This window comes from Zingiber officinale, chromosome 2A (genome assembly GCF_018446385.1).
Source record: "Zingiber officinale cultivar Zhangliang chromosome 2A, Zo_v1.1, whole genome shotgun sequence".
Taxonomy (NCBI): Eukaryota; Viridiplantae; Streptophyta; class Magnoliopsida; order Zingiberales; family Zingiberaceae; genus Zingiber; species Zingiber officinale.
Genome location: NC_055988.1, coordinates 171661568 through 171726166, shown reverse-complemented (window position 1 = coordinate 171726166; position 64599 = coordinate 171661568). Strand labels below are relative to the sequence as shown.

General features: G+C 38.4%; 3 protein-coding genes across 4 annotated transcripts in view; all 3 read left to right on the top strand.

The window, feature by feature from the left end:
• The window catches only part of LOC122044270 (probable LRR receptor-like serine/threonine-protein kinase At1g05700), a 15664-nt gene extending 15325 nt beyond the window's left edge, over positions 1 to 339 (top strand). The window contains exon 18 of the mRNA XM_042604786.1: positions 1 to 339. This exon is cut by the window's left edge and continues 299 nt beyond it. Within this exon, the coding sequence (XP_042460720.1) occupies positions 1 to 62 (62 nt within the window). The 3' untranslated portion in view covers positions 63 to 339.
• A 28078-nt stretch (positions 340 to 28417) lies between these two features.
• Positions 28418 to 33259, top strand: LOC122043267 (putative leucine-rich repeat receptor-like serine/threonine-protein kinase At2g19230). Of its 2 annotated transcripts, XM_042603811.1 has the most exons (8): positions 28418 to 28930; positions 29004 to 29165; positions 29672 to 30156; positions 30735 to 30873; positions 30977 to 31048; positions 31277 to 31348; positions 31426 to 31506; positions 31770 to 33259. In XM_042603811.1, exons 1-8 carry the CDS (start codon positions 28434 to 28436, stop codon positions 31897 to 31899), a joined length of 1638 nt encoding a protein of 545 aa, XP_042459745.1. In that variant the 5' UTR covers positions 28418 to 28433; the 3' UTR covers positions 31900 to 33259. The 2 variants fall into 2 exon arrangements, 1 of the variants encoding a protein (XP_042459745.1); XR_006129471.1 differs by lacking the exon at positions 31770 to 33259 and having other exon boundaries at positions 28419 to 28930; positions 31157 to 31348; positions 31426 to 31501.
• A 25840-nt stretch (positions 33260 to 59099) lies between these two features.
• LOC122043266 (putative leucine-rich repeat receptor-like serine/threonine-protein kinase At2g19230) overlaps positions 59100 to 64599 on the top strand; it is a 10464-nt gene continuing 4964 nt past the window's right edge. Inside the window, exons 1-10 of the mRNA XM_042603810.1 lie at positions 59100 to 59622; positions 59693 to 59854; positions 60334 to 60818; positions 61330 to 61468; positions 61573 to 61644; positions 61858 to 61929; positions 62006 to 62086; positions 62348 to 62514; positions 62618 to 62865; positions 63167 to 63293. Coding sequence (XP_042459744.1) covers positions 59114 to 59622; positions 59693 to 59854; positions 60334 to 60818; positions 61330 to 61468; positions 61573 to 61644; positions 61858 to 61929; positions 62006 to 62086; positions 62348 to 62514; positions 62618 to 62865; positions 63167 to 63293 — 2062 coding nt within the window. The 5' untranslated portion in view covers positions 59100 to 59113. The remainder of the gene's footprint in view (positions 59623 to 59692; positions 59855 to 60333; positions 60819 to 61329; positions 61469 to 61572; positions 61645 to 61857; positions 61930 to 62005; positions 62087 to 62347; positions 62515 to 62617; positions 62866 to 63166; positions 63294 to 64599) is intronic.

The following is a 64599-nucleotide window of genomic DNA, read 5'->3' as shown; positions in this document are numbered from 1 at the left end:
GCTTAGAACTAGAGAACATTCATTATACAAACACAGTCACATGCAGAGAGAATCCATACTGAGAAGTAAGCGATGTGAGCCTGGACAGTGCTCCTCTTGAGACAAGAGTGTCTAGAATGACTGGGATTTCCGGACCAATGATAAGATAAACAAGGGTTTGCTCGACTTTTCCCATTGGTTGTTAAGGTTCAAAAATGTCATTTTCTTCAAATTCATTCCTGTGTATCGTTTTGCCATGTTATTACATGGCAAAAACTTTGGTATGTTCGTCCATTTCATCTTAGAACAAGCATCTTGTATTTTCACAATGTTACCTTTGTCACAAAAAATATTCCCTCTTGCTCCTTCTGTTAATATACAAATTCCTCAATAGTTGGCATTAATGTTTGTGGGTTTTCTCCGTAAAACTTCACTTTTATTTCAATAACCTTGCCTCCTTTTATATATACAAATTACATACTCATATTTAAGTAATTGAAATCATATACTATATCCTAATGCTATTATCAAATCAAATCTTTTAATTATATAATATCAAATGAAATCTATAATAATCAAATTTGTAATAAATTTGTACAATAAATCTGTAATAAATCTACATCAATCACCTTAATTGGTTCATCACACTTTCCCTCAATCTATGCGGTACCCAAGGATCATATTCATCTCACTTAGATTAGGTCTTAACAAGGCCTTGGTAAGGATGTCAACTGCTTGATACTCTGATGGCATGTAGTTAAGGGTAATTGGCTTATCTTCAATTTTCTCGCTAATGAAATGTTGATCAATCTCCACATGTTTGGTATGATCACGATGGATAGGATTCTTGACAATTGTGATAGCTGATTGGTTGGTTGTTGCATAAGATTTGAGTAGGGCATGACATCTCAACTTTGAAATCATTTAATAGCCGCTTTAGCCATATCCCTTAGCAAATACCTTAGGCTAGTGCTCTAAACTCAACTTCTGCACTACTTCTAACGACCATGATTTGCTTCTTGCTTCACCAAGTTACTAGGTTTTGTAAGTACTTGGGGTAGTTTTGATGTAGTCAACCAAATTCAGTTAGGTCCTGTTGTATTTAATTCTTGTGTCTAAGCAGGGTCGGCCTTGACTTTTCGGGGCCCTTGGGCGAAAAGAAAAATGAGACCTCTATAGGAAAAAAAAATATACTAACATACAATCTGAATAAGTTTAATAAGAAAACTTGAAAATTAATATATTTCATTTAAAATATGATAAACTCCATACAAAATATATTTCTCAAGATTCTTCAAAAAGTACAACACCGTACAAAATATATTTCTAAGTTTCTTCAAAAAGTGTAATACCTATGAATACAAAAAAAAATAAATATAAAATAATCATTAAAAAAATCTATATCTTCTAGCATTTTGAGAAGTAAAATCATCAATAAGATTTTCAAAATCAAAATTTTCTAGCGCCTCATTTTCGATATATAAAATTGTCAAGCTATTTATATGCAAATCATTATCATCATCTTCTCTCAATTCTTCCTGCTCATTCGTTGCATGATTATGATCATCATTTTCTCTCAATTCTTCTCATTCATTGATTGTATTATCATTTAGTTCTTCTTAATTACTCAATTGCTGCTCATTTGTTGTATGATCATTTAGTTCTTCATGACTTTTTTATTGTAATTCATCAATTGAATCTTCAATTGAAGAGCTAGCTTTAAAAAACTTACAAAGAATACATTTGTGAGTTTTAATAATCTGTCCCACTTTTTTTTTTTTGTTTATTTTCTGACTCCAAGGTTGATATTTCTTTGAAAACATATTTGTACTACTAATTTCAAGTGTTAAAATAAAACACATAAAACCATCAACAAAGCTAACAATGAAATAAACACAAGTAGTGAAAATAATAGTTGAAGAACAATAAAACTTGGTTTATACTTAAAGCAATCGATATAATATATTCTATGATGATTAAAATTGGGATGATTTATTTTAACTCTTTCAAATCTATAAGAAAAAATCATAAAACATTGGCTCCAATATAATATTAAAAATCAATATTGAATATTGACAATAAGAAACTTACGTTGTAAGTTTATATATTGATGAATGATAATATTGATGAAACTAAAATTTCAATTAGAGAATAAAATTTTCTAATTTAATTTAAAAAGATTCAAAGGAGAAGAAAGGAGAAAATTAACGTTCATGATTCATACTTTACTCTTTAAAAATTTATGACTTCTGTAAATAAATTAATAAAGAAAGAGTTGTACAAATAATAAAATCTTGGAAAGCGAAAAAATGATCATTTACCTTTCTTCTTTTTTTCTATTAATCCAATAAATTTTTTTGGAGAGTTTTTATTAAAACAATCTAATTATATATAATATATATTATATATGTATGTCAAATTTGGGACCCCCTAAAAATTAGGGGCCCTTGGCTGTCGCCCCCGGTGACATGCCTCAGGGCCGACCCTGTGTCTAAGTATGCAGGAGCTTAGGAACACAAGAAATCGAGCGGAAGATGCAGTTAGTGAGAAGGATGTCACGAGAAAGGAGTCAACGGATGTCGTTGAAGAGTACACCGGTGGATGAGAAGAATGTGCACGACATTCAAGGGACAAGAAGCCGGGGAGGAAGCCTGCTCGAGGTGAAGGTCAGAGTTGGGTTCGGGTGAGCTCAACTCCGGTTAGCCAGAGAATCACATACGCGAAGAGATCAGTCTTGAGCTGAGTTGCCCTGTGAAAGACGCTTTTTATAGCTGGAAAGCGCCTTCGATGAACAATATGATGACACCTTTCAACTTTTGAAGATGCCTTCCGATAGCCATTAGTCATGGATAGAGTTTTATCCTTAGCGAATAAAACTTATCCGATGGAAGGCGCCTTGGACCATCTTGGAGGCACCTTCAAGCTACAGATAGAGTCTTCCAAGGGCTATAAAAAGGCTCTTGGACCTAAGAAATCAACAATAACTCTTGTATTCATTTCCTAACTTATTTCTGATTATTCAAAGAGTGTAAGAGGCTTCTTCGCCTTTAACGAAGGAGACTTTTTTTGTACTTTTATTTGTATTGGATTAACAACCATTTAAGTTGTAATCAAATAATTCCTTAATCTCTTTTATTTTTAGTTGTTCAATTTCTTTTGTTATAGTTATGCTACTAATTTAAGTTGGAAGATTGGGAAATGTTAATTTGTGCTATATAGGCAATTCACCTCCTCTTGCCGACCACTTGCACCAACAAGTGGTATCAGAGCTAGAACGCCTCAGAATGATTAGCCGCCAACTGAAGCACCAAGACGATGGCCCGACCGAGCATCTACCTACTAAAGTTCGAGGGAGAATTTACGACATAGAAGAAACGCATGGAGATATTCTTTAAAACAGACTTTGAATTGCTTTTAATTATTAAATATGATTTTGTAGCTCCCAAAGACCCACAAGGAAATGAAAAGAAGAATACCAATGGACCAAGAAAGAGCAAGCAGATTTCGTAGCAAATGGACGAGCTGAGTTCCATCTGTTAAGCGTACTACCTCCGCAAGAAGTTAGCAGAATCGACACCTACGAATCAACGAAGGAACTTTGGGAGTTCTTGAAGTTACACAAAGGTACGTCCGAAGCCAAGCTTGTAAAATGGGATTTTCTCCAGAACCAACTGACCAACCTCCGGATGGGAGAAGGAGAGTAGCACAACTGCACGCCGAGCTGAAGGAGTTAATAATCGGTCTTACGAATCTCGGAGAACAGGCAATAAACCGAGATTCTTTAAGTATGTCTTAAATGTTTTCCTTAGGACACAAGACTGGACGTCTATAATAGACTCATATTATATTTCTAAAGATTTAGAGGTAAGCACATTAGAAAGTTTATTTTCCACTCTAGAACTTCACGAATCTAGATGTGCAAAATCAAAGGAGCCCAGATAGAAGATCGCCCTGAAAGCAAGAATGGACGATCTAGATTCCAAAACATCAATCGACGAAGATGAAGTAACGTTATTGTAAGAAAATTTAGTAACTTTATTAAATCTAACAAATTTAATAAGTTGCAGGCAAAAAGAACTTTCGGAGTAAAAGGAAGGTATGATGCTATAACTGCCAAGGAGAAGGGTACATCAAGGACTGTGGGACCCTTGGCGGTCGACTAGAGGGGGTGAATAGCCCTGTAAAATAAAACGAACGTTCCTCAAACTTTTGCAGCTTAATTAAACTAACACTTGCATAAACAAAATAAAAGTCTGAAAAAAAGTAAACTAAGATTAGAGGCACGAAGGGGTTACTTGGTTACAACCGGGGAGGTTATTAATCCAAGGAAGTTGAAGGTTCAGTAAACAGTTTCCTTCAGGCGGAGAAACCTCTTACAGCGTTGATGGCTCACAAACAAATAGTAGAACAAACTAAAAGCATTTACAAGTGTTGTTCTGAACCATTGGGACAAGAGTTGTATTTATAGTCATGGTCGAGGCGCCTGGAAGGGTTCTAGGAGCCTGGGAGGAGATAAACTTTTATCCCCATCGCAACGAAACACGCCACATCACGTTCCGGATAATTTTCTGCTCCGGGCACTCGGACTAAGTCGAGGCACCCCGAGCTCCAGACCAGCTTGGGATGCCTCGGACCAAAAAATCAGCTTTTGTTGATTTTACGATCCCGATCTTCCGCTCTGTTTCCACTCGCCTTCGTCCGAGTTTTTCACTTCGGCTCCACTCACTTGGGTGATCTCGGCCATCCGAAATAGAGCTCACCCGAACTCAACTTCCGGCCTTCTCGAGCAATCTTCCGCTCAGGCTTCTCGTCTTTCGGAAACGCCATGCGCCTCCTTCTCGTCCACCCACATACTTTTCCGCAGCACCTCGTCCCTTATATGCACCAAGCCCGTCGACTCTCTTCCATATCGTCCTTCTCGCTAGCTGCGTTTTTCGCTCAACTTTCTGTGCTCCTAAGTTCCTACACACTTAGACACAGGAGTTAAATACCAACAAGACCTAACCTGACTTAGTTGATTACATTAAAACTACCTTGGGGTACTTACAAAGATGACTGCCCTGAACTGAAGAAGAAGCAAAAGACAAGGACAAAAGACTAACAAGATCAAAGCACAAGAATCTGAAGGCCACATGGGATAAATCGTTGTCCTCCGAGTCCAAGATCGAAGCTTACGCCGGACTAGCTCTAATGACAGACCACCAAAGAGAAGATGAAAATATCTCAGAGATAAAGGGGAAGGATCATTAGAGGAAAATTGCGATGAAGGGGGAGCATCATTACACGAGGTAAGTGAGGTGCGTGCGCTATTTCCCAAGCAATCTTTTGAATTTATCAAAATATTATCTAAGAATATAGTACAATTAGAAAGATAGAATGCTAAATTAAAATTAAATTTAGCAAATTCATGCCCCCTAGATATGTTTGATAATTTATAGATAGAAAATGAAAAATAGAAATCGAAAAGTTGAAAAATGGCTATGCATGTTCAAACGATTTTAGAAAACCAAAATTTAGAAATTATGGTGGAATCAACTGATATATTAGAAATCGCCAGGGACAAATTAGGAAAATTCTTAAAAATTATGTACCTCTAAAATTTTTAATAAATTCAGTAGGCAAGAACCTATATTGGGTTCTATTTTTTTTTATTAAACTCTATTTGTTTTAATTATTAGGATAGAAATTGTCTACAATAACAACAACCAAGCCTTATCCCACTAGATGGGGTCAGGTATATTAATCCTTTTATGTCATTGAGCTCTATCTCCTACTATATCATCATCTATACTTAAATAAATTTTATCTTATTTTATTGTTACTAACCAAATCTTTTTTGGTCTTCCTCGTTTGATATATATCTTTATCATAGTTTCGCATCGCTTAACTGGAGCATTTATTAGTCGTCTAAGTACATGCTCGTATCATCTTAAATGTGTATCTCAGAGTTTTCCCTCAATAGATGCAACTCAGATTTTCTCTCTAATGGTCTCATTTTTTATTTTATCCATACTCGTATGTTCACACATCCACCGTAACATCCTCATCTCTCAACTCTCATCTTTTGCTCATGTGCTCGAGTAATAGCCCAACATTAAGCTCCATATAATATAGTAGGTTTAATTGTGATTTTATAGAACATTCTTTTAAGTTTTAGAGGTAATTTACGGTCACATAAAACACTTGACCCTCCCCTCCATTTTAACCATTCTGCTTATATTCTATATAAGACATCTCTCTCAATCCCTCCATCATTTTACAAAAATATTTCTAAATATTTAAAGCTCTCAGTTCCGATCAATTCATCCTCTCCTATCTTAACAATTATCTCAATACTTTTAATATTGCTAAACTTAAATTACATATATTCTGTCTTTAATCTACAAAGCTAAAACCTTTACCTTCTAGTGTTTCTCGACAAGATTCTACGATAAAAATTGAAATTTCTATACTCATTTAACCTACTTAAATCACCTATGTTAAGTTGGTTACCTAAACTTTCATTAAAAAGTTGATAAAAATACCTCTTCCATCACTCTTTTATTTCTCCATTGTTTACTAATATCCTATTACATTTATCTTTAATACATTTTATTTAGATAAAATTTCTTGATTTCCTTTCTCTCATTTTAGCTATTCTATAGATGTCTCTTTTCCCTTCTTTTGTATCTAAATTTTGATACAATCGTTCAAAAGTTTCATTTTTTGCTTTATTCACTACTTTCTTAGCTTCTTTCTTGTCTATTATATATTTTTTAAAGTTATTTTCGTTCTTACAAATATATAATTCCTTATAAGCTATTCGTTTTTCCTTCACTTTCTCTTGTACGTTCTCATTCCACCATTAAGATTCCTTACTTAGTGATGCATATCCCTTTGACTCACCTAGTACACTCTTAGCTACTTTTTTTAACTTTGATATCATCTTATCCCATGTTGTATTAGAGTCATCGTATATTTCACCTAATGCTTGTACTTCTACCTCCTCAAATATATTTTTCTTCCCATCCTTTAACTTATCCAACACTACCAACCTATGTTGGGTAGTTAAGCTTTCTCCAGGGATGACTTTGCAATTTTTGTAAATCTTTCTATTCTTCTTCCTAACCATAAGTCAATTTGTGATTTATTATTCCCACTATTGAACATGATTAAATGTTCTTCTCTTTTCTTAAAAAATGTATTAGCTAATATAAGGTCATATGCTATCGCAAAATCTAATATAGTTTTTCTTTCCTTATTTTCGTTCCAAACCCATAACTCCCATGTACCCTCTCATATTCTTCATTTTTTTATTTCGACATGTCCATTTAGATCACTTCCTATTAAAATTATTTTTTATTTGGTGGAATATTTTATAATATTTCATCTAAGTCTTCCCAAAATCTTGATTTGGTAGCTTTATCTAATCTTATTTGTGGTGCATATAAGCTAATTATGTTCATAGTTTCTTTCATCACTATTATCTTAAGGGTTATAATTCTATTATCTTTTCTATCTACTCCTACAACTTCATCTTTTAACGAACTATTTATAGTAATACCAACTCCATTTCTTGCTTTACTCTTTCCAGTATATCATAACTTAAAACCCGAGTTTTCTATCATCTTTACCTTCTCGCGCTACCCAATTTGTCTCTTGTACACATAAAATACTAATTCTTCTCCTAATCATCGTATCTACTACCTCCATTGATTTGCCAGTGAAAGTTCCTATGTTCTATGTTCCAAATATTAGATTATTAGTTTTCCTATCATATTTATTCTTACCCAACCTATGGTGTGAGAACTCTTGTCTATTTAATACTACACTCAAGTTCTCATGGAGATATAACGTTCCTTGCTGATACGTTACAGTCGAATCATATAACGCGAACTCTTGTATATTTAGCACTACACCCGAATTTTGGAGATGTAACAGTCCTTGTCGAGACGTTACAGTCGGACCCTGCAACGCGTTCCATAGAAATTGTCTCAATGAGAAAAATATATTGTTTAAATTTTTTCTATTTGCATCTCGAGTTGAAAAATTTTTCTATGCTATATGGTGATTTAATCCACAAACATATTTTTCCAAATTTTATTTATTGTTGAGTTATTTTTTTATAAAATTATTAATAAAAATCATACTTTTAAATTTAAAATTATTTTGCAGACATAAATTTTGTAATTTTTTTTTTGATAAAACATAATATTCTCTATTTTTACAAATATTTTTAATTTTTTTCGAGTAATGTCTAATTTATTACAAATTGTTTTTTGAAAAGATAATTGTTAATATTAAAAATTCAAGAAAATAGAAATTTTGAAACTTTTATTTTTCTGCTGCTCAATAATGTATGTCGTACATCCAGAAAAAATATAGAATGTTTAGAGTTGAAAAAATAATTTTATAGATTTATTTTCAAAAATTAGTTTTCTTACGGAAATGATTTATTTTTTTTCTAAATACAAAGTATTCCTTAATGAAAATTTTTCTACTACTCTAACTTATTCTATTTAGATTCGACAAAAATTTTCAAGATTTTTTTTAAATAGAAAAGTAATTTTTATATTATTTGTGTCAAAATAAAAACTTAATTATTAAAAATAGAATATATTTGAAAATTATTTCTGAAAAATATTAGCCTACTAGTAATTTTTGTAATGTACTCCTAAAAATATTTGTTTAACACTTTATTGTATTTTTTCCTATTTTTTTTAGTGATCAAAGGGGAAGAAATAGGTACAAGTTTAGAGGGGAGTTATGATTTTTTTTTCATTTAGAATTTTTACTAATTTTGCAAACTTCGTTAATTTATTTAATTGTTATTTTTTATCTTCTTTAGTTATGTTATTATATTTTTTTACCCTAACTTGAACTTGGATTGATGCACATAAAAAAGAAGAAGATTATAAGTACCCCGAGGTAGTTTTGATATGGTCAACCAATTTCAGTTAGGTCATGGTGTATATGATCCTTGTGTCTAAGTGTGTAGGAGCATAGGAACACAAGAAGTCGAGCGGAAGATGCAGCTAGCGAGAAAGATGACATGAGAAAGGAGTCGACGGACTCGGTGCATCCAAAGGACAAGATGCTGCGAAAGAGTACATTAGTGGATGAGAAGGACGTGCGCGATGTTCGAGGGACGAGAAGCCTGGGAAGAAGCCTGCTCGAGGAGAAAGTCATGTTAGGATCACTTCGTACGGCTAGAGAGGGGGGTGTGAATAGCCGCCCCAAATCGCTCGTTTCTTCCTACAATTCGTTAGCGCAGCGGAAAAATAAACTAGAAACAAAAGGAAGAATATCAAACCTTAACACAGCTATGTACGAGGTTCGGAGATGATGCTCCTACTCCTCGGCGTGTCCGTAAGGTGGACGAACCCAATCAATCCGTCGGTGGATGAGTCCCCGGAAAACCGGCTAATAAAAACTCCTTCTGGGTGGAGAAACCTCGCCACACTTATTTGCAACAGCAAACAGGAGTACAAGTACAAAGAATAAGCAAGAAATACAATAAGAATACACAAGCACTCTACCAATCTTGCTTTCTCGTCGACTGGAGTCCAGATGAAGCAGCAGCTTCAAGAAACCCTAACAGCAGCAGCTGTTCCAGTCGGGGAAGCTCACGCGAAGCTTTCGGAAGAACTCAACAGAGCTCTTATCGCAGCCCACAAATCTTCAGCAGAAGGGAGAAAAGAAGGAAGAAGAAGTAGTATACAGCAGCAGCCCTCGACCCCTTTATACCTGCGAAGAAGAAACGGCGAAACAGCGAAGAAACTAGCCGTTGCGTCGCAACGGCTAGAACCCTGATCGGTCTGTGGACCGATCAGGCAACATCCTGATCGGTATGCAGACCGATCGGGGTTCGCTTCTGTTCCATCCCTGATCGGTCCATGGACCGATCGGGACCTCTGATCGGTCCGGGGACCGATCAGATTAGTGCCTGATCGGTCCGCACCGTCGATCAGCCTTCAGCACGCCCGATCGGTCACCAGACCGATCAGTTAACACACAGTATGCTACTGATGTGTTACTGATCGGTCACCAGACCGATCAGAATATTCTCGGTATCACTGGATCGATCACCAGATCGATCCAGCTCATGGTTTTCGCCCAAACCAAGTCCAAACCAACATCCGGTCAATCTTGACCTGTTGGTACATTGCGCCTAGCATCCGGTCACTCCCTTGACCTGCTAGGACTCCCCGCTAAGTGTCCGGTCAATCCCTTTGACCCACTTAGACTTTTCTCTCCGTACCAAGTATCGGGTCACTCCTATGACCTACTTGGACTTCCCATCACCAGATGTCCGATCACCCTCGATCCATCTGGATTTTCCCTTGCCCGGCTTCACTTACCAGGACTTTCACCTGGCTTCACTCACCAGGATTTCCACACTGCCTAACATCCCAGTTAGGACTTTCTCACTGCCTGGCTTCACTCACTAGGATTTTCACCGGCTTCACTCACGAGGATTTTCCGAATGCCTGGCTTCACTCACCAGGACTTTCACCTTCACCTAGCTTCACTCACTAGGATTTTCACCTGGATTCACGGATTTCCACTGCCTAGCTTCACTCACCAGGACTTTTCCAGTGCCAAGTCTCCATACTTGGACTTTTCGCGTGCCAAGCTCCCTGCTTGGACTTTTCCAGTGCCAAGTCTCCATACTTGGACTTTTCCAGTGCCAAGCTCCCTGCTTGGACTTTTCCCGAATCAGGTCAACCAGGTCAACCTTGACCTACGGTTGCACCAACAACCTCCCAAACATCTATTCTTGTCCCATATCAAGAATAGAGCTCTCTCACGAGTGTCAAACATCAATATGCAACTCAACTAGGTCAACCTTGACCTAAGGTTGCACCGACAATCTTCCCAAGTCAAACATCAAAATACAACTCGAGTCAAGTCACCTCGAGTCGGGTCAACCAGGTCAACCTTGACCTAAGGTTGCACCAACAATCTCCCCCTTTTTGATGTTTGACAAAACCCATAATCAAGTTAGGTTAACCCGATAACCTAACTTAAGTTTTCCAACCATCTTCCAATGTCCAATGTTCTTTCCTTGAACATTCTCTGGACATTCTCCCCTTAGGTTAACCCGATAACCTAACTTGGGTTCTCCAATAATTCTCCCCCTTTTTGAAACACATCAAAAAGAATTCCAATGTTCTTCCTCGAACATTCCTTGACATTCTTCCCCTAGCTTAGGTTAATCCGATAACCTAACTTGGGTTCTCCAATAATTCTCCAATGAACACTCTCCCCTTTTTGACACACATCAAAAAGAAAAAGGAGAGTATCAAGGTCAAGAGTTTCTTCCTAATGAAAGTCTCATACCTTTCATTGAAACTCTTAATTTCCCCCTTGATACCAAACTTAACAATCAACTTAGTGATAATCCCATATCACTAGTCCTCAAAAGTCTTAAGGAGTAAAAACTCCCCCCAACAGTCAACTCCCCCTTGACAATTAGGTAAAACTCCCCCTAAAGGTTAACTCCCCCTTGACCATTGCACCAACAATGTCTTTGTGAGTTCCAAACCTTTAGAAATCCACAAAACTCAACTTCCAGCTGAAATTTCAAACCAACAGCTGAAAATCAGAAACTGACACGCTCTGATCGGTCCCCAGACCGATCAGGCCTTCACCAGATCGCACCAAGCTCTCTGGTTCTTACTGGATCGGTCTGCAGACCGATCCATGGTTCACTGGATCGGTCCACAGACCGATCAGGACTTACCTGGATCGGTCCCCAGACCGATGACAGGAATTTCTGAAATTTCCTTCCCGAAATTCAGAAACTCCTAGAAAATTCCAGAAAATTCGAAAAATTGTGAAATTTTGAGGATGCATTCCTCATAACATATACTATCATGGAAAAATAGTTTTCTATGAAAATAACTTCCATTTTTCAATCTTGATACAAAGTTCAAAAACTTTGAAATAGTTCAAGTTTAACTCAACTTTGTATCACAATGTTCAATGATGAATGCTATCACTAGGAAAGCTTCATCAAGGTTTTTCAAATCAATTTTAAAATGCTTTTAAAACCATTTGAATTTAGGACCATAATCTTAGGGCTAGATGTACATGACTTGTACACAAGCTTTCCCTATGATCCTTAATTTCTTGAATTAGGGTCATCTAGGTACAAGGACAATGCACCTTGATCCTAACTCATGATCCTAATATCTCACACACATCTAAGGTGTATCAAACCACATTCAAGTCAATTTGATGTGAGATATGGGTTAAGGTCAACTTAGACTAAGTTCTCATGCATTTTCTAAACACCAATTTGATCTCAATATCAAAATGTGCTTTTATCCTTAAATCAATTTCATTGATTATAATGCAAGAGATGATGACATGACATATAATGATATCATAAGTAAAAACATGTGCCAATGTCATGATGTCATGGCATAAAGTTTGAAAACTTGAATAAAGCATGACATATGAACTAGCCTAAGCATCATCATGACATTTCAAATGATAATAAAACTAAACATGATGTCATGACATGGCATATGGCAACCAATCATGGCAAGTTAGCACAAATAAAATACCTAAATTCCCTATCTAAGTATCCTTAGCCTTAGCTAACTTAAAATCTAACCCTAGATTGCCCATATATCCCTAAGAGAAAACCAAAATCCCAATTATGGTATTTCTCTAGGTTTTCTTAAATTGTGCCAAATAAGATTAAAATCGATATTTTTCAAATATGGCACAATTTACTCTTCAAGGAGTAAATAATAATTCTTTTTCATTTTCAAAGGTTATCAAAACCTTGAAAAATGCTCCTTGAGTGCCAATTTCCTCAAAGTTGGGTTAACTACCCTTCTAATTGGAGTTGACACTCTCTAACCCATCTATGGGATAGAGAAGATGCTCCTAGGAACCCAATATCTATGTGAGCTCATTGGGTTCACTAAATATTCACTAGGGATGACTTCCCTAGCAACCCTTCTAATGACCCTCTTAGACTTTGAAGCCTTGGTCATTTGGGACTCATCAAGATCAACTCTAGGGGTGACTCCCCTTGTGACCTTGGTGGTGGTCTTCCTAGCCCTAGGTTTTGTTCCATAATCGAATGGAACACTATGATAAGTGGGCTTGACCACTTGGGACTTAGGTTTGTGACCCAAACCTTTCTTGTCCTTGGACTTGGGTTTTTGACTCTTAAACCCTAGAGATGACTTCTCCATGTTTTTAAGAGCTTTTTCTAAATTATCAAGTCTTGACCTCAAGACTTGATTTTCCCTCTCTAATACCTCAAGTGTTAATTTGTCATTTTCTCTTGAGATATTCCTAGGCATGTGTCTAGTCTTCTTGGGATTTCTACCTAGGTTTTCCTTAACCTTAGATGTGTTAATCCTAGTGTTGGTATTTCTAGTGTTATCCTTACCTAGGCTAACATGTTTAGCTCCTAAGCACATGTATTGGTTCCTAAAGTTAACATGCTTCTCATTATTAACAATTGCAACAAAACTACTAGCATGAGTTTTATTAGAATTGCAATAATGAACCTTAGAGATTACCTTAGGGTTTGCCTTAGCCCCCCCTATTGATGTGCTTGGTTTCTTGTCCTTGTGAGGTTGCCTCCCCCTCGGACATTGGCTCCTATAGTGTCCCCTTCGCTTGCATTGGAAGCACACCACGTGCTCCTTGCCTTTGCGTATCGGGCCTCCGGCTTCCTTGACCTTAGGCGCCGGTGGAGTCTTCCTAACTCTCTTTGGACATTTGCTCTTGTAATGTCCATACTCCCTACACTCAAAGCATAATATATGTAATTTGCTCGAAATTAAAGTGTTTGAGTTACCTAGGGTTGAGGATGGATGAACGCTCTCATCTTCATCCCTTCCGGAGGTAGAAGCTTCTTCTTCTTGCTCCGATCTTGAAGAGGAACTCTCCTCCTCTTCTTCTTTAGATGTTGAGTGGCCCTCAACTTCTAAATCCACATCTCCATGAAGTGAGCTACTTAGCTCACTTGACTCCTCTTCATTACTTGAAGTGGAGCTCCCCTCATGGAACTTGGCCAAATTGTTCCACAATTCCTTGGCATTGTTGTAACCACCTATCCTACACAAAACATCATTAGGTAAAGAAAATTCAAAAATCTTCAATACCTCATCGTTGACTAGGGATTGGTGGACTTGTTCCTTGGTCCACTCCTTCTTCTCTAGGGTTTCTCCTTTCTTGTCCGTCGGAGGCTTGAAACCTAATTGGACACAACTCCAATTCTCAAGATTAGTCATAAGAAAATATTTCATTCTTACCTTCCAAAACGTGAAGTCGTCGCGATCGTAGAAGGGTGGAATGGTGATGTCGTCTCCGAGTTGATCCATCTCTAGCTTGTGCTCCCTCGGGTGTTAATCCGGTAAAGAGCGACCTCGCTCTGATACCACTTGTTAGGATCACTTCGTACGGCTAGAGAGGGGGGGTGTGAATAGCCGCCCCAAATCGCTCGTTTCTTCCTACAATTCGTTAGCGCAGCGGAAAAATAAACTAGAAACAAAAGGAAGAATATCAAACCTTAACACAGCTATGTACGAGGTTCGGAGATGATGCTCCTACTCCTCGGCGTGTCCGTAAGGTGGACGAACCCAATCAATCCGTCGGTGGATGAGTCCCCGGAAAACCGGCTAATAAAAACTCCTTCTGGGTGGAGAAACCTCGCCACACTTATTTGCAACAGCAAACAGGAGTACAAGTACAAAGAATAAGCAAGAAATACAATAAGAATACACAAGCACTCTACCAATCTTGCTTTCTCGTCGACTGGAGTCCAGATGAAGCAAGCAGCAGCTGTTCCAGTCGGGGAAGCTCACGCGAAGCTTTCGGAAGAACTCAACAGAGCTCTTATCGCAGCCCACAAATCTTCAGCAGAAGAGAGGAAAAAGAGCAAGAAGAAGTACTTTACAGCAGCAGCCCTCGACCCCTTTATACCTGCGAAGAAGAAACAGCGAAACAGCGAAGAAACTAGCCGTTGCGTCGCAACGGCTAGAACCCTGATCGGTCTGTGGACCGATCGAGCATCTGATCGGTATGCGACCGATCGGAAAGAAGCTTCGCTTGTTCCATCCTGATCGGTCCATGGACCGATCGGGACCCCATCGGTCCGGACCGATCAGGAATCTCCTGATCGGTCCCGGACCGATCAGCGGCTCGATCAGATCGTTCAGACCGATCAGTAAGCTCACAGAACCATGATCGCCTTCTGTTTGTTATTCGATCGGTCACCAGACCGATCAGAATATTCTCGGTATCACTGGATCGATCACCAGATCGATCCAGCTCATGGTTTTCGCCCAAACCAAGTCCAAACCAACATCCGGTCAATCTTGACCTGTTGGTACATTGCGCCTAGCATCCGGTCACTCCCTTGACCTGCTAGGACTCCTCGCTAAGTGTCCGGTCAATCCCTTTGACCCACTTAGACTTTTCTCTCCGTACCAAGTATCGGGTCACTCCTATGACCTACTTGGACTTCCCATCACCAGATGTCCGATCACCCTCGATCCATCTGGATTTTCCCTTGCCCGGCTTCACTTACCAGGACTTTCACCTGGCTTCACTCACCAGGATTTCCACACTGCCTAACATCCCAGTTAGGACTTTCTCATTCACCTAGCTTCACTCACTAGGATTTTCACCTGGCTTCACTCACCAGGATTTTCCCGAATGCCTGGCTTCACTCACCAGGACTTTCACCTTCACCTAGCTTCACTCACTAGGATTTTCACCTGGATTCACTCACCAGGATTTCCCGACTGCCTAGCTTCACTCACCAGGACTTTTCCGTGCACTTTTCCCGTGCCAAGTCTCCATACTTGGACTTTTCGCGTGCCAAGCTCCCTGCTTGGACTTTTCCAGTGCCAAGTCTCCATACTTGGACTTTTCCAGTGCCAAGCTCCCTGCTTGGACTTTTCCCGAATCAGGTCAACCAGGTCAACCTTGACCTACGGTTGCACCAACAACCTCCCAAACATCTATTCTTGTCCCATATCAAGAATAGAGCTCTCTCACGAGTGTCAAACATCAACATGCAACTCAACTAGGTCAACCTTGACCTAAGGTTGCACCGACAATCTTCCCAAGTCAAACATCAAAATACAACTCGAGTCAAGTCACCTCGAGTCGGGTCAACCAGGTCAACCTTGACCTAAGGTTGCACCAACAGGTCAGAGTTGGGTTCGAGTGAGCTCAAGTCTGGTTAGATAGAGAATCACCTACGCGAAGAGATCAACCTTGAGCTGAGTTGCCCTGTGGAAGGTGTCTTCCATGGCTAAAAGGCGCATTCGATGAACAGTACGAAAGTGTCTTCCATTTTTTAAAGGCGCCTTCTGATAGCCGTTAGCCGTTAGCTGCGGATAGAGTTTTATCCTCAGCGGATAAAACTTATCCGATGGAAGGTGCCATGGACCATCTTGGAGGTGTCTTCAAGCTGCAAATAGAGTTTTCCAAGGGTTATAAAAAGACCCCTGAACATAGAAAATCAACAACTCCTGTATTCATTTCCTAACTTATTTCTGAGCGTTCAAAGAGTGTAAGAAAATTCTCCGCCTTCAACGAAGGAGACTTTTTTTAGTACTTTCATTTGTCTTAGATTAATAACCACCTACGTTGTAACCAAGTAATTTCTTAGCCTTTTTTATTTTTAATTGTGATATTAATCTAAGTTGGAAGATCGGGAAAAGTTAATTTGTGTTATATAGGTAATTCACCCTCTCTTCCCGGTCCACCTGCACCAACAGATATCCTTAGATAAAAGAGCAATATCTTGATGGATACCTTCTATCATTGGGAGACCCTGCCCAATCAACATCAGTATATACTTCTAAAGATTTGGTACCTGAGGATCCTGCCCAAAAGTTGATGAGATGGATGTTGGGGATGTGGCGCTCCCGCTGACCTCATGCGGACTTAGCTCTGACCTACAACACAAGTGGCGTCAGTGCCGAGCCAGGGAAGGGGTCCCCGACGATGGCCTTTCGACGCTCAAGTCAGTCTCCAGTGAAGAAGAAGAAGCAAAGAGCGGAGCAACAAGAAGACTGTAGTGTAATAGTAAAATATCGCATACCTCCGCTGATGCTTGAACCCCTTTATATAGAGTTCCGAAAGCGTGCGTGCACGCTTCCCAAGGTGAGCATGCATCTTAAAGCTTTCTTTGAAAAGATTTGTCAGAAAAGTGTCCCTAACATAGTACATTAACGGAACGAGAATATCTCTGAAGTGATAGTGGAACCCTTCGTCGTACGATCTTCTGGCAGCCCATGCCTGGTGTCGGCGGCACCAATTCCTAAAAGGATGTCGAGGGATATCAACGTACTATACCACCAGGCCGAGCGGGTTGGCTGCTCGGCCGTCTATTCGCCGCTCTGGTACCCCGTCCAATCGGCCAGAATCTCGATGCTCGCCTGCTTGAACGAAGTCCACTCTGCCACTGTCGAGTTTGCTGTCAGGCCGAGCGGGGTAGCCGCTCGGCCGAAGTTGAACTCTATCGATGCCAGATCTCGTTGTCCGGTCGAGCGGGGTACTCGCTCGGCTCGGCTTCTACGCGCCCTCCCTTGAGCGTTAGTTGTTTGAATGCTCCTCGTGTTGAAGTCGACGACGGGTTGGAGCCCTCTCCTCGGTCGGGGCATGTTTAGCACGATTGGTCAATACCTTCTATGCGTTGATCGTCTTGACTTTGACCTCCCTTGACCCCCACCGTGACAGCGGGGCGGGACACTTCATCATCACTGTATCACCTGATTTCCTAAACACAAGATATTTTCCTTGGGTCTTTGTTTAGGTATCTCAATATACGATTCATTGACTCCATGTGATCCATAGATGGATTACTTATAAACTGATTCACCCGACTCACTAAAAAACTTATGTCTGAACGTGTTTGAGTTAAGTGTTAGGACCAAAAGTAGCTAGAGGGGGGGGGGGGGTGAATAGCTCGTCGCGTGCTCGTTGCTTGGCGTTGCTTGTTTCTTCAAGGATGCACAGCGGAAATACAAAGAAACAAATACAAACACACTAACGCGATTGGTTTACTTGGTATCCACCTCACAAGAGGTGACTAGTCCAAGGATCCACACCAACGCACACACCCTCCACTAATAAAACTCTCCTTTATAGTAACTACCAAGGGCGGAGAAGCCCTACAAGACTCAATACAAGAATAAGAAAGGGTAGTAAAGAAATACAAGCTTACAAGCTTACAATGAGTGCACAAACCCTAACCCGAGTTTCTTCTTCTTGCTTTGATCCGCCCCTTGACTTGGAAGAGCCTCCAAGAACCTTCAAGAACTGGTGATCTCGAGCTTGAGAAGAGCTGTGGAGGAGCTGGTGAAGATCTGAAATGAATCGGTGAAGAGATGCCGAAGGAATCGTGCGCCTGCGGCCTTTATCGATGCCAACGGTCGGATCCCGATCGATTGGATTGCTCCCAATCGATCGGGGAGGCTTTGGATCGATCCACGGATCGATCCAGAGCGCCTCGTACGGATCGATCCAGCGCTTATCGCGCGAAGCAGCAGCGTCCCAATCGATCCACTGATCGATTGGGACCTCTGGATCGATCCACTGATCGATCCAGAGGCTCTCTGTTCGCTGGGAAAGGTCTGGATCGATCCACTGATCGATCCAGCACCTGGATCGATCCACTGATCGATCCAGCACCTGGATCGATCCACTGATCGATCCAGCACCTGGATCGATCCAGCTCTTGGTTTTGCCCAAAACCAAGTCCTAAGCCTCTCAAACCAACATCCGGTCAACCTTGTCCTGTTGGTACATTATGTTTAGCATCTGGTCACTCCTTTGACCTGCTAGGACTTCCCACACCAAGTGTCCGGTCAATCCCTTTGACCCACTTGGACTTTTCTTTTCGTGCCAAGTATCCGGTCACTCCCTTGACCTACTTGGACTTCCACCAGATGTCTGGTCAACCTTGACCCAACTGGATTTGCCCTTGCCTGGCTTCACTCACCAGGGCTTTCACCTAGCTTCACTCACTAGGGTTTTCCATCTGCCTAGCTTCACTCACTAGGGCTTTCCTTCTGCCTGGCTTCACTCACCAGGACTTTTCTTACTGCCTAGCTTCACTCACTAGGTCTTTCACCTGGCTTCACTCACCAGGATTTTCCTTCTGCCTGGCTTCACTCACCAGGACTTTCCAGTCAAGTATCCAGTCACTCTCTTGACCTACTTGACTCTTCTTCAATCACACTGATCAGTCCCTGATCAGAATCTTCCCACATGAAACAACTGCACCTGCATTGTCCATGTGTCTAACATGTATTGTCAAACATCGAAACTATGACCAAGACTCAAGCTTGGTCAACTTAGTCAACCTTGACCTAAGGGATATTGCACCAACAATCTCCCCCTTTTTGATGTTTGACAATACCTTTAAGTTTGGACCATTCTGAGTTAAGCTAATCCCATAGCCTTAACTCCATTCATGCCAAAGTATGAATGTTGGTTCCCTTCATTCTCCCCCTATGTCCTCCCCCATAGGTAATGAAGGTCTAACTTAAACCACACATTCTCCCCCTATTGGCACACATCAACCCATCCTTGAGCACACATCAACCCATGCCTCAATTTTGGGCACACTTCAACAAATCCATTGTTGAAAACTCTCCCCCTGAAGAGTTGCGCCTCAATGTTCACAACTTCACTTGTTGTGAGCAAGACGATAATGAAGGTCCCATACCCTTCATTCTTCCCGCTAAATTTTTTTCTCAATATAGACAAATGCCCAACCTTGAGCATTTTTCAACTACTTGAGACCACTTGAAATACTGAGGATATCCAATCCCCATTTCAAGTTCAAACACTCATCCATGAGCACTTTCTTAACGGAAGGTTACCAACCTTCCAAGGTTTATGAAAAAATAATTTTCATGTCTTTAAAGAGTCCCTCCCCCTAAAGACATGGTGGTAACTTCTGTCATTGCACCAACAATGACTTGGAACCCCTAAAACTTTAGGGAACCCAATTTTGTAAGTTTGGAGGTTCAAATATTCAAAATTTGAAACAAACCTCAACCTAAACTTCAACTTAGCCTTCCTTAACCAATCCATCATTGTTTTCCACACGAAAACACCCTTTTTATGTATACAAATGTATTTTCAGGGGTTTGGAATGGTTACCTAGACTAGAATAGGTTCAAAATGCTGAAAATAAGCTTTCCCAGCCAAAATCAGCATCTTCGATCGATTGGAGTTGGGTTCCAATCGATTGAACCCTGCTGAATCGATCCACCGATCGATTCAGTCTTCTTGGATCGATCGGCTGATCGATCCAGCGAGCTTCTGCTCGCGAGAAATGCCTTCTCAATCGATCGACTGATCGATTGAGTCACTCCAATCGATCCACTGATCGATTGGAGGCCTGAAATTGCTAAAATTCAATTTCAGCCAATTTCAGAAACCCCTAGAAAATTCTAAAAAATTTCAAAAATCGTAAAAATTTGTGTAGACATTATTTAGGGTATAATTTATCATGGAAAAATAGTTTTCTATGAAAATACATCATATTTTCAAAGATTGACACAAACTTGAGAACTTGCAAAAATTTTAGCATTTTCTTCAAGTTTGTGTCTAACTATTCAATAGTGATTACTATCAAAAGATAGCCTTCACCAAGATTTTTCAAAAGTTTTTTTTTTTTTAAATAATTTTCAAAACCAATATCCCATCACATTCCTTGGGCTTAATGCACATGACTTGTGCATTAACTTTCCCAATGATGGGAAAACACATAACTATGTGTTTTGATGAACTTAAAACTCAAAAGAATGCACTAAATCAACATGTTGAGTTTTGTTCATCATCCTAACATCTCACTTGTATCTATTGTGGACAAAACACATACAAGTCATCTTATAAGTCTTTGTGAGATGTAAAATTTGGTTTTGCCCTATTCTAGGGATCATGCATATCTATTTAGGCATTTTAGAGATATTCGACATCCACCCAGGATGTCACTTGTTAATAAGTGTTGTTAAATACCATTTATCCTTAATTACAAGGAATTAAACTTAATGCATGATTATGCTATGGCATACATCAAAATGAAATAATTTTCAAAAGAAAATATCCTATAACTACTTGATGTATGAATGTCATGACATGGTATTTTTGGATTTTTCATAATAAAACATAAATGCAAAAATAGACATGATGTCATGACATTTGATGGGCAAAATAATCATGGCAAGGTTTAGCATAACTAAAATATACCTAGATTACCTATCTAAGTATCCTTAACCACTTAGCTAAATCAAAAAGCATAAACCCTAGATCGCCCAATTTCCTTAAGAAAATGCCAAAACCCAACTTGACATTTCTTTAATCTCTTGATTTGTTTATGCCACTTAAAAATTAAGCATATCCTCAAATGTTGGCATATTCCATTTTTCCTCAAGAGTAATCACATAAATCAAGGCCCGGATTGCCTTAAATTTCTAAGAGAATACCAAAATCCCAACTTGGTATTTCTCTAGGTTTTCCCAATTTATGCAATTTTAAGATAAAATCAATTTTCCACCATTAGGCACATTTTACTCTTTCAAGGAGTAAATAATAATTCCATTTCATTTTCAAAGGTTAACAAAAACCTTGAAAATGCTCCTTGAGTGTCAATTTCCTCAAAGTTGGGTTGACTACCCTTCTAATCGGAGTTGACACTCTCTAACCCATCTATGGAGTAGAGAACATGCTCCTAGGAACCCAACACCTATTGGTGCTCCTTGGATGCTCTAGGTATTCACTAGGGATAACTTCCCTAGATACCTTCCTAGTGACCTTGTTTGGCTTCTTAGAAGTCTTGGTCACTTTTTCTAGGTCAACTCTAGGGATTGCTTCCCTTGTAACCTTCTTTGTGACTTTCTTAGACTTCTTAGAAGTCTTAGTCACATTTGTTGCAAAAATACTCTTAGGGATAACTTCCCTTGTATTTTTGGCTTGACCACTAGACCTAGGGTTGATTCCATAACTATATGGAACCCTATGGTAAAAGATTACATTCTTCTTAGCCTTTGGTTTGTATCCCAAACCCCTATGGCCATTAGATGACCTTTGTGCTCCTAGACCTAGGCTATGCTCATTTTGCCCTTTTAGGATATTTTCCATCCTTTTTAGGGTCTTTTCCATTTTATCAAGCCTTGACCTCAAGACTTGATTTTCTATCACTAAGTCCTTAGTTTTTGGTTTTTCATTTGATCCATGAGCATTTTTATTCTTGGGCTTGTATCTATTATCCTTAGTGTTCTTGCCCAAATGTCTATCTACCTTCCTAACCTTAGGTTGGGTAGTCTTAGCATGTAGGGCCACATGATTTTCCTTAATGCCCTCATGATTTTTATTTTTATGGTAAATTGCATTAAAATGATAAAAATTTGAACTATCATGCTTTTTACCATAACGTAAAGGGGTAGACTCAATAAATGTTACTTTCTTCTTTACCTTGGAGGCTCCCCCTTGACTAGTGCCTCCTTGAGCCTTGACCATCTTCTTCCCCTTGGGGCATTGACTTCGGTAATGCCCTTTTTGTTGACACAAGAAGCACACAATGTGCTCCTTGCTCTTCTTTGTCCCGGGGGTGGTCTTCTTGGGCTTCTCCTTTCCCTTTTGTGTCACTTGACCCTTCTTCTTGGCCAAGTTGGGGCACTTGCTCTTGTAGTGCCCACTTTCCCTACACTCAAAACATATTATATGATTTTTATTTTTAATTGAAACATTTATACCTTCTTGTGTAGGGGTGGTGCTTTCTCCTCCATGTGATGTGGATGTAGAGGCTTCCTCTTGATCCGATAGTGATGCTCCTCCATTTGATTTTTCTTAACTTGTGGAGGTGGAAGCTTCTTCATCCTCTTCTCTTCTTGACTCGGATGTAGACAATTCTTCTTGCTCTTGATCCGGTGTCAATGAAGATTGCTCCCCCTCAATCCTAGAGGTGGAGGCTTCATCATCTTGTACATGGAACAAGGAGTATGCTCCCTCCTTGTTCTCTTCATTGCACTCCCTTGAAGATGAAGCTTCTTCTTGTACTTCTTCTTCGGAGGTTGAGCATCTCTCAACCTCGGAGTCCTCCTCTTGATCTCGCTCCAATGAGTCTCCCTCTTTGGATTCCTCTTGATTCGGTACAGTGGAGGGGATCTCTTCATGAAACTTGGCCAATTTACTCCATAATTTCTTTGCATCTTCAAATTCTCCAATTTTGCAAAGGATGGTGCTTGGCAATAAATTGACCAAAAGCTTGGTCACTTTGTCATTGGCCTCGCACCTTTGGACTTGCTCTTGGCTCCACTTGCTCCTCTTGAGAACTTTGCCCTTTGAGTTTGTTGGAGTCTTGAAGCCTTCCATAAGAGCAAACCATTGCTCTATCTCCATCATAAGAAAATTTTCGATTCTTGATTTCCAAGAATCGAAGCTTGTGGATGTGTACAGTGGAGCCACCCTTGTGTCAAATCCAAGTCCATCTTGGAATTGCATCTTGAAGTTGAGCTTCTTGAAATCTTTGACTTTTGATGAATTTGCTTCAACTTCTTCACCCTCTAACTCTTCTTGTTATGCTTGACCCTTCCGGCGATGATTCCGGTGAAGAGCGGCCTCGCTCTGATACCACTTGTTAGGACTAAAAGTAGCTAGAGGGGGGGTGAATAGCTCATCGCGTGCTCGTTGCTTGGCGTTGCTTGTTTCTTCAAGGATGCGCAGCGGAAATACAAAGAAACAAATACAAACACGCTAACGCGATTGGTTTACTTGGTATCCACCTCACAATAGGTGACTAGTCCAAGGATCCACACCAACGCACACACCCTCCACTAATAAAACTCTCCTTTATGGTAACTACCAAGGGCGGAGAAGCCCTACAAGACTCAATACAAGAAGAAGAAAGGGTAGTAAAGAAATACAAGCTTACAAGCTTACAATGAGTGCACAAACCCTAACCCTAGTTTCTTCTTCTTGCTTTGATCCGCCCCTTGACTTGGAAGAGCCTCCAAGAACCTTCAAGAACTGGCGATCTCGAGCTTGAGAAGAGCTGTGGAGGAGCTGGTGAAGATCTGAAATGAATCGGTGAAGAGATGCAGAAGGAATCGTGCACCTGCGGCCTTTATCGATGCCAACGGTCGGATCCCGATCGATTGGATTGCTCCCAATCGATCGGGGAGGCTTTGGATCGATCCACGGATCGATCCAGAGCGCCTCTGTGCTCTGGGAAAAACGCCTGGATCGATCCATGGATCGATCCAGCGCTTATCGCGCGAAGCAGCAGCGTCCCCAATCGATCCACTGATCGATTGGGACCTCTGGATCGATCCACTGATCGATCCAGAGGCTCTCTGTTCGCTGGGAAAGGTCTGGATCGATCCACTGATCGATCCAGCACCTGGATCGATCCACTGATCGATCCAGCTCTTGGTTTTTGCCCAAAACCAAGTCCTAAGCCTCTCAAACCAACATCCGGTCAACCTTGTCCTGTTGGTACATTATGCCTAGCATCTGGTCACTCCTTTGACCTGCTAGGACTTCCCACACCAAGTGTCCGGTCAATCCCTTTGACCCACTTGGACTTTTCTTTTCGTGCCAAGTATCCGGTCACTCCCTTGACCTACTTGGACTTCCACCAGATGTCTGGTCAACCTTGACCCAACTGGATTTGCCCTTGCCTGGCTTCACTCACCAGGGCTTTCACCTAGCTTCACTCACTAGGGTTTTCCATCTGCCTAGCTTCACTCACTAGGGCTTTCCTTCTGCTTGGCTTCACTCACCAGGACTTTTCTTACTGCCTAGATTCACTCACTAGGTCTTTCACCTGGCTTCACTCACCAGGATTTTCCTTCTGCCTGACTTCACTCACCAGGACTTTCCAGTCAAGTATCCAGTCACTCTCTTGACCTATTTGACTCTTCTTCAATCACACTGATCAGTCCCTGATCAGAATCTCCCCACATGAAACAACTGCACCTGCATTGTCCATGTGTCTAACATGTATTGTCAAACATCGAAACTATGACCAAGACTCAAGCTTGGTCAACTTAGTCAACCTTGACCTAAGGGATATTGCACCAACATTAAGTAGATCAACTTACTCACTAATCATTGGTATTGTCCCTTGTCAGTCGCTAATTCATCGGTTCTAGGCATAAGCCTAGTATTGGGATCCATGGAATTTCAATTGGCTTGCACACACTCATTTGAGTTTCATACAACAAATCAAGTATGTATTTGCGTTGCAAAATAGGTATGTCTTTGTTGATTCGTTCTACTGCCATGTTCGAGAAATACTTTAAGTGCCCCAAGTCTTTGATATCTAATTCTGTAGACATGTAATTTTGTCACCATGATTTCCTGAAAAGACAATCCATCAACACGCACAATCAAAATTATGATTTTCCCATCTGGGAAGTACTTAGTGAACAAAGTGTGATCAACTTATGAGTGAGAGTATCAATCACTCTTTAAAACTTTTGTGAATTTGTCAAACCATGCTCTCGATGACTGTTTCAACTCATACAATGTCTTTCTAAATTTGCATACTTTTCCTTTTATATCATTTGTCTCACAGTTAGCTAGGATGTCCATTTATACTTCTACAGTTAAGTTTCTATTAGAAACTTAAACACTTTCTTGGTCTTCATAAATCTCTCAAAATATGTTTGGTCTCCTGAACAATTTTAGTTATAGGTTTCAAAGAGATCGACTTGTTGCCAATATCAATTGAGAGTTGTGAAATAGATAGTTACTGAATGACTACCTTGCTTGAAGTATTGGAGAGTGCTTTCAACATGAAATAACTTAACAATGTTGTTTTGGCTAGAGAAAGAATCATGAACGACCTCTCATATATCTTAGACAGTCGTGAACAATAGAAAATTTTCAATGATTTCTGCATTCATAAAATTAGCTAGTCATGGCATAATAATATTAGTAATTATATGAAATGTTAAAGGCTAGTGAAAAAAATATGAGAAGACATTCACAGGAGACTTAGGACCCACCAGATCATGATAATTAGTTTTTTATGAAATTTGTTCAACTAAAACTCAATTTTTTTTATCATACATAAATTATGCAAAATATATATATATATATATATATATATATATATATATATATATATATATATATATTTATAATTTAATATGCTAATTTCTAAATAGTGTATTACTATATGTTTTAGAAGTCCAGTTCGTTTGACATTGATGATTATCATTTGCACATTTTTTTTCAGGTATCAAAATTGATTATACATATATACAATATTTTTATTTATACATAATATGATATAAATCTATCGTATTTGACTTTCTGCATGATTTTTCTATTATTATTTTATATATGGATGTACTATTTAGATTATGGATATAGATGGATAATATAATTTTTTTCTATTAATTTGTTTGTATAGATATTCTATTATTGTTTGTATGGATTATGTTTAATTTTTGTCAGAGATTTTGTTTGTATATTCTATTAGATAATTGTGGTTATTTCTATTATGGATTATGAAATATGTTTGTATTGTGAAAATGTGTTTGTAGGTGTTAAATGTGGTCGTGTGAATTGTGATTGTGTGGATTGTGAATGTCATAGTCCGTGATGATTTTATTTATCTATGAAAATTGTAAATAGGATCTCGCTTAATTCAAGTTAGTTGTGTATTTTTTTTTAAATTCCGATGGAATCAAGATTCCGTTGATAAATATCGAAACTATATTTCGACAAAAGTTTGATTCTGTCAGTATTCCCTAAAAAAAATTATTGACTGAATCCTTGATTCTATAGGTGATATATTTATTGATTACGAAAATTAAAATTCTATCGGTAAAATATTTCTTGATCACTTATCTACTGATAAATTAATTTCCATCATAATTTTATCATTGAACACTTACAACTACGGCGTTTTGATGGTAAAGTCGTTTATTTTTGAGTTCCGATGTTTATTTTTTAGTGAGATCCGTGTCCTGTACGGCCGCACTCTTTCCTCGAACCCCAATGTCTTCCAAGAAATTTGCCACGTCCTACGCCAAGTAGCTCTTGTTCACGGCCACCGCCAGGGGCCTCTGGTCGAACAGCTTCGGCGAGGGAAGGAGCCAGAGATTGCTCTCCAAGCTCCTCTGCTCGCCCCGCACCAAGAGGGGGTCCACCACTGAGATGCCGAGCGTGTACCCGGATGCAAAGGGGAGCATCTCTTGCACTGTGCAGGTCCCACGGTGCCGATAGCACCACCAGGTGCTTCACGTCGGTCCGCCGCTAGGAGATGGAGCTAGAGCCGAGGAGTTGCAGCGCAGTGGTTTTGGAAGTCCGTTGAAACGAGAGATGAGAAGAAATGGAAAGGAAGGTTGCGGGGAGAAATAGAAGTACGTTGGCAAATTTAAGATGATTTATTTATAAATTGAGGATAATTTTATATATTTATCTTTCATCTTCCTTTTTCTCTCCCAAATAAATATAAATACTTCCTTCACATTTCTTTGTTTTCGTGGACTTTACTGTGTCCCATTCAAGTTCGGATCCTCTGTCCTGATTTTCCTTTGTCCTCGTGTCTTATTGTCGATCGGACAGATCAGATTAAATTTTAAAGCATTATGACATTTTTAAAATATGTGTAATATCCTCGTGATGTGGAATGATATCTTGAGATTTAATCTGATCCGTCCGATCGACAATGGGATACGGGGATAGAGGGAAATGAGGACAGAGGATCCGAGCTAGTTGAATAGTTCGGATCCTTTGTCCCGTATCTCACTGTCGATCGAACGGATCAGATTAAATCTCAAAGCATCATGACATCTTTAAAATATGTACAGTATCCTCGTGATGTGTAATGATATCTTGATATTTAATTTGATCCGTCCGATCGATAATGAGACACGGGGATAGAGGATCCGAACTATTCAAACTAGTTTGGATCCTCTGTCTCGATTTTTCTCTATCTCCATATCTCATTACAGATCGGACGGATCCAATTAAATTTTAAGATACCGTGACATCTTTAAAATATGACTAAATCTGCAGGGCGACTGTCCCCCACCAAACTGTTCCGCGTACCGTCACGTCACTACCACGATGGGTACGTGACTGTCCACAAACTGCCAATATGTTACCGATCGTATCTAAAAAGTCAACTCGAAGTGAAATGATTCTTGATGAAGAGAATTTGGACGTTTTAATCAATTCAAAGATTCCGGCGGTGATAGAACTATAGCTCAAACTTTCCGTCAAACTTGAAGGAATGAGAGAAGTGCTCCACTTGTAAAATAAGATCAAAGAAGACTTTTTTTTTTTAATTTGCTCGCTGTAATTTATGTATTTCCAAACCTTGGGGGAGGGGTGCAGTTCGATGAATTAAAAAGTTCAGGACTCATTTGTATCAATTGAAACTTTGGGGAGTGAAATGAAAATTGTTCCAGATTCTATAGAAACAATGCTCTGATCTGCTCTGTTCGGCCATGGCGATTGCATACCGGAAGAAGAGACTGGATTCCAGAATTTGGTGGCCGATCCTCCTCGCCTTCGCCGTGGCCTCCGCCGGAGCTCGCTCTCATTCCACCGACGCTCTCGGTTTCCTCTCCATCGACTGCGGCCTCGAGCCCGGTTCGTCCTACGTCGACCCCCTCACCAACATCCCCTATGTCTCCGATGCCGGCTTCATCGACACCGGCGTCAACCACAACATCTCCGTCGATTACGTGGGCGATGTCAGGAACCCTGGGCTCCTCACCCTCCGCGCTTTCCCCAACGGTACCCGCAACTGCTACACCATCCGGTCGCCGACAGTGGTTCGGGGGTCCAAGTACCTCCTCCGGGCGTGGTTCTTCTACGGCAACTACGACGGCCAGCTGCTGTCCTTCCAACTCCACCTCGGCGTCAACTACTGGGACAGGGTGGACGTGACCTCCGCGGAGTTAGCCTACTGGAAGGAGACCATCACGGTGGCCACGGACTGGTATACATAGTTCAGTAGGTAAAACCATGAACAATTAAATGAATAATCATCAAATGCGATCTCTTTCTTTTAGGCACTTGTCGGTGTGCCTGGTCAACACCGGCACGGGGACGCCGTTCATCTCCGGGATTGACTTGCGGCCGCTGAAGGACAGTATGTATCCGGCGGCAAATGAGTGGCGGAGTTTGGTGCTGCTCTACCGGTGGAATTTGGGAGTGGAATCGGGCTCCATCAGGTTTTTATTTTTTTTTTAATTATTATTAATGTATATATTTCCTGAAAATAAAAAAAATATTCCAATCACATCTTAAATGATCATTAGATGTATCATGAGGAAAAGTCACATGGAGTTTAATCTCACTTAGAAATATTTAATGATTGAAATTAATTTCATTAAAGTTAATGTTTTGGTTAAATATTATGTAATCTTAAGTAATTCTTGAAAATTATATTAGAAGCCTTACTTTTTTGGATATTATTTAACTTATCAAATTCTTATGTATAAAATTTATTATATTAAAATATTTTTTAAACTTATTATTTTTTTTAATTTGGGTAAAATTATTTTAATAATAAATGTGCTATAATAGGATTGAAATAAATGTAATTTTAAGATGAAAAATAGCCTAAATAGGATGATATATTTATTTTTTTAAAAAAATAAAATATCCTTATACGATGATAGAAATAAAGAATATTATTTTAAATTGGTAAAATGCGTTTCGCGCTTCCTGTCTCCAGGTATCCGGCCGATCCGCTCGATCGGTTGTGGGCGCCATGGAGCTCCCCGCGGTGGAACGACGTCTCCACCAACTCAACCGTCCAAAACCTCTCCGTGGACTTTTTCGAAGCTCCCTCCGTCGTCATGCAGACCGCCGTCACCCCCATCAACTCCTCCAGCCTCGTCATCCCATGGGATCCCTTCCCCGGCTACGTCAACCAGTTCTTAGTCATCCTCCACATATCCGAGATCTTAGACCTCTCCGGTACCAATCAATCGCGGCAGTTCAACATCTACGTGAATGGATTCCGGTGGCTGGGGGTTATAATGACCCCCGAGTACCTCCAATCGGACTCCGTCTACAACCTCGTGACCCTCCCTTCGTCCCCCACCTATAACATCTCCCTCGAGGCTCTCAGCAACTCCACTCTCCCGCCCATCCTCAATGCCTTCGAGCTATACGTCACCATGAGCAACACCTCCGTGCCCTCGGATGCTGGAGATGGTATGTAGCCGCTTTCGTTCCTTCGCCCTTTTTTTTTCACTTCTCTCTGTTGCAGTGGAACAGGGGGAATTGTCTTGCCTATCAATTGCTCGATAGAATGTTCCTGAAAGGGCTAAGGCAGAGTGGGCACGGAAAGAAGTTCCCACCTTCATAGCAGTGCACATGAGTGCGAAGAGTACAGCTTTAGATGCATACAAAAAGCTCAAACCTTTATTTTAAGTTGTTTTAGTTTTCCTAAATTTGATATGATATCCAGAAAAAAAAGAGAGTTGAAATAGGACCAAAATAAATCAGCATAAAGATAAAACATTAGCTCGAAAGCCATAGATTGAAATAGGTTTTTGGATTAGAAGGTATATATAATATGATATTAAGCAGATTGATCTTCATTTCAATGGACTCTACTGATATGGTATTGTTGGGAATTTTAGTGTTGATTATTTGCTTAGTATTTGCTTTGGGGTGTGCTACTGCTAAGGTACTTAATCTGGTCACATGCCAGTAGTGTTTGTTTTCTATGTTTCTTCTGAGCAATGTCATTAGCTTACGTTGTTGATTATTTTTTCTCTTTTTTACAGTTGATGCCATGACAGCGATCAAGGAGCGGTATCGGATCCAGAGGAATTGGATGGGAGATCCATGTTCCCCTAGTGATTTTGTTTGGGATGGACTAAATTGTAATTATAGCTTGTCAAATTCTCCAAGAGTCACTGCTTTGTGAGTTCTGCAAGTTCATCTAACTCAAACTATTGATCGTGAAATACCAGGACCAACCGTTGGAAATTCTGTAATATTCTTATTAGTCACTATTGTTCTGCAGGAGCCTGTCATCAAGTGGGCTGACTGGGGAAATAACCAAATCTTTTGCTAGTCTTAGTGCACTTCAATACTTGTAAGGCTACTCATTGCTTGCTATCTGTTTTCTTTTTTCCTTTCAGTATTCATCGAATATTGCAAACATTTTAGAGCCAAAATCTGATTAACAGTCTTGGATTGTTAGGGTCAATACCATGCCATGCAAGCATTTGTTGTGAAACCATGCAACATTTTAGAGCCTTGTAAAAAGGAATGTCATGGGAGGAATTATCAGCTAACAATTGTTCTTTATCACTTTTTTTAGAGACTTGTCTTACAACAATTTAACAGGGTCAATACCCGATGATCTAGCAAACTTAAGTTCTCTCAGACTACTGTAAGCATAGTTCTTAATCCTTCTTTCATTATATGGAAAAAGTAGAAAATGACTTAACATGTCATGATTGCTTGCAGTGATTTGACAGGCAACCAGTTAAATGGATCAATTCCTTCAAACCTCCTGGAAATGGCACAAAATGGATTGCTTACCTTAAGGTTTGTGTTACTTTTATGTTTAGGTATTCCCATTTTTCTTCAATGATTCATAATACGAAAGGGCTCACTTGATCATTAAAGATATCTAGCCATGGAGTCCATAAATATTAGGAGTTTAGCTATTTAAATTAGGGTAATAATTTATCATTAAAGTTTGTTCAATTTGTTCTTGAACTCGGTTGCTTCTTTCCTGTTTTGATTGGAGAATTCTTCATAACTTCGTACATTTCTTTAACCATCAAGTAAGTTATAATCTCATGCAGACTGGATGGGAATCCACATCTTTGTTACAATGATACATCGTGCAATGTGATATCAACATCGGTTATCCTGAAGGTTTACATTTGTTTTTCAGCAACAGGCAACTTGCAGATAGATTCAAAAAATTGTTGATGACCCATACAAATTTACTTGAATATATATGAGAGTTTAAATGCAACAAAGAAAAATATTTTTTTTTTTACTTTTATGGAAATGTATATAACCCTTTACAGATCATTATACTCTTTAAAGGAGTCACCTTTTGTAAAACCGATTTATAATATTAGAATTAGTGTAATAAGAAAATATGAAGAATGAAATAATAAGAAGGGCTCCCCTTGTAACTTATACGGTAAGATAGGTGAGTCAAAAATTATGGTGTTTAAATTTGTTTGATAAGGTAGCAAAGCCAAGTCAAATTTAAAATGAATTAAATTATTAAAATGATTATTCGATTTTAGTTTTTTTTTACTAACTTGATTTTGATTTGTTTAGATATTGTTGAACACTCCGTTCATGATTGTTTGATTATTTAAAAATTTTACAGTTTTAAATTTATTTGATTAGTTATTAAGTTTGATAATATAATCTTGTTGGTTCATTTTGAAAGTTTGTTTAATTATTTATTATATTGATAAGAGTTTTATTGATGAACATGATCCATAAACTTTGTTCTTAAATATTGCTTACAAATTTTATAACATTGGGAATACAATCACAATGAGAATTTATACTCAGAAGTAATTGATGTGAGCATGAAGAGTGCTCTTGAGATATGAGATAGGAGTATCTAGAATGACTGAGATTTCCAATCCAACGGCAAGATAAACTTGAATATTCTCGACTCTTCCCTCTTAAATTGTGTCATTATGGTTGTTAAGGTACAAAATGTCATTCACCGTAATTCATTTTTGTGTAGCTTTTTACATGTTATTACTTGTGCGAAGGAATATAATATTTGGTAGTATAGATCATACTTTTATTTTCTGTGGCAAAAACTATTGTATGTTCTTCCATTTCATCTTAGAACAAGCATCTTGTATTTTCACAATGTCATCTTTTTGTTACAGAAAAAATTCCCTATTTTTCTTGGTTCCTTGTGTTAAGATACAAATTCCTCAATCCTTGGCAATAATGTTCAATGTAGCCGATCCTCGTCGATACTTTGTTTTAGCATATTCAATCCTCATTGAAATTCTGAAATTGAGACTTGTGGAAGCCGGTGTTTTCAAACACAAACCTCGGTTTGAACCAGTCGACCTCTATGTTCAGGTTTCTGCGTGATCAGAAAAACTGTTTTTAGTCTGATCCGATTTTAAAAACACTGGTTAAGAGTTTCACAAATATCAACTGAAGCAGGATTTAAACAAAGAAGGTTTACTTTTGGTACTAGAATACTTATCATGGTTTAAATGCAGCAAAGAAACATATATAGTTTTTTAGTTTTATGCAAATGTAGCTAAATTAGAGAGATTTAGAAATCTTTGAAACACTACAACAAACGTTTCCCCAAAAAAACTAGTAAAAGACTAATATAAGAAGTGTTTTGGAAAGTGTGACAAGCTATTTTTTTGTGCGAGAAAGATGTAAAAAGAAAATGTTACTTTTACAAAAATTCCATTGTAACTAAGATATCCAAAGTAATAAATAAAAGAAATATAATACAGGAATTTTATATGATTTAAAATTTTCAGTTCGTATTTCACTGTCTATAAATTTGTAAAAGTTATATTTTTTCTCAATTCCAAATCTTTCAGGCTCCGTTTAGTGGGATGATAGGATTAGAATTAAATTATTAGGAAAAGATTGAGAGTAGGATTATTAATAACTCTTTATATCTAGGGATTGTGAATCTCATTCTCAATCAATCCTAATTCTATCTCTAATCAATTATATCAAACGATATATTAATAATTTTTTGAAAACGTAATCTTAATTTTATCATCCCTATCAAACGCAGTCTTAAAGAAGAGGAGGAACTGCCTTTTATAAAACAGATTTACAATTTAGAATAATTGCAATAGTAAAGATGAAAGATAGAATAATAAGAACGGAACTAATCTGTTTTTGCTGCATCTTCGATCCGTCCATCGGCTTTAAGTACGCCTTCGTCTTCACGATGGCTGTCACCACGATGATGATGAGAACATGATTCCCGTGGACTGATGTAATTGGTTTACGTAGGAGTGTTCTAACAATAGATTTGAGGTAGATTTTAAATGGATGTAGAATATTTCGTTGGCTATCTTAACCCTTCTTTATATATGTTTCTATTGTTGGATAAAGGTTTTCGTGATTTATATCTGTTCAGACAATGTGAGGCGAGCCATCGAGATGATGGATTCACCTTTTTATTTTTGATCACTAAATAAAATCTCATATTATCAACAGAAATTTCTATCATTGGAAAATAATGTGTTGGAGACGCTTTTACCGAAGGAATATAAATTCCGCAGCTATATATAAGAATAGAATAAATTTCAGAACTAAATATATCGAAGAAAATTATAATTTCATTGGTAAAATTATTGACGAAAGTTATAATTCTATCAGTATTAACCGAACAAAAATCTAGCCCGTAATATTACTTACCGACGGAATAAAAATCCCGTTGGTATACACCGACGGAATACAAATTCTATTGGTAATTACATAGATGGAATCCTAGATTCCGTTGGTAAACACCGATGGAAACAATATTTCCCTCAGTGTATACTGACGATGTATCACAACCTGATTTCGATATTTACTGACAGAAAAAAAAATTACGAGGAAACTTTTATATTCAAAATACACCTTGTTTACAATTTTCATATCTTTATAAAACCATCACAGACGATAATAATACAAACACAATACATATGTACAATTACAATCATACATACAAACACAATCCATAGAATCATAATCATACAAACAAACACAATTTCTATAAACTAATCATGAACACAATCATACAAACATACTAAATTAAATTTCATACCATGATACAAACTATCGAATTATCTATAATAAAGTATCTAAATTTAAATTTCCAGAATAAGATATCTAAATTCATACCATGATAGAAAATCACTCCAAATAATACATCTATATACAATCATATAGGATAGTGATCATGTCTGAAGGCTGAGGAGATAATACGTTGATTCAAGTGGATGGTTTGTTGATGAATAGTTCACTCTTCGATCTATGATGAAGCTCCTCAACGATCCTATGCATAATCAGACGATCTCACGAAGCGTTAGTGACCAAAGATCAGGGAAGGGATTTCTAGAAAGGTCCTCCAACGCTCAAGTCAATACAGTTTCTTGGCAAATAGAAGAAGAAAAATAGTAGAGGATGTACGAATGAAGGTCTCAGATGCAAAAATTACATATCTTACCAATGGAGATGACCGTCTTTTTAGACCACCTCTTACAATCTCTGTGATCATGAGGTGACTTCATGAATCAGAGTTTGTTAAGTTGTTCTTCAAAGATCTTCCGAGGAATCTTTTTTGTACCCATAGATGTATCTTTTTTGTCGTTTATAACATAAACTTTCTCTGAAGTCATTGGAGGAGGATGTTGATATAGATGAATCACCCATGGGAAACAAGGCAGCCTCCGAAGGAGATATCAAAGGAATATTCTCTGACAATTATGACAGACTGTTAAAATATTGTCTATTACTTATCTGTTGAATGTATCTTGGTCGGTCCACAAGGTCGGTCATATTGTTTGTTGTTGTATCAATCTGCTCTGTCATATGTTAAATACTGCAGAGATTTGTTCAGAGATTAATATAGTGTCCATAGTATGCCAAAACTTTATTCAAGAAATCATATGATAGATTATGTATGTTAGAGTTTTATTTTAGAGATAATGTGAGATTAGGTAACTTAAACTTGGTCAACCTGTGCTCGACCGAGCTGATATATAGAGTTTCCTAAGGATAAGTATCTTTATGCCTGTCCGATCTTTGCCCAGCCGAGCGTACACAGATATCCTTATGCTTGACCGACCTCTATCCGGCTGACCTTATACTAAGAACTTTATGAGACCAAGTGTCCTTAAGCCCGCCCGATCTCTACCCCGTCGGGCGTACACAAAGAGGCTTATATTCGATAGGTCTTTGTTCGATCATTCTTATACTAAGAGTTTTATAAGGCCGCGTGTCTTTAAGCTAAACCGGTCTTTACCCGGTCGGGCGTACACGGAGAGCCTTATGTTCGACCGACCTTTGTTAAGTCAGTCTTATACTAAGAGTTTTATAAGACTAAGTGTTCTTAAGCTCGCCCGGTCTTTACCCAGCTGGGCGTACACGGAGAGCCTTATGTTTGACTGGCCTTTGTTCGACCATTCTTATATTAAGAGTTTTATAAGGTCAAGTGTTCTTAAGCCCGCCCGGTCTTTACCCAGTTAGGCGTACATGGAGAGCCTTATTTTCAACCGACCTTTATTTGGTCAGTCTTATACTAAGAGTTTTATAAGGCCAAGTGTTCTCTTAAGCATGTCCGGTCTTTACCCGGTCGAGTATTCATGGAGAGCCTTATGTTTGACCGACTTTTGTCCTGCCATTCTTATATTAAGAGTTTTATAATGCCAAGTGTCCTTAAGCCCGTCCGGTCTTTACCCGGCTGGACGTACACGAAGAGCTTTATGTTCGACCGATCTTTATTCGGTCAGTCTTATACTAAGAGTTTTATAAGGCCAAGTGTCTTTAAGCCCGTCTGATCTTTGTCCGACCGGGCGTACACAAATAGCCTTGTGTTCGATCGACCTTCGTCCGATCAATCTTACACTAAGGGGTTTTCAGAAGGCCTAAGCGCTTAGATCTCAGTAAGATTTTCACCTGGTTAGGCTCCCTTGCACTCGGTCGACTACTCAACTAATCAGGTATATTATTTCCTGACTTCTAGAGTAAAATATTAAAATCCTTATATCTGATCGGCTTTACATCTGATTGGCTTTATTCAAGCATCCTACTTTGTAACCACTCAGGCAGGACCCTAAAATTTTAACACGGGGCGATTAACAAAAACATATGGGAGACGTTCCCCTATTTTGACTTCGACCCCCACCCAGCCCCGATCCTTCAACTTAGGAGGCCCTAGGCGAAATCATAAAATGAGATCCCAAATAAATTTCTAATAATATATAATTTATCTACAATGACTTCTTCTAGCATTTCTATTTGCAAAATCTCCTATAATATTATCAGTTTAAAGATTTTCCAAGATGCCTTTCTCAATACATAAAACTGTCAATCCATTTAATCTTTCTTGAGACATTGACGATCTCATATATGTTTTTAATAATTTTAATTTTGAAAAATTCCTTTCAGCTAATGCTACTGTAACAGTCATAGTCAACAAAATTCTATAAGTAATTGCAACATTTGGATAACAATTTACACTTTGAACAAATTCAGGAATATCAATTGCAGAAATTATCATATTTGGTAAAGTCATTTGTAATATTTTTAATTCATTAAATAAATCATCTAACTCAACATCTGATCAGCTGTCATGAGTTAGAGTAGATTTTAAATTGACATAATATTTTCTCAATTTATCATCATCCAAAATTCTTAATATTTTTGAATGAAATGAAAAACCAAATATATTTTCAAAGGTTTTCATTTGCTCGAATCTGCATTTTAAAAAAGCAATTGTCATGTCCACAACAACAATAAAATAATCAATTCTAAAGGACTCTTCTAGTGATAGTGAAACTTCATCATCTTCTCTTTCATTAAATTGTCTTTTCCTAAAAATATGGCGCTTTGTTGTAAATATTAGCTCTATATTCATATCTAATGCAAGACATTTTTTGAATAGTCAAACTTGTAGCAAAACCATCATTCCTATACTTTTCAAAAAAAATGAGATTACACCTTCTAATTTTTTCATGGCAGAGTCAATGCACATAGATTTTGATTGTAATTTCTTACTTATCATGTTTATAGCAAATAAGATATCATACCAAATGATCATACCAAATAAAAATTCAAATTTTTCGATTGAATTAGCTAAACTTTCAGCTTCACTTATTGACTTTGTATCATCACAAATATTATTTAATTCAAATAAAGTTGCTCTCACTTCCACAATTTGAAATCTAATAGCTTGAACACTTTTAATACGACTTTCCCAACGAGTATTCAACAAAGATTTGACGGTTAATTCCTTCATATTATTAAGTACAATTTTCCATCTCTTAGGAGAACTTGAAAATAATATATATATATATATATATATATATATATATATATATATATATATATATATATGCATTGCACTACTCCAAAAAAAGAAATAGCTTTAACACAAGAATGTGTCATATCACTAAGAGTTAGATTAAGATTATGACAAGCACATGACATATACAACGCTCTTGGATTTATTTCAAGTAACCTCTTTTAAACTTCTTGGTGTTTTACTTTTATATTGGAACCATTATCATAACATTGACCTCTAATATTTTCAATACTAAGATCAAGTGATTTTAACACATTTTGTAATTCGTTAAAAAGTCCTAAACCAGATATATCATCTACTTTTAGAAACTCTAAAAAGTACTCATCTATTTTCACTTTGTTACCTGACATATTAACACATCGTATTATAAAAGTTATTTGTTCTTGATAACTTATATCTGGGGTACAATCAAGAATTATTGAAAAATATTTTATTTCTTTAATTGTATTAATGATAACACTTTTAACATTATTAGCTAAAATAGAAATCAACTCATTCTGAATTTTATGACCTAGGTAATGATAATGAATTTCATTACTTTGAATATGTCTAATATGATCTTGTATCACATAATCAAATTTAGCAATCATTTCAATCAATCCCAAAAAATTTTCATTATTGTCTTGATAAAGTTTTTCATTAGATCCTCAAAAAGTCAAACAACGTTTAGAAAGACATTTTACAGCTGCTAATATTCTTGTTATAACTTGTCTCCAATGCTCTTTTTCTTTGGAAATTTCTCGTTGTAGGTCTTTATCAATTGTTAGATTTTTATCTTATTACATTTTTAATTCATTCCAAGTGTTCATGTTAGTTATATGTTCAATAGTATCTTCATGTTCTTTAAGTTGTTCACTAAGTTGTTTCCAATCTCTAAATCCATCCTTTGCTAATGAACTTCTATTGGTTTCAGATTTAAACAACTTGCAATAAAAAAAAACTTTATCCACATATTTACTATAAACCAACCACTTTGAGTCTCTTATTTCTCCATTACTTAAATGTCTAGAATAATGAGCAAAAGAAAAATGTCTAGAAGTGTCGTTCAAAGGCTATACTGTAGGATCGAAAAACGCTATAGGAGGTTGTATAGTGTTCATGGCTAATTTATTCATTTTGTAAAACTTTAAGTAAATACGTAGCAGAAAAGTAAAAAGACACAACGCAAACACTAAATTTTTTCTTGGTTCGGAGCCTGTGGCGACTCCTACTCCAAGGTCCGCACGTAAGAGTGCTTTCGATGAGCAATCACTAATCAATCCGAAACAGTACAAAATGATTACAGTTGTAGTACAAGTAGCTTTTAAATAAAACAATACCGACAACTTCGTATGAAGAAATCTCTAGAAGAATCATCGTCGGAGCTTTCGAGCGTTGTGGGAGCATTTTTTGAGCAGCTTGAAGAAGCGAAAGTCGTTCGTTGTGTTGTCCTGAAGCTCCTGGTCGAAGCTGCTTTTATAGGTCGTTCCGAGCGCCCAGAACCCCTCCAGGCACCTGGACCACATGGCTCGGCCACTCCGCGCGTGCCACATCAACTTGGCGATAACTTTTGGGTTCCGGGCGCCTAGACCGACTCTGGGGGCCTGGACCAGCTCGAGGCGCCCGGACCCCTTCCGGGCGCCCGAACTAGCTTTTTTCAACCCTTTATTTTCTGCAAAATAAAGTTAGTCAAGACATAAAATAATTTATATAAACTAAAGTTTGACAGCCTCTGACTGTCTGGTTCTGACTTTGAGTTTCGTCGAAACTCTAGGTCGAATTGGCGCCTACTGTTCCCTCTTCGAGTATGTCGTCCTCACCTACTCCTCCTAGGAGAAGTTACCTGTTGCCAGATTGATCTTCCAGACCAACTGGACTTTTGCTCAACGTCCGAAGCTTCCGGTCTTCATGCTGGACGTCCGTGTTGGTGCAACCTTAGGTCAAGGTTGACCTGGTTGACCAGACTCGAGTTGACTTGACTCGAGTTGTGTTTTGATGTTTGACGAGTTATGTTTGACAATGTTTGACGCGAACAGAAAAGTTGTATCTTGATGTTTTACAAGGATACAAGCTTGGGAGATTGTGGGTGCAACCCGTGGTCAAGGTTGACCTGGTTGACCCGAGGTGAGTTGACCTGACTCGGAAAAGTCCAAGCAGGGAGCTTGGCACGGGAAAAGTCCAAGCAGGGAGCTTGGCATGGGGAAAGTCCAAGCATGGAGTTTGGCATGGTGAAAAGTCCAAGCAGGGAGTTTGGCATGGTGAAAAGTCCAAGCAGGGAGCTTGGCACGGGAAAAGTCCAAGTATGGAGACTTGGCACGGAGAAGTCCAAGTATGGAAGCTTGGCACATGGGAAGTCGGAGAGGGCTCGGTAGCTCGTTCTACGTCACATTCCAGGCGCCCGGAAGGGATCCAGGCGCCTGGAACAGCATATAAAAGAAGCCCCAGACAGGAGCTTCACAGGAATTCAATTAAGCTGAGAACTCTTCTACTGCTGGTCTTGCTGCTCGACGTTCAGTGCGACGCCAACAAAGTTCCGACAAAGTGCTACTTCGGTTTTTATTTAATTTCCTTGTCGGTATTGCTTTATTTTCACTTGCATTTCCTGTACTCATTCTGTAATCATATTTCGACTTGTTAGTGATTGCCCAACGAAAGTGGTCAAGGACCACGGGCCTTCGAGTAGGAGTCGTCACAGGCTCCGAACGAAGTAAAAACATCTGTGTCTATTTTATTTTTCCGCTGCGTTTATACTCGTCTTTTTCGAATCGATATTCACCCCCCCTCTATCGAATCTAACGGTCCTACAAGTGGTATCAGAGCGGGTACCGCTCTGATTTGGTGCAACCACCAATCAGACAAGGGGTGAATTTTCTTTTGTTTTTTTTTAATTAATTTTAAAACTGGTGTTTCGTTAACTTAATATTTCTCTAATCAATTTAAATTAGTGCAACACGAATCTAGTTTTTTTCTCTCTCTTCCCGCACTACTAATCCAAGACCAAGTCTTGGGATATTTTTTGGTTTTTTACCTGTGCACAGAATGTCCCAACAAGAAGGATTCAGCACAGTGCGACCTCCACTCTTCAACGGGGACGACTTCCCTTACTGGAAGAAGCGCATGGAGGTCTACCTCAAAACTGACTTTGACCAGTGGATGAGCATTACGAGACCTTACAAAATTCCGGCAGACACCTCCGGGAATATACTGGATCCTGAAGAATGGACAGCTGACTTGAAGAAGAAGGCGTCAACAGAAAACAAAGCGATCAACACTCTACAGTGCGGACTAACAAGAGAAGAGCTAAACAGAGTCGGTCCACACAAAAACGCTAAAGAACTGTGGGACAAACTGATCGAGCTGCACGAAGGAACAAGCGACGCTAAGGTAACAAAACGAGACCTGCTTTTAAATAAAATTTTTAATATAAAAATACAGGAAGGAGAAACAGCGAATCAACTCCACGCGAGGATCAAGGACATCCTCAACGGGCTCCATGCGATAGGCCACCAGATGGAGAACAGAGACTTGATAAGGTACGCATTAAACGCCTTTCCACGTAATAGTTTGTGGGCATCAATAGTGGATGCCTACAAAATTTCTAAGAATCTTTCTAAATTAAAATTGGATGAGCTTTTCTGTGAATTAGAATTACACGAACAAACTAATGCTGGAGCCGAGAAAGGTGTAGCTTTATTTCCAGGTTCCTCCAAGAAAAGCAAGCCTGAATTTGAAGAAGACGCCGACCAAGACTCCGAAGATGAAGAACACCTGGTGAACTTGGTAAGAAAAATGTTCACCAGGAGAAAGAGGAGCTTCAGCAAAAAGGACCTTCAAAAGATCAGCTCTCCCTCAGAACAAAAGAATGTCACTTGCTACGGCTGCAATAAAAAGGGACACTACAAGAATGAATGCCCAAAACTGAAGTTCGACAAATCAAAACCAACCAAAAAGAAGGCACTCAAAGCAACGTGGGACGACTCCTCGGACGAATCGGAGGAAGAAGAGCAGAAACATCAGAGCCACCTCGCACTGATGGCCCGCGAAGCTGAAACAGAAAACGAATCGGAAGATGAAGACGGGTCTGAACCCGAAACAAGCCACGAGTCCGTACTCGTTTCCGAAGGCCCGAATGAGGTATACTTTAATTTAAACAAAAAAATTTTTAGAATCATTTCCTGCTTAAATAGTAAATTAACTAAATTAGAAAATGAAAACAAATCACTTCTTGAGGAAAATCAAAACCTCAAGGAACAAATCATAAATTCAAATCCAACTCAAGATCTAACACTTGAGGAAGAAAATTTATTACTAAAAAATGAGATTAACAATTTAAAAGAAATGTTAGAAAAATTCACAACAAGATCAAAAAATCTAGACTTAATCCTAAATAATCAAAAAGCATGTTATAATAAAACCGGACTAGGATATAAGTCGAATTCAAATAAAACCTTCAAATCATTAATAACCCAATATAAATCAACCATTCTAGCTTGGGTTCCGAAAGCGTGTCTGACCACGCAAGTAGGACTTAATCAATATTATATACCTAAGAAAAAAATACATTATATAAAATCGAATAAACCAAACCAAAATCCAAAATACAAACCTAAATCAAATTCAAAATCTAAACATTTTAAAAATCAACAAAATTATCACCAAGTTAACCATAATTATAAAAAGAATCGACACAAACCTAAAACCAAAATCTAAATTAATGGCCAATAATTCAGGGGGAGGCTCCAGAATAGCTGGCACCTCCAAAACTAATATACCCGACAGGGTAACCCAAGACAAACTAACCCGGCAGGGTAATTAGGATTAGTTAAAAAGAGACCAAGTTTAACTTGACTCATGGTACTGGTGAAGTTTTTGGATGATAGTACGTTAGGGAAGCTTGGGCATCGCATGTCTAGAAAGATATGGCTTCGATCTGGTGCATTTGGCCAAGTGGAATTGACCGAAGCTACCCTTAAACGAATCCTAACCAGTTAGACCAAGATTTAGTACTAAGTTCCGTAGATAGGACTATTCGGAAAACCTCGAAAGGTTGGTTACTTCTAATGATGTCCATGTGACTCACCAAGCTTAGAAGTTTATCCGAAGAATGCCTATTTGTGGAAACCAAAGCTAAGTCTGAATCTAACACAAGTTAAACCAAAACTCGGTAATCAAACCAATTTCATCTCACAAAATTATAGGATCCCCTGATTGAAAACTTAGATCGGATGAGATGACTAAGGATCAAAATCAAATTAATTAAATCAAATTTCAAATTAAATCACGAATTAAATTAATTAAATTAAAATTCGAATTGAATAAGTTAAGTTAAATTTTGAACTACTCAATTTCGAATTAAATAACTTACAAGTATTTTGAAAATTTATTAATTTTGAAAATTTTTTTTTAAAAATTAAATTTAAATTTTGAAAACTTATTTTAAAAATTATTTTAAAATTATTTAAAAACTCTTTTAAAAATTCTTTAAAAATTATTTTAAAAATTCTTTAAAAAATATTTTAAAAATTCTTTAAAAACTCTTTTAAAATTCTTTTAAAATTATTTTAAAAATTCTTTAAAAATTATTTTAAAAATTCTTTAAAAACTCTTTTAAAATTCTTTAAAAATTATTTTAAAGATTCTTTAAAAATTATTTTAAAAATTCTTTAAAAACTATTTTAAAATTTATTTTAAAATTCTTTAAAAACTCTTTTAAAAATTCTTTAAAAAATTATTTTAAAAACTCTTTTAAAAGTCATTTTCAAAACTTTAAAAATTCTTTTAAAAATTCTTTTAAAACACTTTCAAAATTATTTTAAAAACTCTTTTAAAAGTCATTTTTAAAACTTTAAAAAAATTCTTTTAAAAATTATTTTAAAACATTTTCAAAATTATTTTAAAAACTCTTTTAAAAATCATTTTAAAAAAAACTTTAAAAATTCTTTTAAAACATTTTAAAAATTGTTTTAAAAACTCTTTTAAAAGTCATTTTCAAAACTTTAAAAATTCTTTTGCAAATTCTTTTAAAACATTTTTAAAATTTATTTTAAAAACTCTTTTAAAAGTCACTTTCAAAACTTTAAAAATTCTTTTAAAAATTATTTAAAAAAAAAAACTCTGTTAAAAACAATTTTTAAAACTTTAAAAATTCTTTAAAAAATTATTTTAAAACATTTTAAAAATTATTTTAAAAAAAAACTCTTTTAAAAATCATTTTAAAAACTTTAAAAAATTCTTTTAAAAATTATTTTAAAAAAAAACTCTTTTAAAAATCATTTTAAAAACTTAAAAAAATTCTTTTAAAAATTATTTTAAAACATTTTAAAAATTATTTTAAAAAAACTCTTTTAAAAATCATATTAAAAACTTTAAAAAATTCTTTTAAAAATTATTTAAAAAAAACTATTTTAACAATCATTTTAAAAACTTTAAAAAATTCTTTTAAAAATTCTTTTAAAACATTTTAAAAATTATTTAAAAAAAAAAAAAACTCTGTTAAAAATCATTTTCAAAACTTTAAAAAATTCTTTTAAAAATTATTGTTATTTTAAAAATTATTTTAACTTAAAAATTATTTTAACTTAAAATTATTTTAATATAAAAATTATATTTTAAAATTATTTTAACTTAAAAATTATTTCAAAAATTATTTAAAAACTTTTAAAAATCATTTAAAAATTATTTTAAAAATTATGTATCATTTTGAAAAATTCTTCTTATTTTTTCACTTTAATAAAATTATTTTAACTTAAAAAAAAATAGTAATAATAATAAATTATTTCTATAGACTATTTTCACTTTAAAAATTATTATTTTGACTTTAAACTCATTTTTAATCTTAAATATCATTTTAACCTTAAAATTATTTTTTAATTTAACTTAACTGAAAATTAGATCTTAAATTAAAACTCATTAAAACTTAATTTAAACATTACTTTTCAACTTAATTTAACCTAACTGAAAATTAAAACTGAAAAATTTAACTTAAACTTAAAATTTAAGCTAAATTAATCACTGATATTAATTTTAATCTAAAATCAAAACTAAATTGAACGTATATTAATTGTCATTAAATAATTTTAAAAATCATTTTAAAATCCTGTTAGAAATCCCTTAAAAATAATAATCATTATAATTCTTTTAAATTCATTTAAAACTTAGACACCTAACTTAAAAACTTAAATTCCGTTAACTTTAACTTTAAACTTAATTATGTAATTAATAAGTAGAACTTAACTATTTAAGTTTAACTTTATTTGAGAACTAAGCTTAATTTGATCAGAACCTAGGTTTAACCTTAGTAAAAATATTAAAATTACTCTAAGTCATTTTTCTTAATCAACCTTTAAAATATTAATTATTTTTATTAAAACATAATTAAAGTTTGACTTAAATTGAACCTTACTTAACCTTGTTTAATAACGAGTTTAACTTCAAATTACCACCAACTTTAAACTAAGTCAATCCAACTTAAAAGGAAGTAAATGAAAAGTTAAATTATAACTAACACCTTCATCAATTAATACAAAATTTAGATTATAGCAAAATTTAATCAATAAATTATTAATATTAATCAATTATTGAATTAATAACAACTTATCTTACTTAACATTACACTAAAGGTTAATTTATTTCAACTTAATCTAACATTAATTACGGTTAGTCAAATTTAAATGAACAATTTTATAAAGATAATTATACAATCGTCTAAAACACTTAGGTACAAAAATATGTTACGGTTGTAAAATTTTATATTAACGGGAAGTAATAAATAAGGAGGATTAATAAATTAAAGGAGTATCAAATTAAGGAGGAGGTTTATTTTTTAGTTATCTCCTTAAGTGTTATTTTTTAATCTTCTCTTTAAAATCTCTCTAGAAAATTCTACCTCAATTTAAAAATATATATATATATATATCTACTTTGAATATTTTTAGCAAATATTTTCAAATTTTAAGTGTCAAGTTCAGGGGGAGAAATTAATTAAAAAAAAAATTTAATCTATTTTAAAACTAATTTATTCTTTGAAAACTATTTTTCAAAAAAAAAAAGTTAAATTTATCTGAGTGTTTGTAAAATTGGAAGTTTAATCCCACCTAATTTTTAAACCTGAGTTTAAAAGTTGAATATAGCATATTTAAACTTATTCAGTTCTTGTAACATATGCTTGGAAATCTTTACACACTTGAAAAATGAAACTTGATTAACTTTATATTTCTTCAAAAATTCAACTTGTCTCCCCCAAGTCATTTTGACTATTTTTTTGGTGTTCAAAATTAAACCAAACTTAAATATATTGCAAAATCTAGTTACTTTTTGCAGTAACTCAACACTTTGATTATTTACCCTTGCTTATTTTTTTGATGAATGCCAAAGGGGGAGGGTTAGGTGGTTAAGTTAGCTAAACCAATTTGAAAATACAAACTAACTTTAAAAACCACATAAATGCATGTTGTTTCTTGCATATGTTAACACTAACTTAACCAGGTTGTCATTCCATCAAAAAGGAGGAGATTGTTGGTGCGGTTAGCACTAACGATTTAACCCAGGTTTTGATGAATGACAAATAGGTTAAGTTAGTTCTGTTGTTGTCTGACACTTTGATCGAGTGTGCAGGAGAAGTCCAGACAGGTCGACGGGCTGACCGGATGTCTGGCACGAAGTCCAAGCGGGTCGACGGGCTGACCGGACGCTTGGCGAGAAGTCCAGCTAGGTCGATGGGTTGACCAGATAGTTGGCGAGAAGTCCAAGCGGGTCGACGGGCTGACCGGACGCTTGGCGAGAAGTCCAGACGGGTCGACGGGCTGACCGGACGTCTGGCAGGTAAGTGAGGTAAGTCACTGGAGGGGAGTGACTGTGAGGACGCATTCCCGGAAAGGGGACATTAGGCGTTGATCCGGCTTAGATCCATTTCGGATGTCTAAATCGAGATCGTGACTAGATTCCGGTCTCGGAAAGATGGAATCTAAGTCATACTCTTTTTATCCATCTGTTGAACTTTAACTGTGCTAACAATCTGTTTTACAGGATACATATTTGCCTCGGACTAACTTTGTTTTGCAGGAAAAGGGAGTTTTCTGAAACAAGGTGGTCCGGGCGCCCGGAAGGGATCCGGGCGCCCGGAAGGCGAATTCTATCCAGCCACGTGGAGCATCATGGTTTGTGCAGCTACGTCACATTCCAGGCGCCCGGAAGGGATCCAGGCGCCTGGAACAGCATATAAAAGAAGCCCCAGACAGGAGCTTCACAGGAATTCAATTAAGCTGAGAACTCTTCTACTACTGGTCTTGCTGCTCGACGTTCAGTGCGACGCCAACAAAGTTCCGACAAAGTGCTACTTCGGTTTTTATTTAATTTCCTTGTCGGTATTGCTTTATTTTCACTTGCATTTCCTGTACTCATTCTGTAATCATATTTCGACTTGTTAGTGATTGCCCAACGAAAGTGGTCAAGGACCACGGGCCTTCGAGTAGGAGTCGTCACAGGCTCCGAACGAAGTAAAAACATCTGTGTCTATTTTATTTTTCCGCTGCGTTTATACTCGTCTTTTTCGAATCGATATTCACCCCCCTCTATCGACTCTAACGGTCCTACAGGTAGCTCGTTCTCCGGACTATGGTCAGAGAGGGCTCGGGAGCTCGTTCTCTGGACCGGATGGAAGTCGGAGAGGGCTCGGTAGCTCGTTCCCCGAACTGTGGTCAGAAAAGGCTCAGTAGCGCGTTCTCTGGACCGGATGTGGAAAGTCCTGGTGAGTGAAGCCAGGCAGACGGATAAGTCCTAGTGAGTGAAGCCAGGCAGTGGGAAAGTCCTGGTGAGTGAAGTCAGGCAGTGTGAAAGTCCTGGTGAGTGAAGCCAGGCAGTTGTGAAAACCCTAGTGAGTGAAGCTAGGTGAAAGTCCTGGTGAGTGAAGTCAGGCAGTGGGAAAGTCCTGGTGAGTGAAGCCAGGCAGTTGGAAAGTCCTGGTGAGTGAAGCCGGGCAGATTGGAAATCCTGGTGAGTGAAGCCATGTGAAAATCCTAGTGAGTGAAGCTAGGTGAAAGTCCTGGTGAGTGAAGCCGGGCAAGGGAAAATCCAGATGGATCAAGGGTGATCGGACATCTGGTGTTGAGAAGGTCAAGTAAGTCAAGGGAGTGACCGGATACTTGATACGAAGAGAAAAGTCCAAGTGGGTCAAAGGGATTGACCGGACACTTGGTGGGGAGTCTTAGCAGGTCAAGGGAGTGATCGGATGCTAAGCATGATGTACCAAGAGGTCAAGGTTGACCGGATATTGGTTTGGACTTGGTTTGGGCAAAAACCAAGACCTGGATCGGTCTGGTGACCGATCCACTGATACTGTGATTTCATGATCGGTCTGGAGACTGATCAGAAAGCGATCAGTGTGCCTCTGTGAGCTTACTGATCGGTCTGGGGACCGATCAGCAGGAAGCCTGATCGGTCCCCGGGACCGATCAGGGTATGCACAGAGAGTTGGGCAACTCTCTGTGAAAGCATTCTGATCGGTCTGGGGACCGATCAGCATAGAGCCTGATCGGTCTCCATGACCGATCAGAAGAACCCTGGACCGATCAGGCTTCAGCCTGATCGGTCCAGAACTATCCGTTGGCTCACAACGGTCTTCTGGCTTCTTCTTCGCAGGTGGATGCAGGTATAAAAGAGGTTGAGGGCTTCTACAGAGGTACGACTTCTTCCTTCTTCTTCCTCCTCTGAACTGAGCTGCTGTTCTTCTGAAAGCTGTGCTCTTGAGCTTTGCTGAGCTTCGAAGCTTCGTGTGAGCTTCTTCGACTGAGTTGCTTGTTGGCATTCGTCCGTGAAGTTGGTGCTTCGTCCGGGACTTCAGTCGACGAGAAGACAAGCGAGTATTTGTACATTCATTGTGTATTTTGTTCTTGCTCTTCTTTGTATTTCCATATTGCTGTTGCAAGCTATTGTGGCGAGGTTTCTCCACCCACAAGGAGTATTTATTAGCCGGTTCTTCGGGGACTCATCCACCGACGGATTGATAGGGCTCGTCCACCTTACGGACACGCCGAGGAGTAGGAGTATCACCTCCGAACCTCGTTACATCCATCGAGTTTGAGGTTTGTCTTCTTCCTTTTCGTTTCTACGGTTTCATTTCCGCTGCGCTAACCCTAATCGTAGGAAGAAACGCGAAGAATTTGGGGCGGCTATTCACACCCCCCCTCTCTAGCCGAGTACAACGATCCCAACAAGTGGTATCAGAGCGAGGTCGCTCTTCGTTGGATCAACACCCGGGGGAGCACGAGCTAGAGAATGGAGTTATTTGGAGAAGACGTCACAATTCTACCTTTCTACGATCGCGACGACTTCGCGTTTTGGAAGGTAAGAATGAAGTACTTTCTTATGACTAATCTTGAAAATTGGAGTTGTGTTCAATTAGGTTTCAAGCCTCCGATGGACAAGAAAGGAGAAACCCTAGAGAAGAAGGAGTGGACCAAGGAACAAGTCCACCAATCCCTAGTCAACGATGAGGTATTGAAAATTTTTGAATTTTCTTTACCTAATGATGTTTTGTGTAGGATAGGTGGATATAACGATGCCAAGGAGTTGTGGAACAACTTGGCAAAGTTCCATGAGGAGAACTCCACTTCAAGTCATGAAGAGGAGTCAAGTGAGCCAAGTAGCTCACTTCATGGAGGAATGGATTTAGAAGTTGAGGGTCACTCAACATCTAAAGAAAAAGAGGAGGAGAGTTCTTCTTCAAGTTCAGAGCAAGAAGAAGAAGCTTCTACCTCCGGAAGGGATGAAGGAGAGAGCGTTCATCCATCCTCAACTCTAGGTAACTCAAGCCATTTAGTTTCTAGCAAATTACACATAATGTGCTTTGAGTGTAGGGAATTTGGACATTACAAGAGTAAATGTCCAAAGAGGGTTAGAAAGACTCCACCGACGCCAAAGGTCAAGGAAGCCGAAGTCCCAACACACAAGGGCAAGGAGCACGTGGTGTGCTTCCAATGCAAGCGAAGGGGACACTATAGGAGTCAATGTCCGAGGGGGAGGCAACCTCACAAGGACAAAAGACCGAGCACGTCAATAGGGGGAGCGAAGGCAAACCCTAAGGTAACGTTTAAGTCTCACTCTTGCAATAAGACACATGCTAGTAGTTTTGTTGCAATTGTTAATAATGATAAGCATGTTAACTTTAGGAACCAATATATGTGTTTAGGTGCTAAACATGTTAGCCTAGGTAAGGACAATTCTAGAAATGCTAACCCTAGAATTAACTCATCTAAGGCTAAGGAGAACCTAGGTAGAAATCCCAAAACAACTAGACATATGCCTAGGAATACCTCAAAGATAAATGACAAATTAAAACTTGAGGTATTAGAAAAGGAAAATCAAGTCTTGAGGTCAAGACTTGACAATTTAGAAAAGGCCCTTAAGAATTTAGAGAAGTCAACTCTAGGGTCTAAGGGTCAAACACCAAAGCCCAAGGACATGAGAGGTTTGTCACAAGCCTAAGTCTTAAGTGGTCAAGCCCACTTACCATAATGTTCCATTCGATTATGGAACAAGACCTAGGGCTAGGAAGACCATCACCAAGGTCACAAGGGGAGTCACCCCTAGAGTTGATCTTGATGAGTCCCAAATGACCAAGGCTTTAAAGCCTAGGAGGGTCATTAGGAGGGTTGCTAGGGAAGTCATCCCTAGTGAATATTTAGTGAACCCAATGAGCTCAAATAGGTATTGGGTCCCTAGGAGCGTGATTCCATCACGCTAGATGAGTTAGGGTGTGACAACCTTACTTGAATAGGTAGTTAACCTAATCATGGCAAAAGGTGGCACTTTAGGAATTTTCAAGGTGTGATCAAGCCTTGGAAATGAAATGGAAAATTATTCCTAAGGTGTTTAGGATGTGCCAATCACAATTGAAGAGTTTTCTAGGGTCAATCTAATTGGCACATAGTGATCTAAAAATCCTTAGTATATGATTTTAGGTCTAATACACTTAGGAATATGGATTTTATGGCAAAATGATCAAAAATGGCAACTAAGGCTAGAGTTAGGTATTTTCTATACCTTTACATGTTATTTGCCATATATTGTTTGCCATATGCCATGTCATGACATCATACTTAATTTATCATCATTTGAAATGTCATGATAATGCTTAAGTTATTTATATGTCATGCTCTAGTTAAGTTTCATACTTTATGCCATGACATCATGACATTGGCACATGTTTTCATTTATGATACTATTTTATGCCATGTCATCATCTCTTGCATGTATAATCAATTAAATTGATTTAAGGACAAAAACACAACTTGATATGGAGATCAAATTGTAGTTTAGAAAACACATGAAAATCTAGTTTAAGATAACCTAGACCCATATCTCACATCAAAATTGACTTGAATGTGTTTGATACACCTTAGATGTGTGTGAGATATTAGGATGATGAGTTAGGATCAAGGTGCATAGTTCTTGTACCTAGATGAGCCTAATTTTAAATTGGGGATCATAGGAAAAACTTGTGTACGAGTCATGTACATATAGTCCTGAGATTATGGTCCCAAATTAAAGGGTTTAAAATCATTTTAAAATTGATTTGAAAAACCTTGATGAAGCTTTTCTAGTGATAGCATTCATCATTGAACAAGGTGATACAAAGATGAGTTAACTTTGAGCTATTTCAAAGACTTGTGAACTTTGTATCAAGATGGAAGCTATTTTCATAGAAAACTATTTTTCCATGATAGTATATGTTATGAGGAATGTATCCTCAAAATTTTACAATTTTTGAAATTTTCTGTGATTTTCTAGAGGTTTCTGAATTTCGGGAGAAGAAAAATTCAGAAATCAGAAATCAGAGGTCGTGGACCGATTAAGAGGTTCCCTGATCGGTCCAGGTCTGTGTGGATCGGTCACTGGACCGATCCAGAGGGAGCCTGATCGGTCTGGTGACCGATCAGGGCGTGGCAAATTGCTAAAATTCGACTGGTTGTCTGAAATTTCAGCTCGGGAGTTGGTATTTTGAAGGTTTGAAACTCTCCAAGACATTGTTGGTGCAATGGTCAAGGGGGAGTTAACCTTTAGAGGGAATTTTACCTATTAGTCAAGGGGAGTTGACTTTTAGGAGGAGTTTTTACTCCTAAAGACTTGAGTGATATGAGATTATCACTAAGTTAATTGTTGACCTTAGTATCAAGGGGGAAATTAAGGGTTTCAATGAAAGGTATGAGACCTTCATTAGAAAGAAACTCTTGACCTTGATTCACTCTTTTTTATGTGTGTCAAAAAGGGGGAGAGTGTAGGTTTGGGGAGAATGTTCAAGGAAGAATATTAGAAAACCTAAGTTTGATTATGAGTTTTGTCAAACATCAAAAAGGGGGAGATTGTTGGTGCAACCTTAGGTTAAGGTTGACCTGGTTGACCAGACTCGAGTTGACTTGACTCGAGTTGTGTTTTGATGTTTGACGAGTTATGTTTGACAATGTTTGACGTGAACAAAAAAGTTGTATCTTGATGTTTTATAAGGATACAAGCTTGGGAGATTGTGGGTGCAACCCGTGGTCAAGGTTGACCTGGTTGACCCGAGGTGAGTTGACCTGACTCGGAAAAGTCCAAGCAGGGAGCTTGGCACGGGAAAAGTCCAAGCAGGGAGCTTAGCATGGGGAAAGTCCAAGCAGGGAGTTTGGCATGGTGAAAAGTCCAAGCAGGGAGTTTGACATGGTGAAAAGTCCAAGCAGGGAGCTTGGCACGGGAAAAGTCCAAGTATGGAGACTTGGCACGGAGAAGTCCAAGTATGGAAGCTTGGCACATGGGAAGTCGGAGAGGGCTCGGTAGCTCGTTCTTCGGACTGTGGTCAGAGAGGGCTCGGGAGCTCGTTCTCTAGACCGGATGGAAGTCGAAGAGGGCTCGGTAGCTCGTTCCCCGAATTGTGGTCAGAAAGGGCTCGGTAGCGCGTTCTCTGGACCGGATGTGGAAAGTCCTGGTGAGTGAAGCCAGGCAGACGGATAAGTCCTGGTGAGTGAAGCCAGGCAGTGGAAAAAGTCCTGGTGAGTGAAGCCAGGCAGTGTGAAAGTCCTAGTGAGTGAAGCCAGGCAGTTGTGAAAACCCTAGTGAGTGAAGCTAGGTGAAAGTCCTGGTGAGTGACGCCAGGCAGTGGGAAAGTCCTGGTGAGTGAAGCCAGGCAGTGGGAAAGTCCTGGTGAGTGAAGCCAGGCAGTTGGAAAGTCCTGGTGAGTGAAGCCGGGCAGATTGGAAATCCTGGTGAGTGAAGCCAGGTGAAAATCCTAGTGAGTGAAGCTAGGTGAAAGTCCTGGTGAGTGAAGTCGGGCAAGGGAAAATCCAGATGGATCAAGGGTGATCGGGCATCTGGTGTTGAGAAGGTCAAGTAGGTCAAGGGAGTGACCGGATACTTGACACGAAGAGAAAAGTCCAAGTGGGTCAAAGGGATTGACCGGACACTTGGTGTGGAGTCTTAGCAGGTCAAGGGAGTGATCGGATGCTAAGCATGATGTACCAAGAGGTCAAGGTTGACCGGATATTGGTTTGGACTTGGTTTGGGCAAAAACCAAGACCTGGATCGGTCTGGTGACCGATCCACTGATACTGTGGTTTCCTGATCGGTCTGGAGACCGATCAGAAAGCGATCAGTGTGCCTTTGTGAGCTTACTGATCGGTCTGGGGACCGATCAGCAGGAAGCCTGATCGGTCCCCGGGACCGATCAGGGTACGCACAGAGAGTTGGGAAACTCTCTTTGAAAGCATTCTGATCGGTCTGGGGACCGATCAGCATAGAGCCTGATCAGTCTCCATGACCGATCAGAAGAACCCTGGACCGATCAGGCTTCAGCCTGATCGGTCCAGAACTATCCGTTGGCTCACAACGGTCTTCTGGCTTCTTCTTCGCAGGTGGATGCAGGTATAAAAGAGGCTGAGGGCTTCTACAGAGGTACGACTTCTTCCTTCTTCTTCCTCCTCTGAACTGAGCTGCTGTTCTTCTGAAAGCTGTGCTCTTGAGCTTTGCTGAGCTCCGAAGCTTCGTGTGAGCTTCTTCGACTGAGTTGCTTGTTGGCATTCGTCCGTGAAGTTGGTGCTTCATCCGGGACTTCAGTCGACGAGAAGGCAAGCGAGTATTTGTACATTCATTGTGTATTTTGTTCTTGCTCTTCTTTGTATTTCCATATTGCTGTTGCAAGCTATTGTGGCGAGGTTTCTCCACCCACAAGGAGTATTTATTAGCCGGTTCTCCGGGGACTCATCCACCGACGGATTGATAGGGCTCATCCACCTTACAGACACGCCGAGGAGTAGGAGTATCACCTCCGAACCTCGTTACATCCATCGAGTTTGAGGTTTGTCTTCTTCCTTTTCGTTTCTACGGTTTCATTTCCGCTGCGCTAACCCTAATCGTAGGAAGAAACGCGAAGAATTTGGGGCGGCTATTCACACCCCCCCTCTCTAGCCGAGTACGACGATCCCAACAGTCCACTCCACGACTCGTCCGGACTTCCACCCAGTTCGCGACACCAGGATTTCAACCTATAGTCCCCAACTCTGGGATTTTTGCCCAAGCCTTCGACCCGCCAATACTTTCTGCTTAGGGTTATCACCCCTTAGGACCTAAGGTTATCACCCCCTAGCATTTTCCACTTGTCTAACCGCAGCTAGGACTTTTGCCTAAGAACACTTAGGAGTTTCCTGCAATCTCATTCAAACTCGTTATATCACAAATAATCTTAACTTTGAACCCTTTGCCATTATCAAAACTCAGGTTCGATCGTCAGATGCTTTTCGCACCAACATATACAATATTCAATTTTCTTATAGGCTCTTTTTCAACTAAAATATCACGTGCATTGTTATCAAGATTATCCCAATTTCTTGGATCATATATATCAAGTGAAGAAATAAATTGTTCATCAATATCAATATTCTCATTATCTACCTTATTTAAAATATTTTCATGTTCACTCAAATTTTCCCTTTCTTCATTAACATCGTGAATCTCATTACACTCATCTACATCATTCACAGTCATAATTGAATTTTGTGCATTTTCATGAGAACTTTTAATAAAGAATTTATTAATAGCGCCTCTTTGTGATTCAGTCAATTATTCTATTATTTTTTTTTCCTTTTCTCACATCCAGAAAAATATTTTTTAGACAACATATTATAATGTACAAAACCACAATAATTACAAAAAAACTAGAGAATTCAAATTATTTCACTAGTAAAGGGATAATAGCACCTGGAATATGATAGTTTTCGGAAATGTCCTAGGTCGTTAAGTTAAGCATCTCATCAGACAACACATGTTAAAAGAAAATTAAATCATTATCAAATTAAAACTAATTAGTAAAATTGTTGTACTTAAAGAAACAACAATACTAATTATAACAACACAAGTTCAAGTGCATAAGTTCAAGCAGAAGTAGTGACTAGTGACTCATTGAAGCAAGATTAGATTGTCTGATCCTTGTAAAGTCTAACTCATGCTTATATTATATTTATATACAACAAAATCATGGCTAATATAACAAGCTATATCCAAACAGATGCAATTGGTTGAAGCACAATGGATACTTCCTAAATTCTGATTTTTTTTTTCTTTTTTTTTGCACCATATCCATGATGAACATAACAATTTGTATGACTAAAAAATTATCTTGTAAACCTAAACTTATTATCATTGAATCTACATAGAAACTAAAAGTTTACAATAGCAGCTATCACATAAGGAAGTGGAGAAGGAAGTGGACAGAAGATGAATTTAAGGTGCTCACTCGTTTTTAAATCAGAGACATCAATAAGAGAGATTAATAATTGGTCATAGGCCAAGGAGAAATAGCGCACACATCCTATAGAAATTTTTAATTTGATTAGCAAGTACCAATTTATTAAGAAATAGCAATTCTTCAAGTGAATAAAGAAAAGCAACACCTTAGCTTAGCTAGCAAGAAACCATTGAGGCTCACACTGTCACACATCAGTCACTCACTAGAGACCAGACACCACTGAACGAACAAAATTCTCCTCCAAAAATCAAATCTAACAAAAATTTGAGAGCAATTTTTTATAATGACAATAAACAACCAATGCTCACAATTCACAATGAAAATTTTAATTTAATGGGTTATATTTATCATCTCTATTCTTAAAAATTTCACTGAACACAAATAACAATAAAAAAACTTTAGAAGGGATAGACATGCGAAAGAAGAAGAAGAGATGCAACAGAAATAGTCGTTGAAAACTTAGATGAGATGAGCTATGAGTGAAAGAAGAAGAAGAAGAGATGTGACAGAAATAGCCGTTGAAAACTTAGATGAGGTGTGAGCGAAAGAAAAAGAAGAGATGCGATAGGGATAGAGAATTTCAAATAGAAAAAGGAGAAGACATATCTTTGAGTCCTTCTCTTTCTCATAGGCGCAGATGCAAGCGGCATCGCGGCGGCAGCGAGTTTTCATCTCGCAGGTGCAGGCGGCAGAAACAAGAAAATTTGCCCTAAATTTGTTTTTCGTTCCTGCACTAAAAACATAATACTTAAAAAAAAATTGGGCCCCCCAAAATCTAGGCCCAGGGTCATAGCCCAGGATTGCCCTCCTCCAGGGTCAGGCCTGCCCCCACCTTACCTTGATTTTGACCACCATGTCATCTTTGAGATTCACTCGCTATAACCCGTATCAGGTAGTAATATAAAATCCTATAAAAAATCAAATACGATATATTATGATCATAATGATGTATAATTAAAAAATTATAACATATGTATAATTAAAAAAATTTACATATGTGTATAACTATTTTTACATGTAATAAAAAAGATACCTGTATCACATTTTGGCTATCAGATGATGATGATGAATATATTAGTAAGGACTCTTGCAAAAATATAATACAATATTTAAAAATGAATAGATTAAAATATCAAAAATAGAATAAATATATTTTACATGATTTATGTATGATAAATATAAAAAAAAAGTTGTAGTTAAACAAACCTCATAATAAGATAATTAACATAGTTTGATGAGTTTTGACTCTCCTGTGACTCAAAATCATATGGTGTGGGGATCCAATTAGTAATGATCGCTCGTATATGGGCCAAGATAGATTCTTGATTCGCGTCTCGTTCGGCCCTTCTTTTCTCATCAGCGGCCCTCCTTTGCTCCTGAGCGGCCATCCTCTGCTCCTGAGCGGCTATGCTCTGATCCACTAAGGTCAGTTGAGTGCGCAGTTCTTGATTTTCATGTCTTAAAGATAGTACCAATTGTAGTAATTTGACACAAAATTATTTCTATATATATGTATTTTCATGGTATCCTCATCACGGAAGGCTTTATTCCTACATTTATAATAATTACACGGACAACATAACTTTGTACTGTTCATACATTCTGGATGACTCTTAGCAAAATTCATAAACTATTCAACTTTAGCAAAATTCACAACTATTCAACTTTAACAATAAATCTAATAAATTCATTTTCTAATTGATTGTACATCTAGTGTTTTTTCATATACATTATTACCTAATGAGAATATAATTTGAAACATTGTTAAACTTGTACGATTTGAGTTAAGCCTGTACATTATTAAACTTGTAGTATGTATATCAATCTAAATTACAAGAAACCTAGATTTCAGATGAAATAAATAATATATATTATCATGCATTTAGTATTCGAGAAACCTATACATCATCAATATAATTTTAAATTAAAGAGTTTTTATAAAAAATCTTATTTGTAAGTACAATTTAATAAATTATACCTGAAAAAAAAAGTAACAGGAGAGGAGTATAAAATATATATATAGTATATTATAAAATATTTAAAAAAATATTACAATCAATTAAAAGCAATCACAACAAACGAGCAGTCGTCGAGCTTGCTACAAGCAAAGCTCATAGCCGCGATCTAGGAGTCGGCCCTGCCGCCGGCTGACGGTCGACCAAGTTGTCAGTCACGAGCTAGTGACCGGCCAAGCTCACGGCCACGACCAAACTCGAGGCCACGAGTTGGTGGTAGACCAAGCTCGCAACTGCACGGAGGCAACCGGCCAAACTCGCGGCTGCAAGCTGCTGGTCGGCAGCCCAATCTCTGGCATAAAAATCAAACTTTGCTTGAAAAATTTGTTTATCTGTTTATCATCACACTTAACTCCTGACCAAATGCATGCCACTGTCGCCAACGAAGCTGTTCCTCGACGTGCTGGCGTGTCACCTCCATGATGAGTACATGACCCCCCATGGGTCTAGTTGGATGATACATCCAATGAGTGAAGAATCGAATCTTAAAATTTACAAGACGTAAATTCCTATATTCGACCTAACTCGTTCTCTCATCCTTCTTATTTCTTTATCATCATGACTTATTTTTCACATGATAACCTAAGGGTAGACTAACGGGGACATTAACGACGAGCATAAGCACTTGTTTTTTTTTCCCGTAAATCATATCTCATTGCCTAAAAAGTCAACTCGTAGTGAAATGATTCTTCATGAAGATAATTTGGGCGTTTTAATCAAAGATTCCGGCGGTGACAGAGCTATAGCTCACACTTTCCGTCAAACTTGAACGAATGAGAGAAGGGCTCCACTTGTAACTTATACGGCGACGACTTGACATCGTGATTTCATTAGTCCACGGGGAGTTAAGCAAAAGTCAACTCCGTGTTATCTGCATGTGCGCCTACGTCCATCGAGATCCAGACGCAATCTCCTCCTCGTTGACTCGATTACCATCAAACTTCCTTCACGAGATTTGCAGTCTGCACGGCGACAGCGTGCAAGATTGCGTATGTGCCTGGCGTGCGTTGATGCGTGAAAAACTTTGTATCGTGTCCACGTAGAAAAGGTGATCAAAGTAGAGCTTTTTTCATTTGCCCAATCGAATTTTAGCTTATTCAACAGGGCGCACAATTGATATAATTTTTGCCACTTTTATTTTTAATTTTTCAAAGTCCTCTTCATAGTTTCAATTAATTTAAAAGCAGATTTTAGCTCCCCCACTTGTGTGAAATTTGAAAACTCGGGGGAGGGGTGCAGTTTGATGAATTTAAAAGTTCAGGACTCATTAGTATAATAGAAACATTAAGGAGTGAAATGAAAACTGTTCTAGATTCTATAGAAACAATGCTCTGCTTTGCCATGGCGATTGCATACCGGAAGAAGAAGAAGATGGATTCCAGATTTTGGTGGCTGATCCTCCTCGTCCTCGCCATGGCCTCCGCCGGAGCTGGCTCTCAGTCCACCGAAGCCCTTGGCTTCCTCTCCATCGACTGCGGCATCGAGCCCGGTTCGTCCTACGTCGACCCCCTCGCCAACATCTCCTACGTCTCCGATGCCGGCTTCATCGACACCGGCGTCAACCGCAACATCTCCGTCGCCTACGTGGGAGACGTCAGGCCCCCGAGGCTCCGCACCCTCCGCGCTTTCCCCAACGGCATCCGCAACTGCTACACCATTGGGTCGCCGGCGGTGGCACAGGGGTCCAAGTACCTCCTCCGGGCGTGGTTCCTCTACGGGAACTACGACGGGCTTGACGGCCAGCCGTTGGCCTTCGAACTCCACTTAGGAGTCAATTACTGGGACAGGGTGAACGTGACCAACTCCGCCTCATTCTACGTCTCGGAGACCATCACGGTGGCCGCCGCCGGGTATAGTACAGTAGGCAAAATCAGAGCATTATTGAATGAACAATCATCAAATATGATGTCTTTCTTTTAGGTACTTTTCGGTGTGCCTGGTGAACACCGGCACGGGGACGCCGTTCATCTCCGGGATCGATTTGCGGCCGCTAAAGAACATTCTATACCCGGCGGCGAACGAGTGGCGGAGTTTGGTGCTGTTCAACCGGGCGAACATGGGAGTGGCGTCGGGCTACACCAGGTTTTTTTTTAAAAAATTTTAAAACACAATATTTTAATATCCAATTCTTTCTTTTAGGAGATCTCTAATGGGATTTATAAAAACTATATATACAATTAAATTGCAGTTCAAATTTAATTAAACTCTAAAATGTTTTGATCAAATTTTATAAAAAATATTTGAAAATTTCACTAACAGCCTTAATGGTTGATTTGTTTACCCTCTTTTATACAACATAACTAGTGCGTACAATTTCGTAAACTAAATTATTATGAGATCAGTTTCATTTGGTAAAAAATTAAAAGAGCATTTTTATCCACATCTTTTAAAATTTTTTAAAATGACACTCTTCTCAAAATGAAAGGTAAATTCAAAGGGTAATTTAAATAAAAAATTATAAATATATCGAGTATAATTTTATAATTCTAAAAAAATTCAAGTAATTTATTTATTATTTTTGGACTGGATTGGTAAAATGTGCTTCTCGCTGCCTTCTCTAGGTATCCGGCCGACCCGCTCGATCGGTTGTGGGCGCCATGGAGCTCCACCAACTGGAACGACGTCTCCACAACCTTCACCGTCCAAAACCTAGACCAGGACTTCTTCGAAGCTCCCTCCGCCATCATGCAGACCGCCGTCACCCCCATCAACTCCTCCATGCTAGTGATCAGATGGGATGCCTTTCCTGGCGACGTCAACCAGTTCTTCCCCATCCTCCACATATCGGAGATCTTTGATCTCTCTGGTACCAATCAATCGCGGCAGTTCAACGTCTACCTGAATGGATTCCGGTGGCTGCGGGACATAGTGACCCCCCCTTACCTCTACTCGGACGCCATCTACAGCAACGTGCCTTTCCCTTCGTTCCCCACCTATAACGTCTCCCTCGAGGCTCTCAGCAACTCCACTCTCCCGCCCATCCTCAATGCCTTCGAGCTCTACACGACCATGAGCAACACCTCCGTGCCCTCGGACGCTGGAGATGGTATGTAGCCGCTTTTTTTTTTTTTCACTTCTCTCTGTTGCAGGGGAACAGGGAGAAATCTCTTGCCAAGCAATTGCTCGATATAATGTTCCTGAAAACGCTAAGGCAGAGTGGGCACGGAAAAAGAAGTTCCCACCTTCATAACAGTGCGCATGAGTGTGAAGAATGTAGCTTTAGATGCCCACCAAAGGCTCATACATATATTTTTAGTTGTTCAAATTTCCCAAAATTTGATATGTTTGCCAGGAAAAAAAAAGTTAATTATGATAATTAGTATTGGAAAAGGACCAAAAATAATCAGCAAAAATAGAAAAAACATTAGTTCGAAAGCCATAGATTGGAATAGGTGTTGGGATTGGAAGTTACATATGATATTAAGCAGATTGATCTTTATTTCAATGGACTCTACTGATATGCATTGTCTGGTCACATGCCAGTAGTTTTGTTTTCTATTTTTCTTTTGAACAATGACATTAGCTTACAATGTTGATTATTTTTCTCCTTTTTACAGTTGATGCCATGACAGCAATCAAGGAGCGGTATCGGATCCAGAGGAATTGGATGGGAGATCCATGTTCGCCTAATGCTTTTGTTTGGGATGGACTAAATTGTACTTATAGCTTCTCAACTTCTCCAAGAGTCATTTCTCTGTGAGTTCTACAAGCTCATCTAACTCAAACTATTGTTCTTGAACTACCGTGGCCCACTGTTTGAAAATTCTGAAATATTCTTACGAATCACTATTGTTCTACAGGAATCTGTCATCAAGCGGGTTGACTGGGGAAATAACCAAATATGTTGCTAGTCTTAGTGCACTTCAATACTTGTAAGTCTACTCATTGCTTGCTATTTGTTTTCATTTTTCCTTTCAGTATTCATTGAATATGACAAACAGTCATTAGCAGTCTTGGATGTCGTGATCAATGCAAGGCCACACAAGCATTTGTTGTGAAATCATGCAACATTTTAGAGCCTTGTACAAAGGAATGTCATAGGAGGAATTATTATCTAACAATTGTTTTTTAATCATGTTTTTCAGGGACTTGTCTTACAACAATTTAACAGGGCCAATACCTAATGATCTAGCAAACTTAAGTTCTCTCAAACTACTGTAAGCATAGTTCTTAATCCTTCTTTCACTAATGGAAAAGTTAGAAAATGACTTAACATTTCTTGATTGCTTGCAGTGATTTGACAGGCAACCAGTTAAATGGATCAATTCCTTCGAACCTCCTTGAAATGGAACAAAATGGGTTACTTACCTTAAGGTTTGTGTTACTTTTATGTTTAGGTTCTTCCATTTTTATGTAAGGATTCATAATATGAAAGCGCTAGCTTGATCATTAAAGAGATCTAGTCAAGGAGTTAAGAAATATTAGTAGTTTATCTGTTTAAACTAAGGGTAATAATTTGGCATTAAAGTTTGTGCCATTTGTCCTTGAAGTCAGCTGCTTCTTTCCTTTTTATGTTGGAGAATTCTTCATAACTTCATATCTTTAACCATTAAGCAAGTTATAATCTCATGTCAGACTGGATGGGAATCCACATCTTTGTGACAATGGTACATTGTGCAATGTGATGCCCACGCCAAAAAAGAAGAAAATATCAACACCGGTGATTTTGATTCTCTGTATAGTTCCAGTGTTAATACTACTTGTGGTGATAGCGATAGTTTGGAGGGTGAGGAAAACACAAGGTGAGATTTCTATGACAATCTTACAGTTGTTTAGTAATCATAGGCTGTCATCCATTTCCTGACATGCATTTAACAATCTTATTTTTTATTTAAAACTTGAAAGGTTTGACAAGAGGCGGCTCAGTGGATCCACAGAATGGTTTCCCAAAGCAAGCAGATAATTCATTGCGTCTTGAGAATCGCCAATTCACGTACATTGAATTACAAAACATCACTAATAACTTTCAAAAGATCCTAGGCAAAGGAGGATTCGGGTCTGTTTTCCATGGACGTTTGGAAGATGGTACTCAAGTTGCAGTCAAAATGTTGTCCCAATCATCATCACAAGGAACAAAAGAGTTTCTTGCTGAGGTAAATATATCTTATATATATGTGGATGGCTGAGGTTATTAATTGTGAGATTTTGTGGAACCAAATATGGGGTGGGGCAATGAATGTATAAACTTGAATATTTTACTAAACATTTTCAAGAGCTGATAAAATTTTATTATTCATTCAGACATGTGGTAACAATATTCTTGAACGATTATGTCTTCTCCATGACTAGTCAGATCCTACATAATATTAACTTCCATATTCACTTCTGTTTCTTTGATTTAGTTTTGATCTTGATGTTTCTAGTTCGTAAAAATCACATATTATGTTTTTTCAGGCCCAACACTTGACTAGGGTTCATCATCGGAATTTAGTTTCTTTGGTTGGTTACTGCAATGAAGTAAATCATTTGGCGCTTGTCTATGAGTTTATGTCTCAAGGAACACTACAAGATCATCTGCGAGGTTTGAAACTACATTTAATATCATTATCTAATAGTAGGTTCCTTTCATAATACTACTTGCTTTATAGCTTGCATGATAATCAAGTGACAAGAATTAGATTCATCTTACAATCTAACTGTAGGACCGTTGGGCCGGCTAGAAGGGGGGGTTGAATAGCCCTGCAAAAATCAAAACACAAACCAACCCTTCTCGAACTCTTAAACTGACACTTGTAAAATAATCAAAGCAATAAACTAAGTCAGAACAGAAAACGAGGCACCAGGTTTTGACTTGGTTACAACCGGGGAGGTTGTTAATCCAAGAAAGATGATCGCACTAGAATTTCTCCTTCAGGCGGAGAAACCTCTTACAAAGTTGAAGCGCACAACAGAAGCTAACTACAGAAAGCATACAAGTGTTTGAAAGAAATGCGTGAGTTCTGAATTTGATCAAAAGCTTCTGGACCAAGGCTATATTTATAGCCTTGGTCGGGGCGCCTGGAAGGGTTCCGGGCGCCCTAGGGGGATAAATTTTATCCCCCAACGTTCAGATCGAGTTTTGACTCGATCTGGTGAAAATACTGGGTCTGGGCGCCCGGAAGGGTTCCGGGCGCCCCGGACTGCTCCGGGCGCCCCGGAGCCCAAAGTCAACAGCTGTTGACTTTTTCGTCCGGGACCTCTTCTCTGGTTCAGTCCCGCCTTAGTCCGGTTCTTCTCCTCCGGATCCACTCACTTGGGTGATCTTTGCCACCCGGAAAAGGGCTCACCCGAATCCAACTTCCGGTCTTCTCGAGCGGGCTTCCCTCCGGCTTCTCGTCCCTTGGAATCGCCGCGTGTTTCCTTCTCGTCCACTGGCGTACTCATCCGCAGTCTTCGTCCCTCAGACGCCTGCGTCTCTTGCTCCCCGAGCAATCTTCCGCTCCGGCTTTCGTCCCTCGGAACCACCGCACACTTCCTTCTCGTCCACTGGGGTACTCTTCCGCAGCACCTCGTCCCTCGGACTGTCGTCCTTCTCGCTAGCTGCGTCTTCCGCTCGACTACTTGTGTTCCTAAGCTCCTGCACACTTAGACACAAGATTAGAAACACACAGGACCTACCTTAACTTGTTGATCACACCAAAACAACCTTGGGGTTCCAACAATCTCCCCCTTTTTGGTGTGATCAACTCAAGTTAAGCTAGGGTAAAATTGACTTTAAATAAAATTAAGTAACTTAACTTAATTTGCAATTTAAGTACAAAAAGATAGAAAAAAATAACTCTATCTACCTCAGTAAAAAAGATAGACAAAGAATTAAATCTATCTACCTCCCCCTAGACTTATACTTT

What these genes read in the sequence shown, in the direction of transcription:
- LOC122043267 (XM_042603811.1), top strand. Translation starts at nt 28,434, where the DNA reads ATGGCGATTGCATACCGGAAGAAGAGACTGGATTCCAGAATTTGGTGG. An exon ending in GTGGAATCGGGCTCCATCAG is followed by an intron (nt 29,166 to 29,671) that starts GTTTTTATTTTT and finishes TCCTGTCTCCAG; the next exon opens with GTATCCGGCCGATCCGCTCG. An exon ending in TTAAGTTCTCTCAGACTACT is followed by an intron (nt 31,349 to 31,425) that starts GTAAGCATAGTT and finishes GATTGCTTGCAG; the next exon opens with TGATTTGACAGGCAACCAGT.